General features: G+C 37.9%; 1 protein-coding gene across 2 annotated transcripts; it reads right to left on the bottom strand.

The window, feature by feature from the left end:
* Positions 1-13,703: 13,703 nt before the first annotated feature.
* On the bottom strand, positions 13,704-57,804 carry CCDC186 (coiled-coil domain containing 186). Of its 2 annotated transcripts, none has more exons than XM_053585445.1 (16): positions 57,620-57,804; positions 46,573-47,268; positions 42,201-42,327; positions 34,710-34,838; positions 32,538-32,750; positions 31,239-31,358; positions 30,922-31,026; positions 30,263-30,361; positions 30,006-30,092; positions 28,969-29,111; positions 26,037-26,292; positions 24,986-25,175; positions 23,227-23,307; positions 20,620-20,830; positions 18,577-18,796; positions 13,704-17,662 (listed from the first exon to the last, which is right to left on the bottom strand). In XM_053585445.1, the coding sequence occupies exons 2-16, from the start codon at positions 47,205-47,207 to the stop codon at positions 17,579-17,581; spliced, it is 2,700 nt and encodes an 899-aa protein (XP_053441420.1). In that variant the 5' UTR covers positions 47,208-47,268; positions 57,620-57,804; the 3' UTR covers positions 13,704-17,578. The 2 variants fall into 2 exon arrangements, 1 of the variants encoding a protein (XP_053441420.1); XR_008378962.1 differs by lacking the exon at positions 13,704-17,662 and adding an exon at positions 19,422-19,547 and having other exon boundaries at positions 18,669-18,796; positions 57,620-57,796.
* Between the last annotated feature and the right edge of the window lie 3,144 nt (positions 57,805-60,948).

Here is a 60,948-nt window from a genome sequence, read left to right on the forward strand (position 1 = left end):
TATACTCTTCAGTGTTCTAATTAGAAAAGGATGCTGGATTTTATCAAATGCTTTTTCTGCATCTATTGAGAGGATCATGTGATCTTTATTTTTGCCTCTGTTAATATGGTGGATAATGTTTATGGACTTGCATATGTTAAACCAGCCTTGCATCCCTGGGATGAAGCCTACTTGATCATGATGAATGACTTTTTTGATAAGCTGTAATCTATTGGCTAGGATTTTGTTGAGAATTTTTGCATCTATATTCATGAGTGAGATTGGTCTGAAATTCTCCTTTTTGTTTGGGTCTTTTCCTGGTTTTGGTATCAGGTTGATGTTTGCTTCATAGAATCTGTTGGGGAAGATTCCTTCTTCCTCAGTTTTTTGGAATAATTTCTGCAGTACAGGAATAAGCTCTTCCTTGAAGGTTTGATAGAATTCTAGTGTGAAGCCATCTGGACCAGAGCATTTTTTGGTTGGAAGATTTTTTATTGTTTCTTTGATCTCAGTGCTTGAAATCGGTCTGTTCAGGAGCTCTATTTCTTCCTGGCTGAGTCTAGGGAGAGGGTGTGATTCCAAATATTGATCCATTTCCTTCACATTGTCAAATTTCTGGGCATAGAGTTTCTGGTAGTATTCAGAGATGATCTCTTGTATCTCTGTGGGATCAGTTGTTATTTCCCCTTTATCATTTCTGACTGAGGTTACTAGAGATTTTACTTTTTTTTTTATTGTTGGGGATTCATTGGAGATTTTACTTTTCTATTCCTCGTTAGGCTGGCCAATGGTTTATCTATTTTATTTTTTCAAAAAATCAACTCCTTGTTTCATTAATTTTCAGAATGATTCTTTTGTTTTCAATTTCATTGATCTCTGATTTGATTTTGGATATTTCTTTTCTTCTACTGAGTTTAGGCTTAGATTGTTCTCCTTTTTCCAATTCCATAAGATCTCTTGTGAGATTGTTGATGTGTTCTCTTTCTGTTTTTCGAATGTAGGCATCTAAAGCGATGAATTTTCCTCTCAAAACTGCTTTTGCAGTATCCCACAGGTAGCTTGTGGCTTCATTGTTGTTATGCTCAACGAAGTTAATGATTTCCTGTTTTATTTCTTCCTGCACCCATCTGTTATTCAACAGAAGATTGTTTAATTGCCATGCCTTTGGGTGGGGTCGAGCATTTTTGTTAGAGTTGAGTTCCACCTTTAGTGCCTTATGGTCTGAGAAGATACAAGGTAAAATTTCAATTCTTTTGATTCTGTTGATATTTGTTTTGTGTCCCAGGATATGATCAATTTTGGAGAATGTTCCATGGGGTGATGAGAAGAATGTATATTCTTTATCTTTGGGGTGGAGTGTTCTATATGCGTCTATCAAGCACAGTTGTTCTAGGGTCTCATTTAAATCTCTTATATCTTTTAGAGGATCTTTCCAGCTCTGTAAGAGGAGTGTTAAAGTCCCCTGTTATGATGGTATTATCAGATATCACATTGCTCAGACTGAGTAAGGTCTGTTTCAAGAATCTGGGAGCATTTAAATTGGGTGCATAAATATTTAGAATTGAAATGTCTTCTTGTTGTATTTTTCCCTTGACCAATATAAAGTGACCATCTTTGTCTTTTTTAACTTTAGTTGCTTTAAATCCACATGTATCTGAAAATAAGATTGCAACTCTTTTCTTCTGAATTCCATTTGCCTGAAAAATTGTCTTCCAACCCTTGACTCGGAGCTTTAATTTGTCTTTTGAAGCCAGGTGTGTTTCTTGCAGACAGCAAATGGATGGCTTGTGTTTTTTAATCCAGTCAGCCAATCTATGTCTCTTCAGTGGGGAATTCAAGCCATTAACATTTATTGAGATAATTGATAAGTGTGGTAGTATTCTATTCGTCTTATTTTGTGAGAGTCCATTGCTTAGTTTTATCTTTTGCATCAGTGTGGAGGTTAGGTTCTGTCCTTTACTTTCTGAGTTCTTACTTTGCTGCTGATCTATTGTGGTAGTCAGTGTGCAGAAGTATTTCCTGTAGAGCTGGTCTTGTTGTGGCGAATTTCCTCAATGTTTGTATATCCGTAAATGATTTGATTTCTCCGTCAATTTTTAAGCTTAGCTTAGCAGGGTACAGAATTCTGGGCTGGAAATTGTTCTGTTTAAGTAGATTAAAGGTAGATGACCATTGTCTTCTTGCTTGGAAAGTTTCATTAGAGAAGTCTGCGGTCATGCTGATGGATTTGTCCCTGTAGGTCAACTGGTGCTTACTCCTGGCAGGTTGCAGAATCTTTTCTTTTGTCTTGACTTTGGACAGGTTCATCACAATGTGTTTTGGAGAAGCTCGGTTAGAGTTGAGGCGACCTGGGATCTGATATCCCTGTGAAAGCAGTGTGTCAGAATCTTTGGTGATATTTGGGAAATTTTCTTTTATAATATTCTCTAGTATGGCTTCCATTCCTCTGGGGCATTCTTCTTCCCCTTCTGGGATTCCTATAACTCGTATGTTGGAACACTTCATAAAGTCCCATAATTCTGACAGTGAACGTTCTGCTTTCTCTCTCTTCTTTTCTGCCTCTTTTACTATCTGAGTTATCTCAAGAACTTTGTCTTCTACCTCTGAAATTCTTTCTTCTGCATGGTCTAACCTGTTGCTGATACTTTCCATTGCATCTTTAAGTTCCCTAATTGACTGTTTCAGTTCCTTCAGGTCTGCTATATCCTTTTTATATTCTTCATATCGTTCATCTCTTATTTGATTCTGTTTTTGGATTTCCGTTTAGTTATTTTCCACTTTATTAGCAGTTTCCTTCATTGTTTCCATTATTTCTTTCATTGTTTTCAACATGTATATTCTAAATTCCCTTTCTGTCATTCCTAACATTTCTTTATAGGTGGAATCATCTGCAGTAGCTACCTCATGGTCCCTTGGTGGGGTTGTTCTGGACTGGGTCTTCATGTTGTCTGGAGTTTTCTGCTGATTCTTCCTCATGAGTGATTTCTTTTATCTATTTCCTTGCCCTAATTTTCCTTTCACTTCCTCTTGCTCTTTAAGTTCTTGTGCCTGTGGAAGTTGTGGGTGGGTTTAGAGGGATTGAACACACGCGACCACTTGCCGTTTTTCCACTGTTTTAGTCCTCCTATTGGGGTCCAGAAGTCTCTCGCTGACTCCCTGTACCTCACAGGGGTGATGATAGGCAGATCCCACCAGCCAGAGATGCCTGGAGTCCTATCTCCCCAGACTGACGGTGCCCAGATGCAAGGCAGCTGTTACTCGGCCGCCATCTTGCTCCGCCTCCCCTGCAATTTTCCTCTTTAATAATTATGTACAAGGCAGTGATTGATTGCACCCATAATGATTAAATTCGATAGATCCCTACTTGAGTGTCTCTTTGTACCTTCTATTTATTGGATGTAGGTCAATTAATTAGACTAGAATACACAATGTCAGTAAGCCAACAATTGTACCCTTGAAATCTTGGGTCTATAGGGGCAATATCTTACAGTATATAATGGAATTAAAAAATGACAAAACTATAAACCTTTGCTACCCTATGAACATTGAAACTCAAGAGAGCTTTTGCATTGCCTCTTGGCAAAGCGGCCAACCAAAGCAGTTAGTTAATGCAACAATCTTTTATATATCATTGCTTTTAGCCAATGTCTGCCAAAACTCTTCATTATAGGAAACAAAGTCTCTAAAAATATAAAAACGTATTTATAAGCTATACTTAAAAATATGATCAAAGCAGTCCTTAAGACAGTGCTGTTTTCCACTGCATATTAATATGCGATGTCAAAGTGCTGCTGCTTTTGAACTAAAATGTGGCCACTATTGGGAAAGTTTTTGTCTTTGCTTAAAGATCATTTCTACTCTTATATTCTGCTTGCTAAAAAAAACTAGAAAAGAAGAAAAAGCTTTCCTAGACACTCTGGCAGGAAATACACGCTGCTTTTGTATTAATAATCTAGGCATAGTATATTCTTTTTCAATTATCGGTGGAGTCAATTATATCATGGGCTGGTTGCACAAATTAATCTGAATTACCCAGGGAAAATGTGACCAGCACAGACATCTATTATGATACCATTTAATCATAATGTCCTGATTACCATGATAATTTTTCTTAGCCACTGCATAATTTGGTCTTAGAACTCCTTGGATAAATAGTGGTTAAAAGAATACCAAATAATTCACAACTCATTCACTTATTCAGTAAGTGATGTGTGTATAGTCTCATATGGGCTGGCATAGGGCTGTGTTAGGGCTGCAGACCGTGGTGAATTTGGTGTTAAACCCGAGAGTCAGATAAGGCAGATAACCCAGGTTCAAATTCTAGCCAGCTGCTTACTAACAGACTGACCTCAAGCACACTGTTTGATGTTACTTAGTTTATCTCTAAAAAAATATTTTTTCAAAGAATCAAATGAATCAACCTAAGTCATCTAAAACAGTACCTGGATGATCTTAAGCATTTTCAATAATACAGCTGTGCATTAATACAGCTGTGCATAAGGACACACAGTCTCTGCCCTTAGGTAAGTCATCAAAAGAGAGAGGTAAGTGTGAAATTTCTCCTAGTCTATTGTCTGGGATACATTTGCTAGGTTGTTATACTTAGTGATTTACAAAAAATTTACCTGTTCAAGTTCATGATCAATACCACTGAAACTCCGACCTCACAGAGTCTATTAGAGCAGCCCTTGAGCCCTGTTTTAATGCATGTAATTAATTGGCTGTATTTTGCTCAGTTGACAGATGTCTTCTCAAAATGGCCTGGAGCATTCCTTGTTCTGTGTTACACTTTGTTGTGTCTTTTATCTTTGAGGCACAACAGTTGCTAACCAGGATAATTTCTTTCAGCGCATCTCTGTTGAACTCCCCTACTATATGGAGTAACCTGCACTCTGATCATTTTTCTCCATGGTCCTTGAGAAAACCGTGAGGCTGACAGATGCTTTGTGAGAGACTGGCACAGAGTTTGGATTTGTGCACCAGGCCACCTGGAAGTCCCCTCAGCGGAGGCCCGAGTCACTTTGTCATCATCTTGTTACCTTATTTACTTTCTTGTCTTCCCTCATCCCTCTCTCATGTGACGTGCCACTTCCAACGGTGGAAAAATGCTGGGCGTTCAGAGCTCACAATTTCTTGGCATGTCCATTAGTGAGTGGCAGAAGTGCAAGGGAACAGTCCACTTAACACAGAATGACCATTAGTTCCTCAGTTCAGTTTAGAAGAAATTCCTCTCTTGAACCTTGGGCCAATGGCTAATTTTGCCAAAAAGAAGCATCTCTTACCTGTATTTGTTCTAATAAATATATATTATAATTAAATGTTAAAGAAGTCCAAAATAAGAATAAATGGGAATATAAAAGAGAAAAAAAAAAGAAATTCCTCTCTAGGGAAAAATATTTCAAAATAATTTCCCAAACTATTTAACAGTTACCCTTCCTGGAAGTATTAACAGAATGAGCAAATCGTCAGCGTCCCAGGACGAACCCTGTCTGTGCCTCCTACTGAAGCAGCTCTTCTGGCAAAGCAGGTACTCAGTTCACTGTATGGGATGCTCAGAGCTGTTCACACCTGACTGCTGATTAGACAACTTCCTAAGGTGCCTTCTGTTCCTACGGTCTTACCATTTCTTCCTCATCAAGGTAAAAGTTGGCAATGGCAAAATAGATGTCATCTCTTTGTGCCAAAAACATTACCCAGATCAAGTGCGGGCCAAACAGACCTTGCCACTGCCCCCTCCACATACTCCACATTACCACCTCTGTGGCAACTGCCTTGCCCCAAGCAAAAGACGTGGAGATTTATTCCATGTGGGTTTCCCCCTCATTTCCTTTCATATGTTTAGTTTCCAGCTGCCTGTTAAGGCCCTTCTCAGGTGGTGTCTCTTGCAGCCAAAATCCCCTCTCCATCAGTGAGGTCTCAGGGCTCTGGAGTCTTCCAGCCTGCTTCCAAGTTATGCATTTGTCCTGTCTCCCATCGTACCTGGCATATAATGTTATTGTGTGAGTTTGTTAAATAACAGAATGAGAAGAAATCATCTTTAAGGTCTTTTAAACATCAAGCTTTTAAGTGTCCAACAGCAGCCTCTTGTCGTTGAGCCTTTTCAGGTCACACAATACTCTTTGGGCTCAGCTTTGAATAGCAGTCCGGGTCCAATCAGGAGAATGAAACCACTCAGTGGATTAAACTGAAGTTTGGTACAAAGGATTGTTGAACCATGATAAAGGAAATTCTATACCATATGCTAGGGCTGAGGGAGAGTCCCCAAGGAAGCATAAAGGTAGAAGGAACTCAGCCCACTGGATAAGCAGAGATGTTAGACAGTTTACAGGCCAGGGCTGGTCTGGTCTGCAGTGGCTGGAGAAGCAATAGGCCCCCTCTACAGTGGTGATTTTCAACCAGCGTGCAGCAGCAGATCTTAGGTGTGCCTCAAAAGTTTTTGAAAGAAGTTCAAATTATACTAAATATATTCTTTTTTTTTAATTTTTTTATCAACATAATTTAATTGTGCTGGGGAAGTTTAACTATAGGTTCAAGTAGACCATGAGATAAAAAGATTGAAAGACACTGCACAAGAGTGCTGGCTGGAGAGCAGGCTGGGGAAAGCAGACACCTGCAGGGTCTCTGAGGCTTTCGGGCCACACGGCATGCAGAGGGAATGGCTATTCTGTGTGTGACCTTCTGGGCCGCAAGTAGCTGTGTGTAGGCCAGGCCCTGGCTTTGGTTTCCATGTCAAGGTCGTCGCCAGCAGAGGGCCCATGGCAGGCTCCCCTGGAAGTCCTCACATACAAGGCTGACACCCCGTTTTTACCAGAAACCTCAGAAAGCTGCTTCATCCTGCCACGTGCCCCCATCTCCCTCTGCTGAGAAAGCTTAACATCCTGCTCCCTTTAGTGGAGAAAGGCTTAAAGGAATTCTCTTTGTTTTTTTACACAGCTGATATTGAAGAGCACATTTGGGCCTTTGGGGCAATAAATCAATAATCAACACATCTTCGATCTTCAGCACTTCCTTGATCCATTTGTCCCAAGGACCCATAGAATGCAAGGGTGCTGCTGTGTTCTGACCTGAAGGGTCATCAGCGCCTGCAGAGCCCGGAAAGGGCTGGCTCCATGTCACTCAGGCAAGTCACTTCCTCTTGTGGGCTTTTCCCTCATCTTAGAATGAACAGCTGGACCAGGCCAGGCTTTTCAATTACCAGACTCCAGTGAGGTAAGAAAAACAAATACAGTGTTTTATAGATCTGAACTTGTTCCATTTCAAAGTTGACTCTTTCAACCTTTGCTTTTAGTGCTAAAACAGCCCATCTTTTCTGAAAGTGTGGTGATAATAAATGGGAATTCTTTTTTATCTTTACCCTTGCTTAGCAAAATAGAAGTCGGCACACTCGAGAGTTTTGTTCTCAAAATTTTACTAGTCTGTGGAACCTGAAGGTCTGGTCACTCTGGAATTAGGTGTTCTGTTTCAAAGGGCTCTTTCATGTCTGACATTAGTCTGAGCAGCCCATTGGCCTCAGCTTCTGTGATTCAATGCCAGAGCAGGCAGAAGACAGTCTGGAAAGGGGCCTGCTCCAGCAGCACATGCGGTCAGCCACTGCGTCTGTCACAGAGGAATAGCCCCTGCACGGTGACGCCTCATTGGTACCCTGAGCGTTTCCTGTTATTTCGTAAACTCTAGGGCAACCCCTAAGACACTAATACATTGATCCACAGTGGAAATATAATTGAATTATATAAAATACTCGATCAATACCAAAGCAGTCCAAAGATCTAGAAAAGAACGGGAAAACCATTTTACTTGTGTGTCTTACTGAGCACAATGGCCCAGTCTGAGTGACAGTTCTATCAAAACATAAACCATTTGAGTTAGAAGCCCCGCCTGAGTTATCCACTTTGCCTTGAAAGCATCACACAGCCTCAGCCAAATATCGATGATGAAGCTTTATTAAATCTCAGAAAATGAGGCCCTACTATGTGGGGTAGCGGGTGCTACGATGCCAGCCACGTGACTGCTGGTGTGCTCAGCAATGGGCTGCTAGACCTTTGCTTAGACCTCCCTTCCAAGGGAGGCTGCAGATGCAATTCACATGCACACCTCCCTTCTGTTGGAATGATAATGATCCCAATTTCTATAGTGCTTTTTCTCCCTTTTCTTCTCTGTTCCTCAAATGGGTAAACTTCCAACTATCCGTGTAGAATAGAACCAGGCCCTCAGGACAGAAGCTGGGTGAGAATGCCCCCAGTTTTAAAGCTCCAGCCATCTGAACACTGCCCCCACTGGCAGGGCCTGGCTGTGCACGGGTGGATGGGGCTGGGCTGAAAATGGGTGGCAAGTACACAAGGTGCTTTCATTCCTCCACTGTGTGTATTCTCCTGATGTAGCTGCTGCACCCACCAATCCCACTGCAGAAATGGGGATTAGGGTGCGGGTGTCTCTAGGTGGCTGTCACAAAGTCAAGCCAAGGTCTGAAACTGCAAGTGGATTGCAGATCCACTGGGGGTGCTACCCCTCTCATCATCACACATCCCTTTCTCTTGCCTCTTTCCAAGCTCGGTCTCTTCCAAGGGAATCAGAAAATTGAACAACAGGATCTTTTCAGATAATAGATATATCCATGTACCTGCCGTCTCCGTGCTTTCCCCCATCACATTCCCATAGTGCCAGGCATGTGAGAAGACTCTTAAAATTTAAAAAGTAAACTGTGGCAAAAATAGCACATATCTGAAAAACTTTCAAAAGCAGAATATAAAGTAAAATATGAAAGTCCACCCCTCCTCAGAAGAAAACCACTAAGTCTGATACGAATCCATTCAGAACTTTCTCTTTACATGGAAGTGTACACCCGAATGCATATGTAACAGTCATCTTTTACTTTGTTGCAAAAGCCATGCTATTAAAGCAATGTTTCTAACAGTATATATGTATGTGTGTATATATGCATCTTAACATTTTAAATATTTTTTAAAAACAGAAATGACTTTATTTTTGAAGATTTAATTTAATAATGTATCTGTATCACAGATCTTTGCAATTTCTAAAGTTCTTTCTCATGCCTTAGTCTATTCATGTGGCCCTGCAAGAGAGAATTTATCATCCCCATTTCATAGATGACAAAACTGAAGCTCCCAGAGGTAAAGCTACTTATCTGGGGTTACACAGTAAGGGGCTAGGTGGGGTCTTACAAATCCAAGTGAAGAGCATTCTGGTCTCCGGTTGCAGGAAAGTTTGGAGGTCAGTCACAGCCATCCCCGCAGAGGGTGGGGAGGTGTACCCACAGGCAATTTAAATGCTTAGGGAGAACATACTCACTGCCCAGACGGTCAAGAAAACAATGTTAACTCACTGTGACTCCCCCACCAAACCTTTGCAGAGTTAACAGGGAACACACTGATTTTATTTCTCTTCTTCTCAAAAGACACAAAGAAAAAGTGGTACACGTGCACATGTTCTTTAGACTGATAGCTTATTGGTGTTTTTGCTAAAACCATATATAATAATATATATGGTTTATATATATATAAACCATAATATATATATATATATATATATTTTTTTTTTTTTTTTTTTTTGGCCAGGGCTGGGTTTGAACCTGACACCTCTGGCATATGGGGCCGGAACCCTACTCCTTTGAGCCACAGGCACCACCCTGCTAAAATCATATTTATGCAAAGAAAAGGTATCTGAATATGACTTTGCTCTACTTAGGTATTAGAACTTTTGACTCTTGGGAGGCAGAGAGGATAGTGAAAGGATCCTCCCCCAAAAAACTCCGTTTAAATTCCAGGTCAACAAATCCCTAGCACAAAGATCCTGGGAAAATTACTTAAAGCCTTAGTTTTCCTGCCTTATAAGGTTGCCTGTGCCTTCCCTTAATATGTTTGTCTTTTAATTTAATTGTGTTACTTATCACTTCAAAGGGAAAACAAACATTCTTAAAATACAGAAGAAACACAGGATGCTGTATTTGATTTCTGACCGGAATAGCTCCTAAATGCTATAAACTTTCTCAATAAATACAGCATTTTGTAAACTTGCAAAACACTTAATAGCATATCCCAGGACAAACTGTCCACATATAATATAGCTACTTTTCTTACTTGAGAACAAATGCCCAGAACCCCAGGAGGTGAGAACCATGGCCCTCCAGACCTCACCTATATTTGAACTTGGTCCTTACCCTACTCCACCCCCCAAATCCCATTCATGCCCCACCCAGCCCTGCCCAAACTGGCAAGGTCTATGCCTTTCATTTCCACACTACAATACCCTATACCACATATTTATATGTTAATGAGCCTCTAAAACCAGAGATTAATCTGGAAAAACATTTCAGTATACTTTGAATAATCATTTAAGATGGACTGACGTTTAAAAAAACTTTCATAAAAGTCAACTTTTAATGTATAAACTATACTTTTTAAAAAAATTAGAGCAGCCCTTTAAACCATCTCACAACCCCCCCGCCACCCCTCCACCCCCCCGTACCTTCCGTCCCCTCCAACACATACACACCAGGTAACTATTGCTAGGACTTTATCTTTCTAGAACCCCCCCTTTAAAAGTACATACATATACATAAGAAGCTGGTTATGTTCCCAGGCTGACTTATAGAAAGGTACAAAGTGACACTGGGAATCACCATGGAACATCCTCCATGGAACACTCACGCTACATCAGCCCAAAGGGTGTCATCTCCCACTTCACAGTGAGATGGAGTCCTCCTAGCACCTAAATTGGGATTTGACAAACGTGGCAAGGAATCTTGGTGGACTTTATTCCTTTTCCCTTTCATTGCTCACTTGACTGACCCAGCACATAAAAGCCCACCCCAACAGGAGGATGAAGGAGCTGATGAAGGTGGAAGCCCAGACACAGCCAGCCACACCAGCTCGGGACCGTTCATCTGTTCTGTGGGTGGGGTGAGCAGACAAAAGGAAAACGTTTTTTCCCATTGTTGTTGCAATGGGAACTGTATTATACCTGTGGGTCAAGCATGATCTTTAAAAGCAACATTTGTGTTTACCAGCTTGGGCTCTGACATCCAAGTTATTAATATTAACCCTTGGACTTCAGAGTACCTTTGTGAGACTGGGGCGTCCAGGTTCTTGGGAGGCATCTGGTACTTCTGCTTCAACTTTTTTTAAAGTTGGTGCCTCTGAGCTTAGAAGGCATTTAACCACCCTAAAGAAAAAAGCACACAAAGCCTTTTTAACTCTTAAATTGCCAACCAGTTCTTAAGAAAATATCCACTATTTAAAATACGATTCCAGTGAGAGTTCTGAATTCCACTTAGAGATGCCAGAACAGACCCGCTTACTACAGTCCAATCTCCTCCACCCTGGCCTTAGCATAAAAATGAAACACAGTACCTAACAAATGTTGGCATCGACATCTGTGGACTTGGTATGGGGAAAGAGATGAACTGGCTCTACCAGAGGGCTCTAGCAAAGGCAGAACCAAGACACAGAAAACGTTTCTCCACCAAGGTGGACAGCCCTCCATCTCCTGACCTGGAGCAAGGGAGGAGGGGCTGGGAGTGTTGGCAGTGTCTTCCCTCCCCAGAACTCACACAGGGGATCACTAAAAGGCATCACGGAGTATGGCAAGTCTAACAAATAATTCTTAGGACAAGTAAAGTGGGACGGTGCTGAAAACAACCCCCCTTCCTGTCCCTGGGCCTTCAGTTCTTAAAAATTAACAAAAACTGCACTAACGCATAATGTGGAAGTTCTAGTATTTAATATATTTCCTGAATTACCTTAACTACAAGTTGACTATTGACAAGCTGGGTTCTTTATTTCAATGGAACCTAAACTGTCAACATTTTTGCATTGGATTAGACCAGCAGGGGTCCTCAAACTTTTTAAACAGGGGGCCAGTTCACTGTCCCTCAGACAGTTGGAGGGCCGGATTATAGTTTAAAAAAAAAAACAACAAAAAACTATGAACAAATTCCTATGCACACAGCACATATCTTATTTTGAAGTAAAAACCAAAACGGGAACAAATACAATCACACCACCTCATAGTTTGAGGACCCCTGGGTTAGAGGGTGAAGACTCCTCTCTTGAAAATAACATCCTATTCCTTTTGCTGGAGTGCAATCAGGGGAAGGTAGTCAGACTGGCAAAAAGTCAGGCCTTTCGCCAAACCCCACCCCCCAAAAAGGCTGCTAAGTCCTCAGAAATAAAACACTTCTTACACATGCTTCCCTCCACTTTGACTTTTAAGTTAGGAATGATTAATAGAGCATCTCTAAAGGGGAAGAAACAGCATATCCTGCGTTCATTAATTTAAGCTGACTTTATTAAGAAAAAACAGACTTCGGTAAATTTGTTGGAACAGCCTTCCAATCCAGCTAGTATGGTATGCTGACATAGTTAATAGAATATAAAGGAGCTACTAAAAGCCTCTGTTCACAATTACCACCTCTAGTTCAAGCCACTATTCTCCTGCTACATGGAGCTAAATTAAGAACCACAAGCCAGCATCCCCTCAATTTGCCCTCTACCCCTAAATACTTCTTTCTCTTGCAAACAATTCATGTTTCTGAAAGCAGACTACTAAGGAAGTCAGAAAAGCTTTCTCTGCTCTATTAATGTTACCTTTATTCAACAGATCCTAACTTCAGGGGATTCTTTCCAATGCTGAACTCATTAAGTTACACGGCATAATTTAAATGTACCAGAACTGCTAGAGAAATGGGAACCAACATCTTGTGACACAATATATCCCGTCACATACACTAACGTGATTAAACAAATGCCTTTTTTATCTTCTTACTGAATATACTTGATTCTTTATTATTGAAGTCAGATAATCTGGACAAGTTCCACCATTTTATGGAACCTGGACACATCACTGGCTCATCAAATTCAGTAAGAAATTGTCACGTGCCTATCAGCTTACCACCCCTTTATTTAAGACAGAGTCTCGTTCTGTCACTTGAGCTAGGTAGGATGTAGTGGTGTCACATCATCATAGCTCACTGCAACCTCAAATTCCTGGGCTCAAGCAATTCTCCTGCTTCAGCTTCCCAATTAGCTGGGGCTACAGGAACACACAACACCTTATTTGGCTAATTTTGTATTTTTTGCAGAAATGGGGTCTCACTCTTGCTCAGGCTTGTCTTGGACTTTGGGCCTCAAGCAGTCATCCTATATGAGCCTCCCAGAGGGCTAGGATTACAGGCATGAGCCACCATGTCCAGCCCTGGCTTTGCCTTTTACAAAAGGCTAAGTTTTGCTATCAATAATATAAACAGGCTGGGCTCAGTGGCTCACGCCTGTAATCCTAGCAGTCTCGGGTTGCCAAGGCAGGTCCATTGCTTGAGCTCACCAGTTTGAGGCTAGCCTGAGCAAAAAGTGAGACCCTGTCTCTACTAAATAGGAAAACCCAAGGCAAGAAGATCACTTGAGGTTGGAGGTTGCTGTGAGCTATGACGCCATAGCACTCAACACAGAGCAACAACTCGAAACTGTCTAAAAATAATTTAAACAAAAATTTAAAATACAACCTGGCGTTTAACTTAACCTGCTTACAATTGTTCACAGACTTCTAATTATATTGATAGAATAAAGACCAATATGGAAAGCAAAAATTCCCAGTCTAAAGTACAAAGAAAACTTCAAGCAATTTGAATTAGCTTTGCCAAAAGTCTGCAGAATCAGTCTGTTTAGCACGTGGTGTATGTAAACAAATAATTTAAGATGTCATTAAAATACAACTTGGTAAACAGGCATTACCTATTTAATAAGTACAATATATACATAGAATCCTCTAGGAAAAGCTTCATTTTATACAGAAACATTTACAAAATGAACAGTGTAATCAAATTAAATGTTATCTGTACAGTGCGCGCGCACACACACATATATATACATCCTCTGGAAGATAAACAAGTTTCATGACTGCAGTCAAAATGGACAGCCACGTGCATTTTTAAAAAGAATTCCATTCCAGAAGGAAAATACATCTTTTACATACAATTTTCATTTATTTTCCTGAAAATTCTTCGTGTTTGCAGACTTCCTTATTTCTCTCGTTCATCCTTGAAAAACTTCAGGTTTCTAGTGCCACCAACTGGTGTTAGTGAAAAACTAACAATCTTAGTTTAACAAAAACTGTTTGTTATTGAAAAATAGACTACTGGAGGCAACATTTATAAAGTATGAATGACAACATGATTTTTAAAAATATTTTTACCAGGGTAGCACATATAATACTTATAATATTAATGGTTTCTAACTTTTTCCTTCTAGTGATAAATCTTTGTCTAAATTTACATGCAAACTTTTTTTTTTTTTTGTAGAGACAGAGTCTCACTTTACTGCCCTTGGTAGAGTGCCGTGGCGTCACATGGCTCACAGCAACCTCTAACTCTTGGGCTTACGCGATTCTCTTGCCTCAGCCTCCCGAGCAGCTGGGACTACAGGCACCCGCCACAACGCCCGGTTATTTTTTTGTTGCAGTTTGGCCGGGGCTGGGTTTGAACCTGCTACCCTCGGCATATGGGGCCGGCGCCCTACTCACTGAGCCACAGGCGCCGCCCTACATGCAAATTTTTTAAGAAAATAATATATTGCAAACTGAAGTTCAGAAATATGTATAACATGGTTAGATTCATTTTTATGAGCATCAATTAGGCACTGATTATTTACTAAAACGGTAAAAACCTAATGTCATTTTATGGTTTCTTTTTCCTTTTTCTTAAAAAGAATTAAACAGGGAATTATGACAAAAGTTACGAAATGTGCAGGGCCACCATGAGAACACCAGTTTGTTCTCAGCATACCTCAGTAGAGATTCAGTTTTCCAAAGCTTTGTGCCAGCGTGAGATGTCTGGGCCATGTACTTGCAGCCTTCTCAGCCCAGTTTTAAGGAGCTGGTTATAAGCTACAGAGGCCCAAGACCTGCTCCTACTGTCTCCCGGCTATTTTCTTTAGACCTTAAGTTCCCAGAGGACGGAACTTCCCAGGCTGGTCTGCTCATACATAGAACTACCATACCTTGTATGGTACTTATACAATAGTATAGGTATTCAATAAATGTGTTTATTCACTGATTAACATCTTGGTAACCTGATAAAATTTAATTTCAAGCTAAGTAATTTTAAATGATTACACAGAAAGTAAAAGCAAAAAAAAACAAAAAGCCACCAAAGTTCAAACACATTCTTCTGCCCAACCTCATCACCTTCGATCTTCAAAACTGAATAGGCTCAACGTCTGAGAAAGTATGGGGAAAGGGAGTCACACCAAGTATTCAAAATTAGACGCTAGTGAAGTGTATATACACACACACAAATCTTCTCTTGCTCAAGGATACCAAAATATTGCTAACTAATCAGAATAGCCTTTAATGTGTATTATAATAAACATAAAACTTCTCCCAAGACTGCAGATTTATCCAGACCATTCCTCATTTTCCAGACACACTTTTCTTTGCTCCACATCTTCATTATAGTAACAGGCAGGAGGCCCTAGATCCTCATATCAGGAGCTGCTTGTGAATTAGTCTAGACAGGTATCTGATATATTTGCTCAGTACTGATCTACACACAAAAAGATATGGCAGAAACTGAAGAACAAAAGGGAAATGAGGCGTTTTCTTCATAGTTTCTTACATTTATGGAGAAACAGTAACATAGCCAATGTATGGTTTATAGCAACTTTCTTCTAAAATTGGCTCACATTAAAGCTCGTAAAATAGATGGTGGCACAAACATTAATACTGAAATGTCCTGTTTGTGTCTGTAGTCATTGTATATATTTAAAGTGTAAAGAAATAGGACACTATTAATCTCATCTATTTGGTCTCCACTGTATACTTTGTGTCTCAAGAAAAAAATATTGTGGTCTATCAATCTATATCATATGAGAAGCAGAAAAATTTAGTTACATTCCCTACATTACGTAGCCTTTAGGAGTGTCAATAGTATGTTAGAAATAAGCGGAAAAAAGATTCAGATTTGGTTACACTTTCCCTCTTATTTTATTTTGATAAATTATTATTTGTAAAAAGAGCAAGATGCATTGTGGTAGTACTAGTACTTTTCACAACTATTTTAAAAATATGCATATGTATATTTTCATTTTGAAGTGAAAAAATGGTATTTTTTTTTGGATGACAACATCTGACTCAACATACAGAAAAATAAAACACTACATTAAATCGCCTAATCCTTAGGAAATTATCTTTGAAAACAATGTTAAGTTGTTAAAAAAAAGTTAAAACCCAGTAAAAGAACATTGCCACCATGAATTTGACTTTTAGAGCCCATATAATTCTTTAAAGGCTTTTAATCTATCATCCTAAAGATTAATTCCCTTAAGGGGAGGAAAAAAATGAGACTAGAATTGCTATATCATGTGTACATAGCCAAGGTAACTTATTAATCATCCGAATGAAATGAAATATGAAATATCATACTCAGGAACTAAAGTGAAAAATTACAAAACGTAAGAAAAAATTCAGTGACATAAAAATACTATGGCTGGCAACATTTAAATGTACATCTTAAATAAGTATTGCAAAAATCCAACATGATAGAAAAATTTGGCTCTAAAATTCCTTTGGTTACAGAAATATAATTATTTTGTGTTTTAAATAAATATAGCAAAACATTACATTTAGGGGAACTGTATCATTACTTCACTCTATTACATAATTAATTATATCAATAGTAAAGAATGGTGCTCAAATGAAATGGTTAATTGTGCCATATACTGATTTTTCTTGGGAACTGGATCTTTATAAATATCTTAAACACTATTACATTTATTTATGCACAATGTCAATAAAGCTAACGTACTTCACTGTCAAGAATTGTTCATCTCTGTTCTAATGATTAGTTACACTTCACATTTTAAGATATAACTGAAGTCCACAGGAATTTTCTAAATAAACATGTAACTAAAATCATATTATAAATAACTAGAGATTTAAAAAATTCTACTATTAACTCAATCTGAATCTGGAAAAAATGTACCTAACACAAATAAAGAAACCTGACCAAGGCATATAATGCCTAATCATTGCTAGTTACCAATAGCTTTCCTAGTAAGTCCAGTTTTCATTAAAATTGAAATTAAAAGATTTAAATAATCATATGTATCCCTAAAATACAACCAAATGTTATAGTGGAATGTCAAAACACAAATTTTTATCATTTCTTTATTTGTCGATGTTGGAGAAATAGCATAATACTGAATGATTAACACCTGTCTTTTCATACATTCTTTTTAAAAACTTGAATTATTTTTGACATTCTATATTTTAAAAGGAAGAAATATGGACAAGGGTTTTTTTAAAAAGCCCTTTAGTAATGTTCAGCACTTCATATGACTGTGAGCAAATTAAGTAGTTTAGAATCAATGACAGGCTATTGTATGTACTGTACAAAACCAATTTCATCAAAGCTTACACTCTTACAGTATATACAGCAATGCATTCATAGTGTAAAAGGATACATTTTTTTGTACAGACGAAGCAAACCAAGTTTACTGGCTAACACACAAAGCAGGGAAAAGTTCCCAACACCACTGGTGAGTGGCCCCCGCTCTGGTGTGGCTGTATCTGTTTACTGAGCAGGAGCTTTGTGCTAGGTCTTCTCTGTCCTCTGTTCTAGTTCATGCTGGTGCTTAATAAGATGTTCTATTTCTGTTCCAAGTGTTTGCAGATTTTCCTTTAAAAATTGGAGAAGAAAGGGAAGAGAAAAACAGAAGTACTAATTATAACAAATAAAAAGACTCCATTTGAACTATTGCTGCCTACATTTTGAAACTGAAAGAGTAGTCCCAAATGCCATGTGAGATAAACTAAGCACACACAGTTTTAGTAAAGCAGTCCTGTTCCTTTCAAAGTCATAATCTTTCTACTGAAGCTACGTTAATTTTGAGCACATACAATGATTACTTACTAGATTTAAAAATCATTTTTTAAGACCATTACTAATTATCAAGGCCCAAACACAGGAAAAATAAAACAGCTGGGTCAGATAACTACAAAAATGAAGCTGGAAAATACATTTAAAATGCTGTAATCTTAAAAAATTGTGTTTCAGGAATTAATTCTAACCAAGTATAAGTCAAAGGCCATCCAATGCAAAGTACACAACACATCTTAGTGTCAAATAGCTAACCTAATTTTGCTATTTCATCATCTTTTCTCTCTAGCTTAAAATATTATTTTTTAGGCCAGATGTAGCAGCTCACACCTGTAGTCTCCGTGTTTTGAGAGACCAAGGCAGGAGGATCACTTGAGCTCAGTAGTTTGAGACCAGCCTGGGCAACATAGCCAGACTGTCTTTACAAAAAAAATAAAATAGCTGGGTATGGTGGTACAAGCCTACGTTATAGCTGCATAGGAGGCTGAGGTGGGATGATTGCTTGAGCGCAAGAACTTGAGGTTTCAGTCAGCTGTAACTAGACCACTGCACTCTAGCCTATGTGACAGAGAGAATAATACTAAAACATTATTTCAGGGTAAAATAGCTGCCATGTCATACAGAAATAGCCCTTTTAAGAGCTAACTCAGACTATGATATAGGCACCATTTTGCCATGTTTACTGGTGGTAAGCAAATGGCAAATACAAATACCTTCAAAGTAATGTTTTTTAGTAATGTATCTTCCAAAACAGCCTGTAATTTTCGGTTGATCTCCAGAGAGAGTTCCAATGTTAATCCACTATCAGCTGGATGGGACGTATATAAAGATGCCATGATGCCACCCCGTCTACTTAAATGGACTTTGTTATAATCAGATGCCTCTGAAGAAAGTGTGCCTGATTCTTCCCGTAAAATGTAACTCTGAATTATTCTGCAAAACAAAATGACATTATCAGTAGTATACCTGCCAATTATTAACACTGGAGTTTACAAGAGTCAACTAATCATAAACATAAAGAAGATTAGCAAGAAATAAATATTAGATTAATAACCAACGGTATTAGAAAGAAAAGGAATTTTGTTGGGTTTTTATTAAACTATCCCATTTTTGTTCTATCATGGCACTTAAAGATACAAAACCACTGCATTTCTATTTCTATCCTCATTACTTTAATCAAAATACGTGAGCAATTTCTTTATTGTTCTAATTTCTGTTAATATTCTCTATTTTCCTATTATTAAACTTAGAACTCTGTATTCTACTCTTTGAAAAGCCACAGGCAAATTTTTCTGTAAGTCTACAATTATTTCAAAATAAAAATAAAAAAGTCTGCCTTACCATATTAAATGCATTTAGGTGTAGGACTCTGGTGTTGTTGGGGATATTGCATGGGCTGCCCTATATTCAGCAATAAGAATTAGAAAAGACAGAACATTGCACTGATGCTTATCTGGTAATATCACTCTGTATTATAATAGAAGGTTTTTTGTGATGAATATGTTTTATATATAAATGAGTACAGTTAGATTAGTGTGGTGGTGATGCCTCTTTTTACCTGTAAATAGTTAAGTATGTACATGAGGCTCCACTTCTGATTTACTGCAGTGTTCAGTTCTAGTTTTTACTGTTATTCTTCCAAGCATTCAGTTTTACTTTTATGTACTTTAGTTCTGAGTTAGACCTGTAGATGTGTACAGACAGTTCACATTTATGTACTGCACGTAATCACGCTACTCAGCATCGATGCTCTATTTTATTAATAAATAAAAGCCACATACAGAAGGGAAAAAGTCAGGGAAAAGACCTGCACTATAAAACCACAACTCTTATTAACATTAACACAGTATCTGTGAGGGGAAATTGGCACAGCACAGCTCTAGATTCAGCAGAATGGTGTCTGGGTCTCTAGCTCTGTCCCTTATAGGATGAGTGGTAATCCTGGATCATTTAGTGATATAACCTGAATTCTTGTTAACGTCTCTGTAATATCGACAATGCACTCTCAGAATAGTTGTAGGAATCAATGAGATATTGCTACACCACAGGCATTGTGCCTGGTACTAGAAGGTGCACGGTAGACTATGGCCTACCCAACAGGAAGAAAATCCACAACTCCACGTAAATCTCTTAGTGCCACAATGGCACTAAAACAAAAAGTAGAGCATGGCCAGGCATGGTGGCTCTCGCTTATAATCCTAGCACTCTGGGAGGCGGAGGCGGGTGGATTGTCTGAGCTCAGGAATTGGAGACCAGCCTGAGCCAGAGCAAGACCTCATCTCTTAAAAAAAAAAAAAAAAAAAAAAAAGCCAGGCATTGTGGCAGGCGTTATAGTCCCCAGCTACTTGGGAGGCTGAGGCAAGAGAATCCTTTAAGCCCAAGAGTTGAGGTTACTGTGAGCTGTGATGCCACTGCACTCTACTGAGGGCGACAAAGTAAGACTCTATCTCAGGAAAAAAGAAAAAAAGGTAGAGCACTATCATTTTTAATTCCAAGTCATTTTAGTATCTTTAAAAAATACCTTCTGAACTCTCTACTGCCTTAGAGGAAAGCCCTCCAAAGTGACAGTTTTCCTTCATCTCTATATTCCCTAAACCTGCAACACCATAGTGATCACAAAAGACTGGGAACCAAATAACTATAAATAAGATTTTTTGAAAAGCAGGCTTTTGATATGATTAATTTTGAAAACAGTAACTTTAACATATGAATAACAGTATTTTAAGTACAGACTATGCTACCATAATAATACATACTTTGTTTTTTTCCTAATTTCTTCCACCAATTGTTTGATATGGTCTTCCATAAATTCTATCTTTTCATTTTTCCGGGCATGTGCTTTCTGCAGCCTAACTATCCTCTCAATCAACATGGCCTTGTCTACTTCTGGAAAGTTATCCACAGCAACTGATGACCTGGTATTTTCTGGAGATCTATCTTCTGTACTGCTGCGAGCATTAAGGGACCCTGAAGAAAAATAAGGTAGTTTAGATATCGTGTTTAGTCTAGAATCCTCTCTCATATGTTATTTATCAGCATCACTTTCAAACATTCATCCTGACAGTGCTCAACACAGTCATATGTAGTCTGAATTCTTGTTTATGAATATACTGATGACTGAAGTACCTTTTCCTCTTAAGTCAGGAAAAAAGTCTACATTGATACTAAAATTTAACTATTAAACATAAAAGAATAGGAAAAAGCAGAAAGGCAGTATATGAGAAAAAGACAGAACATTGCGGGTTAAGCCCTGGCTTCAACCAACCTGCATTCAAATCCTACTTCTCCATTTACTGGTTATGTGACTCTGGACTAGTTATTTAACACTCCGTGCCTTTACTTCATCTTAAAACAGGAATAATAACATTACTCACCTTATAGGACTGTTATCCTCATTAGAATAACTTAGAATGTGTGAAGCACGTAGAACACTGTAGATAGTAAGCACTAGGTAATTGTCAGACATTATTTTTACACTTTGGTGAGAAGAATTTCTGATCCTCTTTATAAAGATAGGTTGTTTTCTAATCCCATTTTGTAGATTAAAGGCAAGCAATGTATCTTATCCAATGTTATACAACTAATAAATGGCTGAGCTGGGATCTAAATACCTATCTGTGATTTCAAATCCATGTTCTTTCTCCTACACATTTTTTTCCCCACTATTTGTAACAGTTGTGATTTTTTTCCCTTAATGTGCAACTTTTGGGAGGCAGTAAAGTGTAGTGACAAGCAAGTACTCTAGTTGGAGAATTCTGTCATTGCAGATTTTGGGCAAATCATGTAACCTTTCTGAACCTTGATGTCCTCATTTATAAATGGAAATTATAATACTTAGCTTACATTGCTGTTCTGCAGAGTAAATGATATGTTCCTGGCATTTCAGAAAATTATAAATATACCGATACTTTGCCAATTATCACTCTTACAATAGCATTAATTGATTTTATAGTCTATACATTTTATTTTAGACCACAGGTATATCTATCACGAGAAAAGCCAAAGATTAAAAAATACATATGGTTAGACAATTAAGTTCACAAACTTATCCTAGAAAAAGTGTTACGACATACTTCACTGCTGAATATCACTATGACCACCTCCAAAGTCCTCCCCTTGGGAAGCTCTGCACTGATGCCAGCGCCTAGTCCACCCTTCAAAGCAATTCTGAAACTCCTTCTGAAATGGCCATTAGAGCTTTTGTCGTAAGAGGTCTGACAATGAAGTTCATAAACTCATCCCAGGAAAAGTGCTTTGAAAGGTGGACTAGGCACTGGCACTGGCGCCTAGCTCCCCAGAGAGAGAGCTGGGGAGCTAGGAAGCTTGGAAGGTGATCATAGTGATATTCAGTAATGAAGTATGTTAGAGACAAGAGTCTCACTTTATCGCCCTCGGTGGAGTGCCGTGATGTCACAGCTCACAGAAACCTCCAACTCCTGGACTTAGGTGATTCTCTTGCCACAGCCTCCCAAGTAGCTGGGACTAGAGGCACTCGCCACAACGCCCGGCTTTTTTTTGTTGCAGTTTGGCCTGGGCTAGGTTCGAACCCGCCACCCTTGGTATTATAGGGCCAGAGCCCTAACCCACTGAGCCACAGGCACCGCCCAAGTATGTAGCCCTTTTTCCAAGATGAGCTTGCAAACTTAATTGACCTCATACATGTACTTAAACACAATTGAATTGCACACGAACTTTATGGCCACCTTGTATGTAAATCTGATATATAATGATGACCATTATATATGTTCTCAGGTAGTAAAAGTAATATACAAGTGATAGACACCAGACTACACCAAATCTCTCTATATGGATGGATACAAATTTAAATTAAAGAAAATGTAAACTGTGGCATAGAATAAAGCAGTAGTAGGTAAGAAAAAAGAAGGTGGGGAGACGGGGCATAAAGAACCCTGTAACAAGGCTGCAATCCTGGGTGATTAATAGAATTAAACAGCAAATCAGGCATTCTTCACAATATATTACATGTAACCCCCATTTTTTTTTTTTTTTTTTATGAGACAGTCTCAAGCTGTCGCCCTGGGTAGAGTGCCGTGGCATCACAGCTCACAGCAACCTCAAACTCCTGGGCCCAAGCGATTCTCTTGTCTCAGCCTCCCAAGTAGCTCGGACTACAGGCACCTGCCACAATGCCCAGCTACTTTTTGGCCCGGGCTGTATTTGAACCTGCCAGCTCCGTTGTATGTAGCTGGCATCCTAGCTGCCTGAGCTACAGGCTTTGAGCCATAACCCCCATTTTTAATACTTCAAATGAAACAAAGCATATCAATACTTTTTAAAACAAAAAATGCAATGTATGTTTATAATCAATCACTAAACAACAACTAAAGCCATTTGTTTTTTACCTGATGAACTAGAACGACTTCCCATGCTGCTGACTTCTTTATCATAACTTCCATTCTCAATTTGATCTAATTTTTTTCTTGCTATAGGAAAAAAAATGGATCACCTGTGAAAATTATCATGATCATTTGCCCACATCATCTCTGATTTTAATTGTTAAAATCACCTAGGCAAAAATGGCACAGGTAAGAACAAGTTATTGAATACACACTTTAGATATAGGTCTGTAGGTAACATTCATATAAAATGACATCTGGAACTATATAGGTCAAATACAAAATGCATAGAAATAAAACCATGATGACTGGTACTAGCATCACTTAATTACATTGAACTTAACTTTTAGATCCTTATAATACTAGAAAATTTCCCCCAATTTCCCTATAATTACATCTAGAGAAACAAACTAAATTCTATGGCAAATATCTGAATTGTCTTCATATGAAGTAAATACAAAGTCTCTTTTATGTAATTACTATACTTTACCCTACTTTAACACAGATAAAACAGTGGGGAAGAATAAAGAATAGGAAGTTGAAAGACATATCTTATTCACCTTTGTATCCTAAGCATATTATACAAGACACCCAATAATCATAGAAATTTTTTTTTTTTTTTTTTGTAGAGACAGAGTCTCACTGTACCGCCCTCGGGTAGAGTGCCGTGGCGTCACACTGCTCACAGCAACCTCTAACTCTTGGGCTTACGCGATTCTCTTGCCTCAGCCTCCCGAGCAGCTGGGACTACAGGCGCCTGCCACAACGCCCGGCTACTTTTTTTGTTGTTGTTGCAGTTTGGCCGAGGCTGGGTTTGAACCTGCCACCCTTGGCATATGGGGCCGGCGCCCTACTCACTGAGCCAAAGGCGCCGCCCAATCATAGAAATTTTTAAATGAAAGAAATGTGGGCTACAGTTTTAGTTGTCAATTGTTGTGTCTGGGTACTTTATAACCTTTTGAGGTCTGTCTCCCCAAACCTACATGAAGGGTAGATCCCGACAGTCTCTAAGAGCCCCAAATCTAGAGTGCAGGTACCCAAGATGCTGCACAGAACAATTCACTGGCATGTGAAAAAAGAAGACATTAGAACTGCTATTTATACTTATATTTAAATGTAGATCTTCTTAAAATTCTATCTTTGAGGTTTTCTAATGCATATGCTGTAAAAAAGTAATACGTGTTTAAAATTTATAAGTAAACATTTATAATTTGGAGGACAAATGCTTAGATTTTTATTAATGGGAGTATGTGATCAAAAAAGTTTAGATACTACTACCCTAAGATAATTTCCTAATTCTTATACTTTGTGAGTCTGAATAAACATGCTTTAGCATGGAAGTCAGACTTTTAATGGAATTTTAAGGAGGTTAGCAACTTGGTTTGTGAACATAAATGTGACAGAACCTAATATAAAATATAATTTTTCCATAAAATTCTTTTTTTTTTTTGTAGAGACAGAGTCTCACTTTATCGCCCTTGGTAGAGTGCCATGGCATCACACAGCTCACAGCAAACTCCAACTCCTGGGCTGAAGCGATTCTCTTGCCTCAGCCTCCCGAGTAGCTGGGACTACAGGCGCCCGCCAGAACGCCCAGCTATTTTTTGGTTTGCAGTTCAGCCGGGGCCAGGTTTGAACCCGCCATCCTCTATATACGGGCAGGCGCCTTACCGACTGAGCCACAGGCGCCGCCCTATTTTTCCATAAAATTGTTAATGATTAAAAGAAACAAACCCTTTCAAGGTCTAAGTACGGAAGGTTATACCTTGCTGAAGTTGTTTGGTAAGATCCTTGATACTAGAGGTGTGTTTACGTCTTTGAGTTACTAACTCATCTTTTAATTCTTCTACCTGGGTACTCAGCGCTGTAACTTCTGTTTGCCTAGAAGTAAGTTCAGCTTGCAAAGTTTGAACTTCTTCTTTTCGTAGCTCCTCCTCTTTAAACAATTTACTTTCCTAAATATTAAATCAAACAAAATCACCAATTTTAATACACTTGTTTCTATTAAAGCTCACACTTTAAAATCTTAAAAATACAAAATCCTTGATGGTAGAGATTGTACAATTATTACTCACCAGGTTTTCTTTATTGAACTCCTCAAATTCCTCATATAGCAAATTCTATACACGCAAAACAACATGTGATATAGATCTCTGAATTTTGGGGCTAAAGGCTCAAATTACTTCTACGAGTAACTTGAAGATACCCTCATCATAACTTGAAAATATTAAACCATTTTTTAGCTATAAAAATATGAACTGATTCCAGTTAGGGATGACAGAAATTGTGTTTTTCTTATTTTCAAAGTGAAATATTTTTCATAATTATTTTAGGAAGAAATTTTATTATGAATTACAACAGTTAAAGAAAAAACAACTTTTTCCCCCCTAGACAGAGTCTCAGTCTGTCACCCAGGCTAGAGTACCATTGCCTTAGTCTAGCTCATAGCAACTTCAAACTCCCGGGCTCAAGCAATCTTCCTACCTCAGCAACCTGAGTAGCTGGGACTACTAATTTTCCTATTTTTATTAGAGATGAGTGTTGGTTGCTCAGGCTGGCCTTGAACTTCTGATCTCAAGTGATCTTCCTACCTTGGTATGCCAGAGTGTTAGGATTATAGGCATAAGCCACTGTACCTGGCCAAAACCAACCGTCCTTACAGAATTTGAAATTACCAGAAAGTTGGTGCCACAGAAAAGAGCTTAAAATCAACTAGGATCACCTTTATATTATTAGTGATTATTTATATTATTAGGTAAATTAATTTGTGCTTCTTACTATGCTGCTTTGAAAGTTAAATGTACATTTATACTCACCAAGTTAGTATTTGTTTGTTTCATTTGTTCACATTGGCTTTGTAACTGACTTTCGCTACAGGAAAGTTTATCAAATTGTGACTGCAAAGAATTGGATTCAGACTGAAGCTGTGCATTCTTACTAGTGAGCTTCTCTGTAAACAGCAGTAGCTCAGATTCTCTTTTCCTACTGCCTTCGATGTCTGTCTGTAGGTCATTAATCAAGGAATTAAGACTTTCCACTTCTTCCTTCAAATTTTCAATTTCTTGTTTACCTCTAAAAAACAAAGTTTATATTTAAGAAAAAATTAAACTATTAAAAGACATAAAATTAATGGTTTGGGAATTTTCATCTAATCAAATGCTTCACAAAGGTACTTTTATTCATGCAAATATTTGTGAATGCCTAATATATGCTAGGAACTAAGAGCTGGGAACACAAATGAGCAAGATCAACATGGCCTCAGTTTTCAAAGAGCTTTTAGTCAAGTACGGAAATTATATGAGTGTGAAAAAACATTTTTGATAATAAAAGCACAGAGAAGGTCAACTAAACTAGTGTAAGTGAGTCTCAAACTTGTACTTAAGGCAGAAGTCAGCAACCTTTTCCTACAACAGACCAGATAGTAAATAAGTTAGGCTTTTAGGTCATACAGTTTTTGCTGCAACTGTTCCACTCTGCTATCACAGTGTGTGAGAGCTGCCATGGATATTCCATCAATGAATGAGTGTGGATCATTCCCAAAAACCTTCATTTACAAAAAGAGGCAGTGGAATGGGTTTGTATCAAGAGCTTGGCTTGGACTATGGTAGCAGCAGTGAGGGTGTAAAAAGTAAATAGATTTGACAGATATTAAAGAGTTACATTGCTAATACTTTGTGACTAGCTAGATATGCGAGGGGAAGGAGAAAAGAACAAAGGATGGCCCCTAGAATCCCGGGCTGGACAGTTGCGTGGATGCTATGGTTACTACTCATCCCAGCAACAAAACAGGAGATGCGAGATAGAAAAATCAATTCTGGATATGTTGAAGTTTGAGGTGTCTTTGATACTTATGTGCCTAGAGTTCAGCAAAAATGCTGAACATAATGGTTCAAAAGTTCTCATACTATAAAAAGTTGGGATCGGCTCGGCACCCGTAGCTCAGTGGTTACAGCATCGGCCACATACACAGGGGCTGGTGGGTTTGAACCTGGCCTGGGACTACTGAACAACAATGACAACTACTACAACAACAAAAACAGCCGGATGTTGTGGCAGGCGCCTGTAGTTCCAGCTATTTGGGAGGCTGAGGCAAAAGAATTGCTTAAGCCCGAGAGTTTGAGGTTGCTGTGAGCTGTGACACCACAGCCCTCTACTGAGGGTGACAGAGCGAGACACTGTCTCAAAAAGAAAAAATAAATAAAATAGCTGAGATCACCCAAAGGTACAATAAAATTAGGACAGAGAAAGAGAAGCCCACCAAGGAGTTTGAAAAGTGGGAGGAATACTAGGCGAGCATGATGAAAATGAAGCCAAAGGAACAGAGCAAATCAAGGAAGTTAGTGGTGTTGAACGATACTACAAATTCAAGAAAAGCTGGGTCTGAGGTATGCCCACCATATGTTAGGAGACAGTAGTAGTTTGTAATGAAATGTTGGGGTACAGGCTAGAATAAATGGAGGGGAATAGAACTTAGGAAGTGAAGAAACAAAGAATTAGTATGATCCTATAAAGAAGTTTCATTGGAAAGAAAAGCTGGGAGGGGAAGGTCATAAGAATTTTGGCTTTTTTAAAGACACAATCATATTTAAATGTAGAAAAAAAAGTAAGTCAATAGAGAGACATCTTAAGGATGAAGAAGGAATAATCAAGAAAGACCCTGAGAAGACAGAAGAACATGGGATCACAGCAGAAGCAGAAAGAATAATTTAGTTCAGAGAAGAGCGAGAACATTTCTTCCATGCTCAGAAGTAAAGGAAAATATGGTTGCAGATGCAGGCAGTTCATAGGATTGATAGCCGATAGCTCCCATTTTTTTCCATGAAGAAGTAATCACAGGCCAAGAGCACATGGAGAGGTAAAGGGAAAGACCCACAGTGGGAAGCGAGAAGTAAGTAAAAAGTAGTAAGGTATGGAATAGATGCTAAGAAGACGGGAGGCAGGATTAGATACAGCAGGATTAGAGATGCATTAGTATCCCCAGCTGGGAGCCAAACCCTGACTCTCTACTAAAAACAGAAAAACTACCTGGGTGTTATGGTGGGCCCCTGTGGTCCCAGCTACTTGGAAGGCTGAGGCAAGAAGACTGCTCAAGCCCAAGAGTTTGAGGTTGCTGTGAGATATGATGCTACGGCACTCTACCCAGGGTGACAGGGTGAGACTCTGTCTTAAAAATATATATATATTCTTAATAGGATTGGCAACCATGCATTTATAGCAGTATCAATCTGGATGATGGGGAGTATTTCTTTAGCAACAGTGAGCAGCTTAGGTAAGGTGTGGAAAAGAAGATATTTGAATTCAACCTGAATCCAGACTAATGAAATCAGGTAATGTCCCAAGTAAAGTTGAGTTAATTGGTTTCAAAAAAGCCAAGGAATAATACCTCCTCCCCAGCCTCAAACTATATGTATGCAAAGATCTAGATCTAGATTTACTTTTTAGAAGGAAGAGAAAGAACTATATATAACTAACAAAATTTGAAAGCTAAGCAATGAATCACGAAGCTAAATAAATCCTTTGTCTTATAAATGGCTACTGCAAATCCTTAAAAAATGTAAACTTTGATTTTTAGAAGTCATGATGGAAACTCGAATATACCCAAAAGTTCAAGTAAAGAGAAAAATTTTAATTTTTTTAAGATAGTAAAATTGTAAAAATTGTTATTGTTTAATGCAATAATTGCTTTTTAAAAGAGATAAAATTAAAATGCCTATTTATTAACAAAAACAAAAGTTGCTCATTTTATACCTTTGAAGCTGCTCCTGTATCTGATCTACAATTTTCACTTTGTCCAGTAAATTCTGAATTTCAGCTTTCTGGCGATTAATAATTTCCTTATATTTTGATAATTCGTCTTCTGTTCTTAATCGTTCATCTTCCAGACATTTTGCCTATCAAAAATGATCATAACCAAGTTTAACTACAAACAATATTTTCTTGCTCCTTATAAACTATTTCATGTAGTGGTTCTATGTTAATAATATAAGCTGACTTCTAAAGCGGTATTAGGTAATGTGAAGAAAATATAATGGGAAGTTAACAGCCCTGGGTTTTAGTCTCAGATTTCTTAATAGTTTAGTCATGGAAGTTTTAGCATGTCATTTTATTTTTACTGAATCTCTATTTCTTCACTTTGAAAAAGAAGAATATGCTTTCCCCACCTACCTCAAAGAACTGGCCAAGAACAAGTAGAAATGTACCCCCCAAAATACTTTGCAAATTAGTAAATGATCTTAAATTCAAGGTGGTTACTTAAAAGCCTATTTCTAAATAAATGAATGATATATAGTGACAATGTATCACCTTCATATTTAAATGAAACAAGATACTATTCTTACAATAAAGACTATCAATATTGGAAAAGATTTAATAGATAATTAGAAATTAAAATTGTATCCACCTGAGACCATTAAATAAACCCAGGAGAAATAAAAAGTCTATTATTTTCTGACACTCATAGTTCTAAGGTCCCAACTATCTTGGTTGGACCAACCAAGATTTGCTGTCTTTAGATCAGAGGCCAAGAGTAAGTTATAGATATAGCAAATGTGCTGTCAGATAGGAATGTTTGGCAAGCACTCCAAAGGGACTAATGTGAAAGACATTTTCATTTCAACAAAAAAGCTGATGATGCTTCTAAGAAACTGCTATTTTATTCCTGAGCGCTTTAATTTTGGAAAATTTTTACATAAATATCCTTTCTCTGCCACTTTAAAAATCAGAAATGAATCCAAAATTAAAGGTATTTACTCTTCCCCTGGAGTTACAACTAAAGATTTAATTACCTTTGTTCTGAGTGTTCGTAGCTCATCCATACCCTCCTTAAACGTCCTCTTCAGATCTTCTAGTTCTTTTATTTTGGCATGATGCATCTTTTAAAAAGTTTAAAAGAAACCACAAATTATAATGTACTAAACAAGATCTAAAATTTATTGCCTGTGCCTTCCAAAAGGCCTTAAAAGTAGATGGCAGTAAGTACTCATTATTTCTCTTTCTGTATTTATTATACAACCAAGGACATACAAAGAACAAAAGTACTCACCTCTAGCTGGTCAGATTTTTCTTGCATTTGTTTTTCAAGTTCTCCTTTTGTGACTCTAAGCTTTGCATCAAGCTCATGTGATTTAATTTCTTCTGACTCCTAGTGGAAAGGAAATTAAAAAAAGACATGAAGATATTTAAAGTTTTATACTTTGAAAAGTAAATAAAGCTTTGCAATTAAGTTTACTAACTATGAAATATATTATTGCATATTGAAGATTTCATTGTAAGATTTTAAATATGTCTATTTGGCATGAATAAGAGTAACACTTAAAATATATTAAGATAATACAGAGCAGGGTGGTGCCTGTGGCTCAAAGGGGTGGGCGCCGGCCCCATATGGCGGAGGTGGCGGGTTCAAACCCAGCTCCGGCCAAAAACTGCAAAAAAAAAAAAAAAAAAGATAATACAGAGCAGTTTTTTTAAAGTTACACATTTCTCTGTACTCTTCTAACATTTTCTAGGGTTTTTATGAGGTTGGGAACTTCTCTAATAAGATCCATTTAAGTTGCAGGCAATTTAAAATAAGAAATAACCTGTATTTTTTTAACTGCTCTACCCAATTCATTCTATATTTCAAATACCGCAAATACAGAAATTTAATGAAACAAAGAATTGATACTTAGTATAATTTGACACAAATCTATTTGAAAAGTATACCTGATACGTTTTTATCATATCCTGACAGTTTTTTCGTATCTGATCTGCTTCTTCCTTTGCTTGTGTTAATTTTGTTGTTGTTTCTTTCAGTTTATCTCTGGTTTCCTGCATTGACAAAAAGAGATAAAAGTTGGCCACAGTGATGTGCTTGGTAAGAAGTACTTGGTGAGCAGGAACGTTCTCTTCCTAGCACTGGCACTGAGGGGCCAGATACTAGTCTAGCAATGTTTTTTTCTGACAAAAAATCGAAATGGTCTGCTATTAAGTAAAGTTAAATTTGATAGAGTTTCAGCAAATTACTAGAAGTTGCCACTCACCTTGTGTGAATCTATTTCAGCTTTTAATTTGTTTTGTGCCCATTTTACTTTAATGATGTGAGAGTTGATATCTTCCTTTAATTTGTCTATTTCTCTGATGAGTCTGGTTGTTTCACCTTCCTAAAATAATATCATTCGGTTATATTTTTTCATTTAAACAATCAACTAATTAGTTATGTGTCTTTTATACCCCCTCAAAGCAATCAGTGCAAAAACACTATAATTCAAGAGCTGCACACTGTGGCCCACTTTATGGCCATAAAACTGACCTAAAGTTCAAATGATAAGAGGGCAGTGAAATGCTAAATCCAATCAACAGAAATGAAGATGATTAATTTGCAAATCTTAACCAATTGTATATACTGTCAGCACAGGTATACCTTTATGATTTTTTTTTTTCTTATTTGAGACAGAGTCTCACTTTGTCACCCTCGGTAGAGTGCCGTGGTGTCACAGTTCACAGCAACCTCCAACTCTTGCACTCAAGCAATTCTCTTGCCTTAGCCTCCTGAGTAGCTGGGACTACAGGCACCTGCTACAATGCCCCGCTATTTTTAGAGATGGGATCTCGCTCTTGCTCAGGCTGGTCTCAAACTTGTGACTTCAGGCAATCCACCCGCCTCAGTCTCCCAGAGTGCTAGGATTACAGCTGTGAGCTATACCTTTACGATTCTTCTTTGGCTGGCATTAAAGTCAAATATGAACAATTATGGTTTGCCAGAATTCCTCAGAACAATGACAGTATTTCTGAACTAAAAGTTAATGAATAAAAAATAATATCACTGAGAAGTAACAGTGCACTAGAAATCTAACTATGTCCAGAGACTGCTAGTTAACAGCAAAAGTTCTCAACAGCTAGCTCAGCATTTAAGGACATGTTGTTCCCCCCAAAAAACAAATTTTACTCTATAGTTAGAGTTACATTAAGACTATTATCAAATGGTACTTAAGGCTCTAAAACTATTCACATTTGAGACTACCAAGTGCATATTTTACCAAAATACAGTATAATCTTCCTTTGAGGTACGAACTGTTTTATCCAACATAGAGATTTTAAAAGTAAGTTTTAGAAAAGATAATGAAAAGATAATAAACAACATGTGCCAATACTTCATCTTTCCCCCAGAAAACCTCTTTTTTTTTCCAACTAAGTAACAAAATACTAGAATTATTAAACATTCATGCTCTTAGAAGGTAAATAAGATGAGTTTTTAGCCATGCTAAGTTATGATTGTTTGATTAAATAAGGAAAAGCAAAGAGAACAAATTTCATATAAGGTCCAATGGCACAAGTTATACCTTTGTTTCATATAGCTGGTGTAACCGTCCTTTCTCTTGAGAAAGCTGCTTAATTTTGTTAGTGTTTTTCTCACATTCCTTATTTGCATCTCTAAGTTTTCTCTCAAGTGTCTCTTTTTCCTTTCGAAGGTCTAAAGATTCCTTCTCACCTCTTACATACTTCATTACCATTGCTTCTTTTTCTTGGCGAGTCTCTTCACATTTCTTGTTGGCCTTTAAAAAACAAACACGTCTGCCATAGATAACAAATATTTTTCCAAGTAGAAATATATCAAAATAAATATTTTCCTCTAATATTACCAATGCATTTGTTGTTTTTTTGTGTGTGAAACATTCCCATGAATGAAATTTAAAAATGAAAGACACATAACTAAAACTCAATACATTATCTGCTATTATTAACATCTGTATTCTTCATTATTAGAGAAGAAACATACATAGGAATAAGTATAGTATATTGCCCATTCGTTTCAAAAAAAAAAAAAAAAGTAGATGTCCACATAAGACAGTTTCAGAAGGATACACAGGAAACTGGCAGCAGTGATTACCTTTAAGAAAGGGGTGAAATCCTTGAAAGAAGACTTTTTAACTATTAGAAATTTTTTTTTTTTTAAGACACTTTGTCACCTTAGGTAAACTGCCGTGGCATCACTGTAGCTTACAGAATCCTCAAATTTTGGGGCTCATACAATCCACCGGCCTCAGCCTCCTGAGTAGCTGGGACCCCTACAGTGATGGGCTAGTTTTTCTATTTTCAGTAGAGACAGGGTCTCACTTTGCTCAGGCTGGTCTCAAACTCTTTTTTTTTTTTCTTTTTTTGAGACAGAGTGTTACTTTGTTGCCCTCGGTAGAGTGCAGTGGCATCATAGCTCACAGCAACCTCCAATTCTTGAGCTCAAGCAATTCTCTTGCCTCGGCCTTCTGAGTAGCTGGGTCTACAGGCACCCACCACAATGCTCAGCTATTTTTAGAGATGGGATCTTGCTCTGGGTCATGCTGGTCTCGAACCTGGCGCTCAGGCAATCCACCACCTCAGCCTCCCAGAGTGCTAGGATAACAGGCATGAGCCACCACGCCTGGCCCTGGTCTCTAACTCTTGAAACTGTTTGAATTATCATGCACATCTACCTATTATTTTGTTTTTACTTTAAATATATAATAAGCATCAGTTTGTTTTTAAAAATCTTACTAGGTGACACTAATGATCAGCTATGTTTTCATTAAAACCAGAAACTTCTTAAGGTTATTTCCCTAACGATTACTACAAAAGGATTAAGACCTAATAGAGTTTTAAATATAATGTTTCTAATACAAAGGTTGAGTATAATGTACAGAATCACCCAAATAAAGGTTGAGGACAACCTATGTATTTCCTAAATTTCTGCCAGAATGTCACTTATGATAGTAGCTTCAGGGCAGAAAGAATGGGATTCAATTTCTGATTCAATTCACTATGAGGACTAATCGTCAGTTGTGCAAAATTTTGTGGGTAAAGGAATAAAAATGACAAAAGACCTAATCCTTAGCATTCAGGCAAGTAGTGTCGAAAATGACTGCTTACAATGACCTCTTCTGAGAATCATATATACCAACTCAAAAAGATTACCAAGGTATGTTAAACAGAAAAAAAAGTTTTAGAGAAGATATACAATAAAATTCCAATCAAGTGAGGGGAGTATATCAATATGTACAAAAAGCACATATGACTTGTATATGCAGATGTAGGATATATAACCAGAATATCAGTGATTAGCTATGGAACCAAGTACGGGATCTATAGGGATTAGAGGCAGGAGAAGAGAAGTACAGACACAAAAGGACTTTCATTTTTCATCTCATATGCTTTAATTTTTCAAAATAATTACTATGTGTTTATGTATCACCTTAGCATTTTTCAAAAGGCTAATTTTACATAAATAAAATGAACTTATTTTTTTTTTACTGTTGGGGATTCATTAAGGGTACAAGAAACCAGGTTACACTGATTGCATTTGTCAGGTAAAGTCCCTCATAATTGTGCCTTGCCCCTAAAAGGTGTGTCACACACCGAGACAAAATGACCTATTCTTGGTACAACACTGATGTCCAAAACAGTCTAACATGCTTGGTTTATTATCACAAACAAGAGTCACCAGCATATCAAGTTACTAAAGAGAATGATATGAAAAATACCTGTTCCATCCGTTGTGCCATCTCTTTGTGTAACTGCTGAATTGCATTTTTTGCTGCAAGGTCTTGAACTACTAGTTTATCTTTGGAAACTTTAACTTCCATATTAAGTTCCTCTATTCTTGATTCTAACTGTAAAAAAAATTATTTCCATATTATTTTTATATCTATACCAAGCAGACCACAAACATCTCAAAAAAAAATTAAGAACGCAATGAATATACTGCAACTATGGAAATCACTAATTATTAGCAATGTTTCTATATCTCATTGGAATTAATGTAGTGTAAATCTGAAGATATTCTGATAAGACAGGGAATATGTGGTAAGCCCTGGCCTAGAGTATCCGCTGAGAAATAACTAAGGAAAATACAGCAACCCCCCACTTTTCCACAGTTTTGCTTTCCATGATTTCTGTTACATGTGGTCAACCAGGATCCAAAAATATTAAATGGAAAATGCCAGAAACAAACAACTCCTAAGTTTTAAGCTGCATGCCATTTTCTGAGCAGCATGAAGAAAGCTCATGCTGTCCTGCTAATCTCCTGCCCAGGTTGGTAGTCATCTTTTTCTTTTTCTTTTTTTTTTTTGAGACAAGAGTCTCTAGCTGTTGCCCTGGTAGAGTGCCATGGCGTCACAGCTCACAGCAACCTCAAACTCTTGAACCTAAGCAGTTCTCTTGCCTCAGCCTCCCAAGTACCTGGGACTACAGGCACATGCCACAACACCTGGCTATTTTTTTTGTTGGCCTGGGCCAGGTTCGAACCCCTCAGCCTCGGTGTATGAAGCCAGCGTCCTATCCACTGAGCTACGGGCGCTGCCTCAATCATAAACTTTGTCCAGCATATGCATGACCTATATGCTACCTGCCAGTTAGTCACCAGAGTATCAAGTTAATAACAATAACAATGTGAAAAATACCTATTCCATCTCTTGGGCCATCTCTATATGTATTGCTGAATTACATTTTTTCTGCAAGGGCTTGAGCTAGTAGTTTATCTCTGGAAGCTTTAACTTCTTAAGTTCTTCATACTAGCCACCTCAGTTATCAGAACAACTGTCAAGGCATTATAGGGCTTGTGTTCAAGCAACCCTTATTTTACTTAATGGCCCTAACGTGCTTTATTTAAGTGAAAAAGGGAAAGTCCTAAACAAAGAAAGAAAAAATTGTATGTTGAGTTTGCTAATATCCATACTAAGAACATATTTTCTAACTGTGACATTGAGAAGGAAAAAGAAACTTGTGCTCAAACTGCAAAAGTTATGGCCATAGTATGTGATAAATGACAAGTTAAGATGGAAAAGGCATTACATTTGCACATTACATTACACAAACAGAAACACGTTCTGATTAATGACAAGTGGGTTTAATACTATCTGCAGTTTTAGGTATCTACTGGGAGTCTCAGAACATATGCCCCTTGGATAGAGGGAAGCTAATGCATAGTGAAAACATTACGAAAAAAACTTAGGTAATATAGGGCAGTGCCTGTGGCTCAAGGAGTAGGGTGCCGGCCCCATATGTTGGGCGTGGCGGGTTCAAATCCGGCCCCAGCCAAAAACTGCAAAAAAAAAGAAATTAAGTATTATACTAGAAAATATTCACTTAAAGCAAAAAAGAAAGCAGTGAAGGAGGAATAAGGGAACAAAACAACATGAGATATATATATATATGTAAAATGGTGGACATAAATCCAACTGTCAATAATAACATTAAATGAAAGTGGACTGAACAATCATATCGAAAGGCAGAAATTGTCAGACTGAAATAAAAAATAAGATCTGTCACTAATCATCAGGGAAATGCAAATTCAAACCACAATGAGATATGCCTATTACCTTTCCCCCCTTAGAATGGTTTTTATTAAAAAGCCCCAAATCAATAGATGCTGACATGAATGCAGAGAGGAAGGAATGCACTTATACATTGTTGGTGGGGCTGCAAATTAGTACAACCTCTGCAGAAAACAGTATGGAGATTCCTCAAAGAACTAAAATACCTACCATTTGACCATTTGAATAGCAGTCCTGCTATTAGGTATCTACCCAAAGGAAAAAAATGACTTCAACAAAAAAGACACCTGCACTCGAATGTTCATTACAGCACAATTTTGCAAAGATGTAGAATCCACACAAGTGCCCATCAATTAATGAGTGGAATAGTAAGATGTGGTATATGTATACCATGAATACTACTCAGCCATAAAAAAGATGAATTAAGACCTTTTGCAATAATCTGGATGAACTAAAGACTATTCTCCTAAAGTATCTCAAGAATGGAAAAACAAACACCACATGTACTCAACTCATCACTAAATTAGAACTAACCCATCAGCATATATACATATATATATACACACACACACACAGGTAAGCAAAAGTCATCAACCGGTAGGTGAGGAAGGAGAGGGGAGAGGCAAAAATCTATCTAATAGATACAATGAACATTATTTGGATGATGGGCACACGGATAGGTGGGACCCAAGCATTGCAATTCATGTAATCTAAAACCTTCCTTAATTGTTTTTTGGGAAACAAAAGAATTTAACTTGAAAGTTAATGCTCACCAAAAGTTAATTAGTGCCTATTTCATATTTCAGAAAAATAAAATATCTGAATCTTATAGCAATGTCTTATTTATACATACAATATTTCAAAAATCAATGGGATATGGGTGGCACCTGTAGCTCAAAGGAGTAGGGCACTAGCCCCATATGCCGGAGGTGGCGGGTTCAAACCCCACCCTGGCCAAAAACTGCAAAAAAACAAAAAAATCAATGGGATACTTGAAAGATTAAATAAGAACATTATTTATGGAAAACAGGATAAATCTAAAATTGTCCCCCCCCAAAAAAAAATATATAAAGAGTCAACTGTATGCTGTCTACAGTAGGTACTTTAGGTTCGAAGATACAAATACACTGACAGTAAAAAGATGGCCAAAGATAACAGCATGCAAACAGACAGCAGGAGTGGCTGGTCTAATATCACACAAAATAGATTAAAATAAAAAATGTTATAGAGATAAAGAGTATTTCATAATGATAAAAGGGATCCATCCACCAGAAAAATGTGACAGTTATACATACAGTACATATGTACCTAATAACACAACACCAAAATACTGAGACAAAAACCAACAGAAATGAAGGGGGAAAGAGACAAGCCAATAACAGCTGGAGACCTCAATATCCTACTTTCAATAATGCATAGAGCGAGAGGATTAACAAGGAAATCGGGGACTTTAACAACACTATAAAACAATGGTATCTAATCTCTTTATACAACACACTATACTTGGCAATAACAGTGCATATACATTCTCATCAAGTGAATGTGAAATGTTCTCCAGGATAAAACATCTGCTAGGTTATAAACAAACCTCAATAAATTTAGAAGACTGAAATCATACAAAGTGGGTCATTGCTAAAGTTTTGAGATAGAGTATGTTATGGTCTATTATTTCACTTCTAGGAAACAGTCAACAGTGTCCTTTCAGATTCACCCCTGCAAGTTTCAACTTGCTCAGCTGATTGGTGCTAGGAGGGCTTCATTTGTTTCCATCCACGTGGATTTTGTATTTCTTCATTGCTGTGTATCTCAAAACTTTCCTAATGACCCAAGTATGTTCTCCAACCATAAGGAGTTGAAATGAGAACTCAATAACAGAAGGAAATTTGAAAAATACACGTATTTGTAAAAATTAAACAGTCCTTAATAACCAATGGAAGAAATAACAAGAGAAATTAGAAAGTACTAGGTAATGAATAAAAATGAACATGTAATAAACCAGAACTTAGGGGATATATCTAAAGCAATGCTCAGAGGGAAATTTATAAACATCTATATTAAAAAAGAAGAAATGAAATTACATCAATAACCTAAACTTCTACCTTAGGACACTGGGAAAAGAACAGAACGAAGAATAAAAAAGAGTGGAAATTAATGAACTAGAGAATAAAAAAACAGACAACAAAGCCAAAAAACTGGTTCTTTGAAAAAATAAACAAAATTGATAAATATTTAGCTAGACCAACGGTTCTCAACCTATGGGTTGCGACCTCTTTTAACAATGAAAATACATTGCAGCGTTAGGAAGGTTGAGAACCACTGAGCTAGACCGAGAACAAAAGAAAAAAAAAAAAGACTTGGCTCAAATTACTAGACTTGCAATGTAAGAAATATATTACTATTGACTTTACAAGAAATAAAAAGAATTATGAATGAATACTATGAACCTAGATGAAACAGAAAATTCCTAGAAAGATGTAAACTACCAAACTATCACAAGAAGAAACAGAACATCTGAATAGATTTAGAGACTGATTTAATAATTAAAAAACAATGATAAAAACTGCCCACAGAAAGTTCAGGCCCAGATGGCCACACAGGTTAAATTCTACCAAACATTAAAAAATTAATATCAATTCTTCACAAATCTTTGCCCCTCAAAAAAAAGGGAACACTTCCCAACTCGTTCTCTTCACTCCTAGATATACCCCAATAGAAATGACAGCATACATCAACCTAAAAACTTGCATGTGAATGTTCAAGGAGACATTATTCTAATAGGCAAAGGGTGACAACAACCTAATGGCTATCAACTGATGAAGGGATAAACAAAAAGTTGTGTATCTATGTAATGGAATATTAATCATTAAAAAAAGTACTGATACATGCTACAATTTATATAAAACCTTGAAAACATGCTAAGTCAAAGAAGATACAAAAGGCTACTTCTTATATGATTTTATTCATATGAAATGTTCAGCATAGGTAAATATATAGAGTCAGAAAATAGATTGGTTGTTCCCTAGGGCAGAGGAGGGAGGGTCAAGTTGGAGGGAAAAGAAATATGACCACTGGCTGGGCGCAGTGGCTCACGCCTGTAATCTCAGCACTTGGAGGCGGAGGCAGGTGGATTGCCTGAATTCACAGGTTCAAGACCAGCCTGAGCTAGAGAGACACCTCCACTTCTAAAAATAGCTGGGCATTGGGGCGGGCACCTATAGTCCAGCTACTCGGGAGGCTGAGGCAAGAGAATTGCTTGAGCCCAAGAGTTGGAGGTTGCTGTGAACTATGATTCATGATGCCAGGGCACGCTACCAAGTGCAACAAAGTGAGACTCCGTCTGGGAGGGTGGGGGAAGAAATGTGACCACTAATGAGGATAGTTTCTTACTGGTGGTAAAATGCCCTAAAATTGTGGCAATGGTTGTACAATTAAAAGCCATTGAAACGTATGCCTGGGGCGGTGCCTAGGGCTCAGTGTGTAGGGCTCCTGCCCCATATACCGAGGAAGGTGGCAGGTTCAAACTCGGCCCTGACCAAACTGCAACAAAAAAATAGCTGTGTGTCGTGACAGGCACCTGTAGGCCCAGCTACTTAGGAGGCTGAGGCAAGAGAATCGCCTAAGCCCAGGAGTTGGAGGTTGCTGTGAGCTGTGTGACGCCATAGCACTCTACCGAGGGCGATAGAGTGAGACTCTGTGTCTACAAAAAATTAAATAAAAAATAAAATGTATGCCTGAAATAACTGAACTGTATGGCATGTGAATTATATCTTAGTAAAGCTTTTTAAAAAAAGATGAACACTATCCAAAAGAAATATAAGCCGTGTGTGTATTAAAGTTTCTAAAAGTCATATTTTAAACAGCAGAAAGAAAACAGGTAATAGTTTATTAAACCAAATATATTAAAAATATTACCATTTTGATATATAATTAACATAAAAAAATGAGGAATTCTACTTTTCTTTGGGTACTAAGTCTTCCAGATTAGGCACGTAATTCTCACTCCATCCCCTCTCAGTTTAGACCAGCCACCTTTGAAGTGCTCAACACCTAGATGTGGCTGGTGGTTGCCATACTGCAGATCTAGAGATACAATTAAGAAAGAAAACCCTGCTGTACTTGTTTTCTATTTAGAAGTACCAAGTTCTTCTAAGTGCTAGCAAAAGAAGGTGAATCTAATTTTCTCTTTCTAAGGAGCACAACCACTAAAAAACTTGTGAGAAGTTTATTGGTTCTCTCCTATCTGTTCACTGTGAAGGGGTCATGAGGAGTGACCTCATTATCAAAATATGGACTCAACCTATCATTAAGGCTCCCTCACACTTTAACGTTCTAAATTTGGTTTACTTGTGGTGGCCCTAAAACATATAAAGTACAGGATTAAATACATACAATTTTACAAATTTAGTCACCTTTCAATTATGTAAAGGTGCATTAAGTATACCAAGTCATAAGTGGTATTGGTAACCAAGTCATAAGTGGTATTGGTAACCAAGTCTCTTGGTAAACCAAGAGACTTGGTTTAATTTCTTATGTCATTACCAATTGTTTACTGTTATTTTCATTACCTAATGTTTTATGAAAAATGAGACAAAAGGAAATAGTTTTTAATTTTATTTCAAATTAATATGAGGGTACAAAAATTAGGTTACAATGTTTGCATTTTTAGGTAAAGTCCCTGTTGTAGCTGTGTCCCACACCCAGATGTGCTATATACCATTACATGGTGCCCATTAGGTGGGAGCAATGAGAAATACTTCTAAGTTTATCCTTCTAATCCCGTGCACAGAAGAAAAAGCAGCTCAGAAAAGATCAACACTGTCAAAGGGAAGCTCAGCTTTGCTATTAGTCAAAATATTCACTTTGCTGATCCATGCATCAGAATAGTTCGTTAAAAAGAAAATGACAAAAGAATAGGCTTGGAAAGCTAGTTAGCCACATATAATCCAAATCTAAATCATGAGAGCCACTGCTCACAGTGTATTTACAAAAATACTGAGAAAGAATCATATAAGCCAGATATATAAACTTTTCTGTATCTATTGTTTCTTGTCTATTGGCAAAAACAGTCTAAGTTGACTATCAAATCAAACTGCCTTTTTGATTATGCTGAGCAAAATGTTATATAGAGCAGTCATGCAAATTATAAAATTATAATTTTATATAAAAGAAAGAATTGCTTTAAATACTATGCAATTCTCTGCATTTAAAATATAATTTATTAGTTGGGCACAGTGGCTCATGCCTGTAATCCTAGCACTCTGGGAGGCTGAGGTGAGTGGACTGCTTGAGCTCAGAAGTTGGAGACCAGCCTGATCAAGAACAAGACCCTGTCTCTACTAAAAATAGAAAAACTAGGTAGGCGTTGTGGTAAATGCCTATAGTCCTAGCTACGAGGAAGGCTGAGGCAGGAGAATAGCTTGAGTCCAGGAATGTGAGATTGCTGTGAGCTAGGCTGACACCATTGCACTCTAGCTCATGCAACAAAGCAAGACTCTGCCTCAAAAAGAAAGAAAAAAAGGAAAACAAAATGATTTCTATTACAGAGTTTCAATCGCCATTGCACTCTAGCTCATCTAACAGAGCACTCTGCCTCAAAAAAGAAAACAAAATGATTTCTATTACAGAGCTTCAATTTATACACAATTTTTCAGGAACATATTTATTTTATAAATTGATCTTTAAAGAGTTTTGTCCTTTTACCTGTTTAATTGTGCTCATATGCTGCTTCTCTGTTTCTGTTCTTTTTTTTAGTTCTTCTCTTAAATTGTCTTTTTCTGAACAAATGTCTAAGATGAGATCCTGATGCTTCTTATTTTCTTTAATTAACCTAAATACAAAAAGGGCAGTATAAGTAAAACATAATTAAAAATGAAGATAAAATGACAGGTGGGATAGAATCTGTTTATAGATTAGGGATAGAAACCTATGATTATAATAAATTAGTATTCCTAGGTAATCCTTTTATAATGAAACCTGATACTCTGCAAAATAATTGCTGGTCAATGAGACTATTATCTTTTCCCTAGAAATGTGCATATTTCAAATCAAGTGAAACATAATCAAAGAAAACCATACCCTTCTAAAGTTATGCCTTTGGGTATCTCAATTACGAACCCTATCCCTCGGCATTGGAACCCTTCAGGTAAGTGGTTCTCATCCGAGGGTAATTTTAACCCACCAGGCATTTGTCTGGAGATGTACCTAGCTGTAACAACAGGGGTAGGGGCTTCTACGGAACACCCTGCAAAGCACAACACAGCCCCAACAGTGGCAAAGAGCAATCTGTCCAAAATGGCAATAGTGCTGAGGGTGGGCAATCTCATTTCAGGTTTTTAAAATATTTTAACAACATTCTAATAGTTATTATGTGTAGTCTATGTAAACTAACAAGAGTGTAAGCAGCGATTTTGAGCCTTCTAGGAAAACAGAAATTATACAAACTGCATGCAAAGTACTCAGAAATATAAGGTACCTAAGAAGGTTAACAGCTAATATTCCAGGATTATTAATAGCAATAGTTAGCAAACATTTCTTGCACACTTATTATTGGCTAAGGTTAGCCTGCTTTTAAAAAAGTACATTGTTTAACATTCAAAATAAATCTATGAAATTATCACTTCTGTTTTACTAGTTAAAAAAAAAGCCAGATAAAACTAGCCTAGAATTTGTTCCAGACTATACAGGGAGGAAGTCGTTGAATTTTGTTTTGGCTGCAGGTCTAATTCCAAAGCCCAGGCCTCTCTACCTTCTACTTTGAAGATGACTTATACACTCAACCAATGCTTGCAAGTACCTAACATCTGTGGGGACTGTGTCAGCAAACAGTACCTGCCCTCGTGGAGCTTACATTCTAAAGCAGAAAATAAAAACAGGCAATGAAGAGATACATAATAAAATGTCAGGGAGTGATTGAGTACTATTAAGAAAAATAAAGGACAGCAAGGGGACATAGAATAACTTGAGCTGCAATCTTAGAAAAGTAGCCAAGACAGGCCTCATTGAGGTGGCAGCAGTAGAGCCCAGGAAGTCAGTGAGGAAGCCACCATACAAATGTTTGTGAAAGAGGCAAATGCATGCACGTTTATTTGAGCCTTTATGTGCAGTGGTTCAACTTACGCTAAGGTGTATACTCAATTTGTTATAGAAAACTACAGGAGACACAAGAATACTGGCTACAGTTCACAAGTAAACAACTAAGGGAGAGGGGAGAGAAGAGCAGGTAAGTGCTCAAATCGTTATTCTTACGCACCAAATGCACATCCTACACACAGGTAACTGTTCTTAATTAAGAATTTTGGTTGGAACCTTAGACAGTAATACTATTTCAGAAAACAAGGAAACAGAAACAGAACAGAATGGTGGAAGGGATAAAGGAAATGAGATGTTGTCAAAGTGACTACAGTGAATAACACTGTATTGTACACTTGAATTTTGTTGAGAGTAGATCTGAAGTGTTCTCACCACACACACACAGAGATAACTATGCGAGGTGATGGGTATGTTAACCAACTTGACTATAGTGATAACTTTACAATGCATATCAAATGAGCACACTTTGTACCTTAAACATATACAATTTTGTTAATTATACCTCAATAAAGTTGAGGAAAAAAGAAAATAGGGGAATGTATGTACAAACAAAGTTATCTGGAAAAATTCATTCATGAAAATTTCAAAGAAACTAAAAGGTAGTCCTTATCTAACAAAAGCAATCAATGTAACCTGGTTCTGTGTACCCTCAATGACTCCCCAACAATTAAAAAAAAAAATTACATGAAGATAAAAGGTAAGGGGAAAAAAAGGTAGTTTAAGAGCTGACCTAAATCACAGACCATTTTATTTGGAATTAAAAATATTATGTGTATAACAAAAGATTAACCTAGATTTAAAATAATATCTGATAATAGTATAATGCCTTAATATCCACAAAACAGTTATTGTCCTCCTCATTTAGATAAAATGTCCTTCACTCAAAGAAACTGATTTGGCGAATGTAACAGAGCTTACAAATGGCAGTGGGATCTTCCAGCTCCAAGCATCTATCAGAATCATGCTCACCTCACTCGCCCATGCTGCCACTGTTCTGACAGGATGGAACAAAATAGAGGAATCAATTTTCTACTATATTTGTAACACTTTTAGCTAAATTCAACTCATAACTAATTCATTTCTGATAACCACATTTAACAAACCTCTGAAATCCAACTAATGAGCCTCAGATTTTAATTTATGTGTGCTCATTAGCACATGACTTTGAACAAGTCACTTAGTCTCCTTGCACTTCAGTTACCTCATCTGTAAAATGGAGATAACAGTACATGCCACAGACAGTTGTAGTGAATTGTCTATGAGTTAATATATCTAATGTGCCAGGCACATAATTTACAGCATATAAGCATTTGCTGTTATTATTATTCAGTGTACAGCATCTTATAATTTACAATGTAAGTATTATAGTGCTAGGAATCCAGATCTAAGGAAGTGGAAGAGACATCAGAGATAATCTCATGGGGAACATCTAAAAGAGTAAGTACTGACCCCAGGAAAATGAAGAAGATACCCTGTATAACCAAGAACAGGAGAAGCACCAGCGTTTCAAGTAACTAAACACTGTTCACCTAGTAACAGTGTTCCAGTAAGGGTAAGAGCACGGGGACGCAGGCGCTGGTTTCTGGGTAGTATTAAGAAGGGCCTTGCCATCTGGAAGAGGCATCTGTACACCCATGTTCACAGAAGCATTATTTGTAACAGCCAGAAAAGGTAGATGGAACCCAGGTGTTCAATGACAGATGAATGAATAAATAAAATGTGGCATATCCATAAATTCCTTAAAAAGGACGAAATTCCAACATGTTACTACGTGGGTAAACCTTGTTATGCTAAAACAAATAAGCCAGTCATAAAAAGACAAGTACTGTATGATTTCACTTACATGAAGTATCAAGAGTAGCCAAACTCACAGAAAGTAGAATGGTAGTTGCCAGAGGCTGGGGGTAGGGGAGGATAGGGAGTTGTTGAGTGGGTACAGAGTTTCAGATTTTCAAGGTGAAAGCGTCTGCAGATTGAGTTCACAGTAATGTGAATCTATATCAGCACAAAGGAACTGTATACTTAGAAGTGGTTAAGATGGTAAATTTTATGTAAAATATATTTTAATCACAATTAAAAATAAAAATTAAAAATAGAAAAAGAGGCCTTGGATACCAGGAGATTAAAGTTCATTGGATAAGCCAATGACGCGTGAGCTGTTTTGGTGAAGACTGATCCACTGAGCAGGATAACCTGGAAGAGTAAAGGCTAGAAGAATGGAGATCATTAAAAGCCAGCTTTATAATCATTATGGTGAAGTTTCCTCTGTCATCCTCTTCCGGGACATGGACTTCCTCCATCCTTCTCTACACACCTCCAACTCAAAAAAATTTTTTTAAATACCATTTCTTGAAAAGAGCCTGTATTTTAATGAAGGCTAGTTTTATTTTGCTTTCTTCAAGTTTGTCAAAAAGTACCTTAATGTATCACTTAGCTATATAAATCTAGAATAAAAATAACATGTTAATATAATACATAGGAAAAAGACTAAAATTAAACTGTCATTAAAACAAAATTAGCTTTGCAAATCCAAGAGATATCTAAAAATAACTATGTTCTCATTACTGAATGATAAACAATTCTTGTGATCTCTAAATTTTAATTGTTTACATCACTGAATTTAGAATGGGGATTTAAAAACAACTTTTTTAATTTTATAACTTCTCATTTCCTTTTGAATTTCTCATTTTTGACAATATTATACTTCTACACTCTTTCAAAAATGAAAAATTTGAGTTGTCTTTATAAAAATTTCTAGCTCTTTAATGAATTTACACTATTATTTATTACTTTAAACTAGGATGTTAAATAACTACAAAAATTTGACATCTGTTCGATTATTCAGTAAGTACACATACTTTGCTCAACTACTATGTGCATGAGTCTCCTGTGGAATTACAAGTGGACAAGATGACACTTCCCCTTAAAAAATAATTCAACTCTGATCTGTGAAAAAAAAAAACTAAAAGAATAAAAAACTTACATTTTTATGGTGTGTTCCTGCTGCAAATACTTGTCTTGCACACACTTGTCAAAGAGAACTAATGCATGCTCTCCCTTTTTCATCCCATTTGGTACTCGGTGTTCTTCGGCAAACTCTGCAGATAAGAGCTCAGATTCTATTTCTTCCAATAAATCCTCTGATGCTGAAACACTCTTTATCTTTGAAATAAGTTTCTTGGTGCAGTCTGTATCATAAGGACTTTCTGAAAAAGTCTTTTGATTAGCTGCTTCTGTAAACGTAGATGACCTTAATTTCTCCAATATTTGCGTTACTGTCTGTTCTGTTTCATTTGTTTCTGAAATTTGCTTTGCAAAGTCTCCACTAGGAAAATCACCTGTTTGTTCAGGATTTTCTGGACATGTGTCTGTTTTAGCACAAGAATCCTCACCTCCACCATAATCTGGATTATAGTTTCCCTGAGTTTCAATTTGATTATTATGTTTGTTAGGCTGACATAAAGTTTTTTCAGAGTTGAATGACAATAGTTTGAATTCATTTTCTGATCTGCTTCTTTCATCACCAGAAAACGAGCTACATGAGTCGTCCTTTAATTCAGATGTTTTCCCAATATTTTTATCAGAGGGAATGGCAGCTACGTTCTTTGTCTCAGACATAGTGACTGGCACCAGTTCACTTTGGGCGTCTTCAAATCTGCTCCTGATCTTCGTTTTACATCTAGGAAATTGAAACGTAAAAATTAAACGAAAAAAATTTTTAAGCCAAAACCCCATGCATATTTGCACATACACCATGATGTGATATAATTAAGACCACAAACTAACAATTCCTTTAAAAATCTTTCCCTTTCAAAAAGAAAAAGGACGAGGACAACCAATCCAAGTTGGCTATAACCAGGAGGGCTACGGCAAAGTTTTGTGTCTTTGCATACAGTTTCACTAATTAATTTCAGTTACAGTCTGGCATTCCTTAATCATCCCTATAAAATGTTAGCTAAGAGGGCGGCGCCTGTGGCTCAATCGGTAAGGCACCGGCCCCATATACCGAGGGTGGTGGATTCAAACTCGGCCCCGGCTGAACTGCAACCAAAAAATAGCCGGGCGTTGTGGCGGGCACCTGTGGTCCCAGCTACTCGGGAGGCTGAGGCAGGAGAATCGCTGAAGCCCAGGAGTTGGAGGTTGCTGTGAGCTGTGTGAGACCACGGCACTCTACCGAGGGCTATAAAGTGAGACTCTGTCTCTACAAAAAAAAAAAAAAAAAATGTTAGCTAAGAAATAATGCTAGCGACTGGAAAATTTGTGCCAAAGAATGTTTAGAAGTCCTTCAGCTCTGTGAGGAAAAAATGACTACCTCAAGAACCTGTAAGAAACTATTGGTGAATGAGACCCCAATGGAAGCACTAAAAGAGAAATCACAAACCAAGATAATGGAACAATGTATATAATGAAGATAAAAAATTTACTGAGAGGTGCCTGTAATCCCAGCACTCTGGGAGGCTGAGGCTGGTGGATTGCCTGAACTCACAGGATCCAGACCAGCCTGAACACAGAACAAGACCCCGTCTCCAAAAATAGCCGGGTGTTGTGGTGGCACCTGTAGTCCCAGCTACTTGGGAGACTGAGGCAAGATAATCGCTTAAACCCAAGAGTTTGAGGTTGCTGTGAGCTGTGATGCCATAGCACTCTGAGGGTGATGAAGTGAGACTCTGTCTCAAGAAAAACAAACAAAAACAAAACAAAAAAAAACCCTAAAGACACAGCTACCTATAGCCCAGAGATATAGATCTGAGTTAAAAGCAAGTAGGGTGGAAAGAGTCCCTGACAAGAATTCATTTTTTCATCCAGGCAGGGAGGATCCACAAAGTACCATGGTGATTTTCAAACATTCTCATCAGGAATAAAACCACGTCTGGTGCAAATCAAATGGAACTCAACATGCATTGCCTAGACCAAATTAAAAAATTAATTTGATAGTGTTACATTTTTATATTATTTATGAAGGTTATTGTTCTAGCCGTTTTATGAAAATTAGCCAAATTCAAAAATTATGAGACAAATATAAAATATTTCAGTGATCTTAATGAAAAAGAATTGTCAACTTCTATTGTCAGATATGAACAAAATCTGTACAAAGTAGATTAGTTACCAAAGCCATGTGAGGTTAGATAAAGTGGGCAGATCACAATTTTGACCTAGAAAAGAAGTAATTCCAGATGAGAGTTATACTAATGGAAAACAAAACAAAAATTACAGTTTTGAAAAACAGAGAGATGCATGTTTATGTCAGGCTATGATGGAAGTGATGGTCAAAGGATAATTAAAAAAAAAAAAAGAAAAGGTGAAAAGCCTGGTCAGTTAGAATCCTCAGAATGCTGAGCAGGAGTGAATTTTGTTAAGAACAAATCATAATAAATTATAGTAGACTTGTATACTAGTGTTTCTAGCATATAGTACATTCTCAAATATTTGTTGAATTAAAGCCTGCCTATAAGCATAAAAATGATATAATACCAGTATTTGAAAAACATTGTTCTAGGAATGCAGAAAATGGGAAGAATGATTGTAAGAAAGGAGAAGAAGACAGCCTGTTTGCTAAATAGCCTACCTTTTAGTTTAGACTGCTCTTTAGGCTATCAACTCACATACCATTGGCCTTAACACTCTATTAAACTACCTATTGTACAACATATATCTCCAAACAACCAAACAGAAATTATCTAGCTGCACATATTTTATAACCAAACCAAAGTCCACACTGTTATTAAAGGCTTGGTTTACAACCAGGAGTGTCCGACCTGTGGCCCACTGGCCACGTACAGATTTAAGGACTATTTGGTTTATCTGTGGTGGCAGGTATCTAGAAAAGTATGCACAGACCTTTTCTTTTGCTCATCAGGTTTCATTAGTGTTTGTGTATTTACTGTATGGCTCAAGATAACTCTTATTCTTCCAATGTGCAGCAGAAAAAACATTGGACACTCCGGGTAGACAATACAAATAAATGCAATAATAAAAGATTTTCTAAGTATTCTGTATTCCAAAATCTAGGACAGAGTAAAGTAATTCTCAAATAAGTGTACTGTCATCTACATTACCTTACCCAAAGTAACTCACTTTAAGATATAACTTGTGCATATGTTGCTACTGAATTTAAACTCATATCAAAAATCTACAAGTCAATCTAAAAACAAATGAAAGAACTGGTCTTAAACATCATAACTAAGGCTATTGCAATATAAGTTGAACCCAGAGCTGACCAAAATGTAACAGGGAGCAGATAAATAATCTATTTGAAGAAATAAAAGACTGCAAAGATGTCATAACAAACACCCCAGCATAAAGTAAAAAGAAAACTTTAACAACAATGTTATGGTTCTTATCAACGTGCCATGATTTGTCCACAGAAAAACACTAAGCAAATACTGGCTTAGGCTCTCACCCAGCTTTTATATTCCCCAGGATTCAGTCAAGTCTTTGTCCTTCCATTTAGATGATTTGAAGTAACATTCAGGTGGTTGATGCCTACAAAATAATTATTTTCAGCTCTGTACTCCTGAGTTACAGACATCAAATTATCTCATCTTCCTCACTATGTCTGTCTCTGCCTTAAAATCTCCACGTGAATATAGGCATTTCCTCTGGAGGTTCTACTATAACCTCAAACTCAAAATGGCCAAATCCAAAATCATAATTATAGCTCCTACAATTGAGCAACTGCAGCTCACCCTTCTATTCTGTCCTTGGTATAATTTTTCTTAGTCATCTCTTCCTTTTGTTTCCCTCATAGTCAACAATTTCATGGCTCCTGCATTTCTATTCCCCCTTTCCTCTACTGAGGCCTCTGATCCCTTCATACCTGGAACACTTAAAAATGTTGATTTCTCAATCTCTCTCCATTCCTCCCTCTTACACTCCAAGCAAAGGAGCGAGGAGGTTAACAGAAGGGCAGGTTTCTTGGGACAGCCCAGGGATGAGACAGTACCATGGCAAAAGGTCACCAAAACAGGCAAGAGGTTGAAGTGTGTCCTACACTGGCTCTGTCACAGTGTGATTGCCCTGTGAAGTGCATCTGCAGTGCCTCTAACAAAACCCATGTACAGAACCCAGGTAATGAAAGCTCTGCCTCTGCTAGTCAGTCCTCTTCCCCCAGATGGAAAGGGGCTATTTAGAAAATGGAGACAAGGAGGTCTTCATTACACTTCTTCAAATCAAACTGATATGAACTAACAGCTTTAACTTTTCTCCGGGGAGAATAAGTTTGTGACTTTGGCTTTTCTTTTTTTTTAATAATTGGAACCCATCTTAATTTCTGGAATTTTCTCTAATAACCAAAAATGGCAGAAAAAATTTTAACATAATGAGTTACTACATTTCAGAGGACAGTTAAAGGGACAGGAGTGTTTTCTACAGTATGGCTGGAAGTCCATTAAAGAAAAAAATAAAACTATTTTGTTTATATTTCAGAATTGAGATTCCTCAAATAAAATGGTTGTCCTACTTTTCCAATCCTATCTCTCAACACATTCCTAAAATCCTAGCACTTCATTTTACTAGCCTGACCAGTCTACTCAGGTCTCCCCAAATAATTCCAAGGCTTTGCACCCATCTACAATGTTCTTCCCTTTAGTCTATCTAAAGCCTAATTATTTTAAAGGACTGATTCTAATATCACATCTTCTGCCAAATTCCCTCACTGCAAGCACAAAAGTAATCTCTTAGGTAAATTAAGACACTCCATTCATACTCGTCAAGCACACCACAGCCTTTCTTGTGACATTTTTGGATGGGTATAAATGGTATTTGCAAGAAGGAAGAATCTCACTCTGAACTAAAGCAAACTCCCTAAATCTAAAACAATAATAACAGACAAACATAACTAATACATTTTTCTACTACATTTACCCTCAGTTTTGCAAATGTAAGCCAGTTTTGTTTTGTTTGAGACAGAGTCTCAAGCCGTTACTCTTGGTATAGTGCCGTGGCGTCATAGCTCAGAGCAACCTCCAATTCTTGGGCTCAAGCAATCCTCTTGCCTCAGTTTTTCTGTTTTTAGTAGAGACAGGGGTCTCACTTTTGCTCAGGCTGGTCTCAAACTCCTGAGCTCAAGCAATCCACCCACCTCAGCCTCCCAGAGTGCTAAGATTACAGGTAAGAGCCCCTGCACACAGCCAATCCAGTGGTTCTTAATGAGGATAGGATCTGGACCAAACAGCATTTAGTGAGTTGGAAACATGTTGCAGGATGATTTTTAATCTGCAGGGTAATGCAGAACAAAAATGTGTCTCACATCCTGCAAGACATTCATCTAGATTAAAAACTATTTACAAATTACCTTAGAATCTATTTTACACATTATCCTCCTGTAAATTAAGGAAGACTTAGATTAAGCTCAAAAGCAAGTACCTTCTATACTTTCTTTAATATGCCCATGATCTTTAAAAAATAATCATGCAAATTGGCATCTAACAACCACTTAGCTTGCAAAGTTAGTTTTCTGATGCTCATATGAATACTTTTTGAAGACCAGAGGAAAAGGAGAGGTAGTTAACAAAGATCTATGTTTATATACGTAACGAAACCATTACCAAAGATTAAGTAACAGCACAGAGGGCTAGCAAATGGGGAAGATAAAAAAAAAAAAAAAAAAAAAAAAATCAGCATTATTATGTCCATGATTAACAAGGGGAAAAAACAGTCAGCTGAGTCCTCCTGTAGGCCTTCAGTTGGCAATGCTGATGCAGGTGAATTTGATTGCTACCCGGGTGTTTTCTCTTGGTGATGAGGGTGGGAGCTGTCATCAAAGATACTGAGAATAGAATAGCCTACTAGTAGACTAAAGGGGGAGGTTGTAAAACTAGTCTTTTATTTACAAGATTGTCTTGATTTAAAAAGTGCTTGTACAAATTAAATTCACACTCATATACACTAATTACAAGAATAGAGTACAGTCTATGCCTTTTTTTTTTTGAGGGAAAAAAGAAATAGGTTACTTTGACTTTTTAGTAACACTTAGTCATTAAGGGAAATACTGTATTTAAAACAGCACAGTCACAAAACTCCTCTTAATTCAAGCACGTTTTTTAATCCCCAGGGTTGTTTCTGTTTCTGACACAGTACTACAGGACCAATTCACACTTCAAAATTGTTTCTGTAGGTGAGAACTGGTTTCGCTCTTGCTGGAGCTCATCAGCTGTAGGCAACTGGTCAAGAAACAATTCTTCTTTGCCTTAAGCCAACCATCACCTCCACCTTGGATTTTATTTCTTATGAAAGAACTCTTATTTTTACAAAATTATTTCTATACACGAGCCTTATAAATGAAAACACTTTTTCTAACAGCTTTTGGTTTTATTTCCTGTTTTTCCACAAATTAGCACTTACAAACAACAAAAACCTTGGGTTTATTCAATAAATTTTATTCTGCAAATACAAAGGAATCCAATCCACAGGTTATTTGGTAATAAGTTATCAAACAAAACAAGCTTCATACAAAGGCATCAAGTCAGGAATACACTTCCAAACTAGATGTTAATTCATTCATTCACCACATATGTACTGAGCAACTATTACTATCCTAAGAGTTGGGAATATGGAAGGAAATAAAACAGACACCCTCATGGGGCCTATATTCTGGTGCAGCCGGCCAATATATAAAGTCTGTTTGTCAAATCTTTTACTCCTTGTGTTCTGCTACCAATAAACACTAAATCATTACAGATTATATAGTATTTAACATTATATTTTATTTTGAGGTCTACCATCAGAAGCTATACAAAAAAAAATGCATGAGTGTTTTAAATCTAATGGAAAAACATTAAGTCTAATAAACATTATGATGTAAAACTATACATTTTTGAATGATAAACTGTACCATTCAAGTCCTAAGCAATGCCAGCTGTATACTTCTCAAGTAACAACCACTAAGATAAGCAAGTTGAGCCTGTGAGACCACTCCTGGTTTTTAACATAATGGTTTACTGTCCTCTGTAGGAAAAGTATGTCAAATGTTTTGTTTTTTTTTTAAACATGTCTCCAAATACACGTCAAAAGCAGCATAAACAAAAGAATAAGTTATCTTCCTGACTAGTTCTAATAAGACTCTGACATGACAATTAAAGTCAGAAGCAAAAATCAAATCGAAACAGTATCCACACAGTCCAATATAACCTGCTCACAACCCCCTACTAGCTGATTTATTTTTGAGACTATGTCGTTTAGGTAGAGTGCAGTGGTGTCACCAGCTCACCGCAACCCAACCTCGAACTCCTGGGCTCAAGGTATCGCCAGACTAATTTTTTCTATTTATGGTAGAGATGGAGTCTTGTTCTGACTGATCTCAAACTCCTAACCTCATATCTCAATCCCCCAAAGTGCTAAGATTATAGTTGCAAGCTACAGCACTGGCCCTGATTTTTGATAGACTTTTACTTTAAAAAACAAATACTTTCCTGGAAAAACCTTTCTAAAAATAACAGGATGAAAAAGAATCTGTGTAAGAAACATGAAAACTCTGTTTCACATGATGAAAATACCTGACACTGAAGTTTCATGTAATGTGAATTTATGCAGATCAAATTCTTTTAAAAGATAAAAATTAAACTGGCTATTTCAAAGAACTCTAGATTAAGTCTACAAAAAGAAGAAACAATTTTTATAGTAGTCACATCTTAATTTTGTAATAAAATGTAACATTCAGTTTCGTTTCAAGTGGAACACAGCACTAGAATTTTAAAAGTTGTCTTTACTTCAACAGTTTAAAAAGTGTGTGACTTGAGGCCAAGGTCAATTAACCCTGTGAGGCATTGTTTAGCTTTACACCTAAGACTCAGGGCAGGGCGAATTTTGTGGCATATGCATTGTATCACACACACACACACACAAATGTCAAAAAAAGACCCAGGGCGGCGCCTGTGGCTCAAAGGAGTAGGGCGCCAGCCTCACATGCCTGAGGTGGCGGGTCCAAACCCAACCCCGGCCAGAAACAGCAAAAAAAAAAAAAAGACCCAGGTGCTACGGGAACTCCTGAAAGGATCAAATCCTAAACAGGATAACAAAAGAATGAGCAACCAACGTCCATTAAGAGGCCAGGAAAAAGAGTGTCAGTAGCCACATTATTTACCATATTACCAAGTTATAACATATATATAATGTCAGTTTGGTACCTTAGATCCAAGCAATTTTACACACATTAATAAAATTTTAAAATACCAAAGCATGGCTCCGTGCCTGTAGCTCAAGTGTCTAAGGCACCAGCCACATACACCAGAGCTGGCAGGTTTGAATCCAGCCCAAGCCTGCCAAACAATGACAACTACAACCAAAACATAGCCAGGCGTTGTGGCAGGTGCCTGTGGTCCCAGCTACTTGGAAGGCTGAGGCAAAAGAATCTCTTAAGCCCAAGAGTTGGAGGTTGCTGTGAGCTATGATGCAGGGTGACAGCTTGAGGCTCTGTCTCAAAAAATAATAATAATAATAATAAAATAAAATACTAAAACAGAAAGTTGTTAAGACAGAAATCTTAATTTGAAGTTACTTGTATAGATCAACATTTGCACTTTAATAAGTATTTTCAGATCATGAAATATGAAAACTAAAAGAATAAAACAGGTCAATAGTTCTTTTGAGAAAAGAAGGCTAATAACTAAAAAATAATTTTTTAAAGGTATGTAAGTTGTGAGTTTGCCTTATCTTAAATCGTTTTGGTTAAGGTTTACTTTGTGAAGCCACCTTTGGCCTGGGTTTGGTAAATTGTTATGATGTAGTTTATGAGAAACTTAAATTATTCATTAGCACTTACTACATGATCAATCCTACAGTAGACTATCACTTCATGTGTCTTAATGAAAGATGTTAATAAGAAATATACTCACAATCCAATCAAAACTATGGTGGGGTTGATTTCCATTTTTTATCTATTGCCCCTTCACACCAATATTTTTCCTTTTGTTTACTTCTTAACCCAAATAAATTTTTAAAATCTCAGTATAGTTGAGAAAGTTCAAAAAATTCAGAAACAACATAAGATTAGAAGGTCATTTACAGATTCAAATTATCCATGACCCCACTGCTGCCCCTAAAATGAATAATAAATGTAACATTGGATAGTGTAAGCCCAGTGGTATATTTATGAGAAATTCAAGAATGGGCTTTTATTACTTAAAGATACAGATAAGAGGCAATAGAAAAACTCAGTTTTATCAACAAAATAAACAAACTCAGAACTTCAGGTTTAGGATTCTTTAACATAAAACTGTTAGATGAATTTGAGAAACTAGTACACATTACTATTCTTCAAAGGAAAAGATGATTTTGTAAATCTCTAAATAAGGCTGCTTCCTACTTCAACCCATCATCTTTCCTAAAGCATATACGGCACTATTTTACCTTCACTTCGTGATGTCAGCAGATAGCTGTAAATACATGTTTTTAAACTGAATATACTAGGCAATCATCATCAGTTATGTTGCCATTGTATAGCATCAAAGGGCAATTTGTTTATGAGTAAAAGACTAAAAGGCTGGAGTGGTCACTGTGCTTCACACTAGCCACTCCTTTCTGCTGGCAATAATAAAATTCTGAAAGGCCAATAACACTTTATTGAATCTCCACCATTTAAAGACCCCTAAATTCATATGCAGTTAATTTGAACTAGACTAGGCCTCTAAAAAAAATAAAATCAATATAAACAAAATCCACACACCTCCAAGAAAATTCTTCAGTAATTATAATGCTTGCCTATAATATGGTAAAAAGGAGTTTTAATTTTTATTACAGCAAGATTTGTAAACTACCTGGTATCTTCAATGAATTTGCAATAACATGAAAACACCAAAAAGAAAAGAAAAGAACTAGGCCAATCATCACTGTGTTTTGTGTAATGATACATAAAGGTTGAAAAGTAGATGCAAGGGAACAGTGTACTTTATACACAGAGATAGTTCAGTTTCTCTATCACTGGCTCAGGAACCTCAATCTTTCCCACAAGATCAACACCCAACAAATAGGAAGGTGTAGTTCCTAGTTGGGAAAGCCACACCCACAACTAGCGTACCTAACCATTTAACAAATTACCTTTTTGTTTTGAACGTACACAGTACATCTGTTGAAACATTGTTCTACTGTACATTTTCCTTAGAAAATCACCAGCCTATCATTTTGGAAGAAATAACAAAGTTGGGCATCAAAAGAACATGACACACATGCAGAGAAAACTTTCCAGTACTTGGGATTGTACTGCATATTTTTACTATACTCCCTCTTCTCATTCCCACAGGTAGCAACAAGACTAGCAAGTGAAAGCAGCAAGATTCTAACCCAGATGCTCTGACTCCAAATCGAGGCCTTTACCCTCTAAAACAAAATCAAGACTTGAACATCAGTCTAAGTTGTTAAACGATTAACAGCTGGGAAATAATTCAACCTGCACTGTTCTCCAGGATTGCTACTTGGGGGCATGTGGAAGGAGGTTTGTTTTGTTTTTTTACCATTTTACACACTTGATGAAGACATAAATTTGAAATTCCTTATCAACCACGGTTTATGAAATGCCCTGGTGTCCTTGAAAGACAACATCAAAACAAAGAATCATTATCTCTCCTAACCGTAACCTCCAAAAATCATTTCTAAGGAACTTAAAATCACAGTAATGGAAGGGGGTAACATGTAGCCACAACAGTAAATATAAAACACTTAGTCAACTTGGAGACGAAACGTGAACTAGGTGATTGAGTCTAAGAAAGATCCTCGAGCAGATGGGGCTTAGCAGCAGTTCACACTCACATCCCAGGCCCAAATTCCGTCGCTCTCGAGATACAGCCCTCAAGACCCTGCCGACCCTTCTCTGCCGTCTTCCACCCCTGGCATCCTGGAACCCGAACGCAGTAGGGAGAAGGGGGCTCCGAATCCCGCGCCCCAGCCCTCACCTTCACGCCCCTGACGCCAGAGCGGTCAGGCTGGGAACCCGCTCGCCCTCGCCCCGGGACGGGCAGGACAGCGCAGGAGGTTGGCAGACCCAGCCCGGCCGCCACCGCCACTCCCGGGCTCCCCCCGGGCGCCCCTCTGGCACTCACCGCACTTTTCTCAGCCTCAGGCCACGCCCTAACGAAGCCGCTGAAGTTCTAGCTTAGGAGCCAACTTCTTCATAGCGGGGTCCGGCAGAACAGGAGTGGGAGGGAGAGATAGCAGCAAGGAAGAGAGCCGTCACTTCTCTCTCCACCGCAGTTTCCCGGAGCACCCGCGGAGCTGACACATCAACAAAGATGGCGGAGACGCCGAAGCCGGCTCGGCTACAGCTGAGGGGGCGGGGCTCCCTGAGGGAGCCAATCGGTACGGCGCAGCTGGCGTGACGCGACGCACCTAGAAATTCCCCGGTTACCTATCTGCAGTGGGAGGGGCTGGTGGAGCACCGCCTTCTACCTCGCGGCCCAGGGAGGCCCCGCCCCACACTCAGCAGGCTGGGCTCCTGTGTCCCTGGGAACCTGGAAGGCCAGCTGTCCGGCCCTTACTCCTGTCCTGCCTCACACTCCCCTCCCCAATCCAAGCAGGTTGTTTCTTTCTGTAGAAATCGCTCATTGGATGTTATCCCTCCTCACCCTTGTCCTATCTTTGGTTGAGTCAGGGCATAAAGCAGTAAAAGAGAATTCCAAATTGTGGCTTCCGGGCTCTGTGCGCAAACCTTGCACTTAATGTAGGCGGAGTCAGTAAAAACAGCTTACCTGTCGGTTTGGCAATTCATCCTAGGTGAGATCTCGGGGGAGGGAGTCGAGGATGGGGGACTGGATTCCATAACACCAAGTTCTTATCTTCGGTTTGGTGCTACTGCCATTGTATAGAATAAACGGTTGGTGCATTAATCTCCAGATGTGAGGTCCTTGAGGGCAGAGAATGCCCTTTCCTGGCTGCGTATCCCAGGATCCCAGCGCGCAGCATGGCAACAAAAAGAACATTAACTATGTACGTACAGTTGCCTATCTGGGTCGAGAGAAGGAGCAGTTTTAGTCTGTGGAGGTTGTGCAAACCTCTTAAGTCCAGTAAAACGATGCTCTTTGGTTTAGGACTTCTTAAGTACAATTAATGAACGAAAGTATTCAGAGCGGCGCCTGTGGCTCAAAGGAGTAGGGCGCTTGCCCCGTATACCAGAGGTGGCGGGTTCAAACCCGACCCTGGCCAAAAACTGCAAAAAAAATTCAGCTCAATAATTCATATGAGTTTTTTATGCAGAGTATATAAAGGAGAACGTACTGCCATTCTGTTAAGCTTTTTTGATACTGTTGGTTGGGGGGACTGTATATGTTTCTCTTTCCTTTTCAACAAGAAATGGTATCTCCTAGGGCGGCGCCCGTGGCTCAGTCGGTGGGGCGCCGGCCCCATATACCGAGGGTGGCGGGTTCAAACCCGGCCCCGGCCAAACTGCAACCAAAAAATAGCCGGGCGTTGTGGCAGGCGCCTGTAGTCCCAGCTACTCGGGAGGCTGAGGCAGGAGATGGAGGTTGCTGTGAGCCGTGTGAGGCCACGGCACTCTACCAAGGGCCATAAAGTGAGACTGTCTCTACAAAAAAAAAAAAAAAGAAATGGTATCTCCCTCCTTAAATGAAGGTACTGCATTGAAACACACTTTGCAGTTGAAGTGTTTGTGGCAGAAAAAAAAAAAACTAGTTTACTTTAAAACAATAAACCGACCAAACATTTCTAGTGAGATATATTAATCAAAAGGGGAAAAAATCTGAAGAAACCTTATGCAGATTTCAGCATTCATAGTGTCAATAATAATATTGGAATAGCTATTTGTGAATATTTCTGAATTTATAGTTAGTATAAAGATATAAATATTTTTGGGAGCCAAGTATTTCATTATGAAAGAAACACAAATATAAAACCAAAGAAATTAAATAATTCTGTAATCCTATATTTCAATGTAGAAATAATCAGAATGAATTTATGGTGCATTTTTTCCAATTAAAAAAAGTCAAGAGGGAGAGGGAGGGAGGGAGGATGATTGGGGAATTACACGTACAGTGCATCTTACAAGGGTACATGTGAAACTTAGTAAATGTAGAATATAAATGTCTTAACACAATAACTAAGAAAATGCCAGGAAGGCTATGTTAACCAGTGTGATGAAAATATGTCAAATGGGGCGGCGCCTGTGGCTCAGTAGGGCGCTGGCCCCATATACCGAGGGTGACGGGTTCAAACCCGGCCCCAGCCAAACTGCAACCAAAAAATAGCGGGGCGTTGTGGCAGGCGCCTGTAGTCCCAGCTACTCGGGAGGCTGAGGCAAGAGAATCGCTTAAGCCCAGGAGTTGGAGGTTGCTGTGAGCTGTGTGAGGCCACGGCACTCTACTGAGGGCCATAAAGTGAGATTCTGTCTCTACAAAAAAAAAAAAAGAAAAAGAAAAAGAAAATATGTCAAATGGTCTATAAAACCAGTGTATGGTGCCCCATGATCGCATTAATGTACACAGCTTTGTTTTAATAATAATAATTTTAAAAAGTCCGTCCAGCTGGGCACAGTGGGTCATGCCTGTAATCCTAGCACTCTGGGAGGCGGATGCTGGTGAATTACTTGAGCTCAGTAATTGGAGACCACTCTGAGGAAGAGCTAGACCCTGCCATCTCTACTAAAAATAGAAAAACTAGCAGGCCTTGGGGCAGGCACCTATAGTCTCAGCTACTTGGGAGGCTGACACAACAGGATCACTTGTGTCCCGGAGTTTGAGGTTGCTGTGAGCTATAACACCATAGCACTCTAAAACAAGGCAAACTGAGTGAGATTCTATCTCAAAAAAAAAAAAAAAAAAGTCTGCATACTGCAAAAGCCTAGAAAAATGACCAAACTAATTCATGCCCCCTACTCCAAACTATTATCTCTAAATATCAAGTTCCAGTAAGTGTAGGTGGCTCTTGGAGAGGAAGGACTGATTTCAAATGTGAACAAATGTTAATCTGGAAGAGCTAAAATGAATCCTGAGTGGCTAACTGGATCTAAATTTAAAATAAAGCCAAGAGATCCACCCACTTCAGCCTCCTAAGTGCTGGGATTACAGGCATGAGCCACTTGCTTGAGCTCAGGAGTTCAAGACCACCCTGAACAATAGTGAGAACTGTCTCTAAAAACCGGGGTTTGGGGCAGGCGCCTGTAGTCCCAGCCTCTGGGGAGGCTGAGGCAAGAGGATCAGTTGAGCCCAAGAGTTGGAGGTTGCTGTGAGCTGTGAGGCCATAGCACTCTACCAAGGGTAACACAGTGAGACTCTGTCTCAAAAAAATAAAATAATAATAATTTTAAAAAGCCAAGGCCATTAGCTGACTTTCGGTCACACACACATTTGAAAGTCCCAGAAACTTCTCCCCTCCTTTATTTATTTATTTATATATAGACAGAATCTCACTATGTCTCCCT

The sequence above is a fragment of the Nycticebus coucang genome, chromosome 3 (genome assembly GCF_027406575.1).
Source record: "Nycticebus coucang isolate mNycCou1 chromosome 3, mNycCou1.pri, whole genome shotgun sequence".
Classification (NCBI taxonomy): domain Eukaryota; kingdom Metazoa; phylum Chordata; class Mammalia; order Primates; family Lorisidae; genus Nycticebus; species Nycticebus coucang.

Excerpts from the sequence above, each read along its gene's own strand:
- CCDC186 (XM_053585445.1), bottom strand. The coding sequence starts at position 47,207 with ATGTCTGAGACAAAGAACGTAGCTGCCATTCCCTCTGATAAAAATATT. Across the intron at positions 25,176-26,036 it reads AACAAACAAATACTAACTTG|GAAAGTAAATTGTTTAAAGA; the intron begins GTGAGTATAAAT and ends TTTAATATTTAG. Across the intron at positions 23,308-24,985 it reads TACCAAACAACTTCAGCAAG|CAAGAAAAAAATTAGATCAA; the intron begins GTATAACCTTCC and ends TTTTTCCTATAG.